This window comes from Pelophylax lessonae (assembly GCF_965119305.1).
Source record: "Pelophylax lessonae genome assembly, chromosome: 2".
In the NCBI taxonomy this organism is placed as follows: Eukaryota; Metazoa; Chordata; class Amphibia; order Anura; family Ranidae; genus Pelophylax; species Pelophylax lessonae.
In genome coordinates, this window is record NC_138769.1 from 459116717 (window position 1) to 459188805 (window position 72089).

At 42.8% G+C, this 72089-nt stretch overlaps 1 protein-coding gene across 1 annotated transcript; it reads left to right on the forward strand.

Moving 5' to 3' along the window:
- Positions 1–24815: 24815 nt before the first annotated feature.
- On the forward strand, positions 24816–25262 carry LOC309548145 (uncharacterized protein; the record flags this gene model as incomplete). Its single annotated transcript, XM_082248109.1, has 2 exons — positions 24816–24881; positions 25122–25262. 2 exons carry the CDS (start codon positions 24816–24818, stop codon positions 25260–25262), a joined length of 207 nt encoding a protein of 68 aa, XP_082104235.1.
- Between the last annotated feature and the right edge of the window lie 46827 nt (positions 25263–72089).

Consider the following 72089-nt stretch of genomic DNA (forward strand, 5'->3'; position numbering starts at 1 on the left):
CTTGTAAACACAGAAGTCTGGCTTCTATGCTCGCTTCCCCAGGCAGCACCCTCAGAACCTCCCCACACAGCGTGAAGGCCGGACAAGGAGGGACAGTTGGCGATGCATGGATGTGTTTATGGGCTTCAGAGACAGCATCCCATGTTGAATTAGGCATGCATGGCTGCACCCTTCCTCCTCTGGGTGCATGGCAAGGCACGGCCCTTAAGGCCCTTCAAAATCCTCAGCACCAAGCCCATGATGCTGTTAATCCGGCCCTGGTCCTCCTCCACCGCCGCTTCCACCTACACCGCCCATAGGTGTGCGCAGCCTATTGCATTAAGGTGTGCACCCCAAAGTTGAAATACACATGCATGTGTTTGCCAGCAGGGAGAGTAATGTATCGGGGCCATGTACCTGTAGGCAAGGAGAAATAGAGCAGAGCAGGTCCCAGGGAGATCTTTCCCATCTCCTCACTGGCAATGCTATGTGCCCTAGGTGATTAGGGTGTGCCCAGGCACACCCAGCACACCCTGTGCGCACGCCTATGTCACCGCCACATCCACCACCACCTCAACCTCCCTCCTACTCCATATGGGCCTCGTCCTTCAGAGATGAAGAAGAACATTGTTTTATTTTTCTGTTTTTTTTTTGTTGTTTTAAGTTATTTCCCTATCCACATTTGTTTGCAGAGCACTTGCCATGCTCTTAATTACGTTTTGCTGCCATTTGCAGCACTCTAGCCCTTTCCTTTGGTGTTTTAGAGCCATTTTAGTGCCTTAAAGTTCGGGTCCCCATTGACTTCAATGGGGTTCGGTGTCCGGGAAAAGTTCGGTAAAAGTCCGGGACACGGACCCGGACTTTTTTTTAAAGTTCGGCCGAACCCGTCGAACACGGACATCTAGGTGTCCGCTCAACCCTACATATAACCTCATTCGCATTCGTAAGGGTGATGAATGGAAGACTGCTTTCAGAACCAGATATGGACATTTAGAGTCTTTGGTCATGCCTTTCGGTCTTTGCAATGCTCAAGCAACTTTTCAGCACTTTATTAATGATGTGCTGCGAGATCTATTGGATCAATTTGTGATTGCTTATCTAGATGATATTCTTATCTTTTCATATTCTCTACAGGAACATTGCAAACACGTATCCATTATTTTCGAGCGCCTGAGTAAGAATCGACTGTATATCAAATTGGAGAAATGCAAATTTGAAAAGACCAAGATTCAGTTCCTGGGGTACATAATCTCCCCTGAAGGTTTGAGCATGTACCCTGATAAGATTAAAGCAGTGGTGGAGTGGCCTGCTCCTAGGAATGTTAAAGAGATTCAACGATTTCTTGGATTTGCCAACTTCTACAGAAAGTTTATAAGGGACTTTTCCAAGGTGGTTGCACCAATTACCGAGTTAACCAAGAAGGGATGGCCCTTCACAGGGGCCCAGATTCAAACCCAGGTCCATGGTTGCTTCTGGCAGCGCTTCTTCTTGCTGAGCTATCCAGCAGCTGATATCTATGTATTCTAAATCTATGTGGTAACCTAGACCTTGTCCAGTTTCCTGCCTAGTTCCTTGCCCAGCCTCCTGTGAACTCTGAACCTTTGGCCACTCCTTTGAACTTCCTATTAAAGCCTGATCTGGGAACTTCTTGATGCCAGATTATTGTGCTTTTGCCAAGATCTAGCTTTGTGTGCTTCATCCTCCCGAATCTTCTACTTGTGTACCGACCTCCAGCTACGTTCCAGCACTACGCCTCTGCCTGCTGCCATTTTGCTCTTCACTGCTTGTGTACCAATCTTCGGCTAAGACTACGACTACTCTTCTGCTTGCTCCCTCACTCCTGCTGATCTCTTGTGTACCAGACCCTGCTTGTTGACCACGGTTGTGCTGCTGCTTCCTGCGACTGAAATCTGAGCCTGACCCAGTAATCGTGATACAGGGTAATTTAAAAAATGACAGGCAGAGGAAGAGGCAGGCCCTTACGCAGGGGTGGTAGGGGTAGGGCAGGAGCAGTAGGCTGGAGCCAAAGTGTGAAGTTTCAGAAGGTGAGTTTGATTACGTCAAAGGATGCACCAGACTTGGTTGAGTGGCTCACTCAGCCTTCCTCTTCTGCACCCTCCTCATTCTCTCTATCTGCACCCTCTTCACTCTCTGCTGTGTGCACCCCCAAAGACACCACCACCAACACCACCACCATATACCCTCTGCTTGAGTCAATGAAATTATTTTCCGATCCATCACAAGACATTTGTTGGCATTGGATCAGGAAGAGGAGGTAGCATCAGCCGCCACTCAGCAGTCTGACGACAGTACCCAGATCAGCCCAAGAAGGTTAGTCCCCGCTGTTGCTGCCTACTCCAAGATCTTGAATGTTAGTGGTGGGGAAGGTGACGTGGATGATGACGTGTCTATGGACATCACATGGGTGGCCACAAGAGAGGAAGAGGAGGTGAGTTCAGAGGAAGAGACGGACCAGCAGATAGGAAGGAGAAGCAGGCGGAACTTGCATTGCACAGGAGGGACAAAGCAGACTGCCAATGTATCAGGAACGAGCTATCAACCATGTACAGTCACATCTGGCGCTCCCAGGACGCCGGCACATGGCTCCGCAGTATGGGCTTTTTTTTAATGTGTCCACTGCTGACAACAGTGTTGCCATCTGCAGCCTTTGCAGTCAACGCATAAGTCGCGGTAAGCCCAACACTCACCTAGGGACGGCCGCCTGACACCTGAACTCCCATCACTGAACCCAGTGGGATCAACGCCGTCAGAACCCACAAAGCCACACTCCAGGCTCTTCTCCTCACAAAATCACAATGTTTCAGATCTATTAAGATCCTTCATCAGGTATAGCGAGCATGAAAATCAGGTTCTGATCACATTAATTATATATCAACTCCTCTCATCAACTGGAAAGTAGCATCACCTGGATAATCTTCACTCAAAGCAAAATAGAGACTAATATTACAGCTAATATTCAGGAGATACACAATTTGACAGTGTTTCTGGTTATCCATATAGACATCTGAAAAAAAGGGGAAAAAAAGAACCAAAATATTTAACAATTTAAACAAATATTTATAAAAACAGATGTAAATCATAATCTTTATTCTAACCTCTAGGATAAATAGTATCAAGTCGTGAAATCCAATTTACTTCCCTATGTTGTAACTTTAACTCCCTATTTCCCCCTCTCTTCAGTCGTGATATGTGGTCAATTACCATAAATCTTAACTGGGCTACCGTGTGACCACAAATTATGGGATAGATTTTTGGACTTTTTAAATTTTTTTATTGTTTTTATTAGTAATGGCGGTGATCAGCGATTTTTAGCGGGACGGTGATATTGCGGACAAATCAGACACTAAGTGATACTTTTTATGGACCAGTGACACCAATATAGTGATCAGTGCTTAAAATATGCACTGTTACTGTATAAATGGCACTGGCAGAGAAGGGGTTAACATCAGGGGCAATCAAGGAGTTAGGTGTGCTCCTAGGGAGTGCTTTCTAACTGTATGGGGAATGGACTGACTGCAGGAAGAGAGAGATCTGTGTTCCTTTGGTAAAAGGAAGACAACTCTCTCTCTCTTCCTGTCTGAGAGAACAACGTTCTGCCTTGTTTACATAGGCAGACCGCCATTCTGTCACTGTCCTGAACGACCGCTGATTGGCTCCTGCTGTGTCCAATCACACGTGTGCCCCCTAGAGCCCTTTTACAAAATCACTTACAGGTATGTGATTTTGCACTTAAGGGCTGCCCTGCTGCAGTAAATGTATGTGGATGGTCCTTAAGTGGTTAAACCAGGTATTGGTACTTTTGGCAGTGTAAAGTGCTTTAGAATTTCCTGGTAGAGGGCTGCGCTGACTTTGGAATTGATAAAACACATATATAATTATTTATTTATTTTTAATTCTCATAAGATAAACAAAAAATAATGGGCTTGATGTTTAGCATTTTAGGCTTTATTTTTGAGGGAGGTATGTTTTAATATACTTAAATATATTTATATATTAAGTATTTAAATATTAATATATTATATTTAAAGTTTTTTATTTCAGCAGTGTCAACTTGCTCTTAACACATGCTAAGTTGCCATCTGTTTGCAGCACATCCCTGCATGCTTGTGAGATACATTTTAGTGCCCAAATCACCACATTATTAGGCGCACCAAGCTCTACATCCTCAATCCCTCTATTGCCATAGCTGCTAATAATGTTAAGAAATCCCCAGTATTCATACTATTGGGCTTAAAAAGAAGAGGTGCATGTGCAGCTATTAGAGAGACACCAGGTTTTGCATATGCAAATGTGCCACTTAGATGAGGTTCTGGCGAAGAAGGGTAACTCCACTTTTGTGGGGAAAAAAAATAGAAAAAAAAAAAAACGTAATATAGCATATAGAATTGTGAGTCAAATCATATTTTAATTGAATGGTATTAAAAATGGCCTTTCCTTTTCAATTTGCAGCTCTGTAGTTTCCTGGAAAATGCAATATGGCTACCTGGAGGTATTCTGTACACAGAATGTGTACTGACCACACCCCAGAAACATAATTTCCTGCTTGTGTGTTTGGTTCACTGATTTTCCCAGAAATCTGCACTAAGATTCAAATCAGATATCAGGAATCCCTGATTGTTAGGCGCACCAAAGCTCAACATCCTCAATCCCCCTATTGCCAAAGCTGCTAATAATGTTAAGCCATACCCAGTATTTCTACTATTGGGCTAGCCTAAAAAGAAGATGTGCATGTGCAGCTATTAGAGAGACAACAGGTTCTGCATATGCAAATGTGCCACTTAGATGAGGGGCTGGGGAAGAAGGGTAACTCCACTTTCATGGGGAAAAAAAAGAAAATAAAAAAAAAAATGTAATATAGCATATACAATTGCGAGTCAAGTCATGTTGTAATTGAATGGTTTTAAAAAATTACCTTTCCTTTTCAATCTGCAGCTCTGTAATTTTCTGTAAAATGCAGTGCAATATGGCTGGTGTACAGAATGTGTACAGAATGCCACCCAGAAACATAATTTCCTGCTTGTGTGTGGCTCTCTGATTTTCCCAGAAGTCTACACTAAGCTACAAATCAGATATCAGGCATCCCCTGCACCAAAAATGTCATTTTTGGTCAGATACTCCCAATCAGAAATCACGTCTGAAGGGATGCAGGTGTGCAATTTTTCTCATTAGTGCCGTGCAGGTGAACCGGCTGGTTTATAATTAGGAAACCACTCCCATTAGATTACCTTACCACATGGACACAGCCAGATAAAACACACAGGGATTTCTTCAGAATAACAAAAGGTAGGGATCTGCAACAAAGTTTTGTTAAAATCCCTACAATGTAGGGTGGGTTCCAAATTATCTGATTACAGTGACAGTCAATCACAGTTATCATTCTACAAACTTTTGAAGGGCCAGCTCCCACTAGCTGGAAGGGGTTTAATTGCAACCTACTAAACCTGCTTACATACTGTGCATTGAGTCTGTACACTATTTCATGCTGTTGTCTCAAAATTGACAATTTTTATTTCACGTTAAAACCTGCCTGGTCTCTCCCTGACTACTAAAGCTGCTTACAATGTGTGCATTGATTGTACAATTTTCTGACTTTTTCCCAAGAAATAATACATTTTTATTTTGCTTTCTTAATTGCCTCTGATATTGTGACCTAGTAAAACTGAATGAAATCTGTACAATGTTCTGGTTGTTGGCTCTGTGAAATAATATAATCTATTTATTTTTTCTTTCTCACAATAAAGCCTGCTTGATCTCTTCCTCTATAACTGTGGATTACTAAAGCTGCTTACATTGTGTGTGGCAATTCTGTAACATATTTCTGGATTTTTTTTCTGCGAACTAGTACTAATTTGAATTTCTTGATTAAAACCCGCCTGCACGTTTCCTTGTAAACTGTGGCTTACTAAAGCTGGTTAACATAGGGGAGGATTTACTAAAACTAGTGCACCCAGAATCTGGAGCAGCTGTGCATAGTAGCCAATCAGCTTTTAACTTCAGCTTGTTCAATTAAGCTTTGGCAATAAAACCTGGATGCTGATTGGTTTCTATGCAGAGCTGCACCATATTTTGCACTTTGCAGTTTTAGTAAATAACCTCCTATTATAGTGTTCTAAGACTTTTTGCCTCTTTCCTTTTCCTTTACTTTTCTTTTACTATATTTTCATGCAAGAGATAAACATAACATGGAAAAATGGCACATACACAGCACAGTTACAACAAGTAAAAATCTCCAGAGACTCAGTGCTCAAGTAGAATACATTCTGAAAGAAAAAAGATATGTAGTAAAAACAGAACCCTAATGACAGATGGCAGGGGTTTAGTCTGTAATGGAATTCTGTTCCTGTAGTTGTTGCTTCTTTCCTTCTGAATTCCACACCCTCTCCAATTTGATTTATTGTATTTTTTTTCTGCAATAATCTGGTTTTCTGTTATTGTTAATCTGTTATTCTTTATTCATGTGACTTTTCCACGTTGCTTCTTTGTAGCAGTTTCACCTCAGTTGACCTTTCAGTCCCTTAATTGTCTTTTTGACTGGCTGCCATTACGTTATCTTCATTTAGATTTTTATTGATCTACTGTACCTGTTTTCATTTCTTTCTGGATACATCCAATTTATTTGATCGTTTCGAAAAAAAAATGTATAACTTCATTGATCTGTTTTACAAATATGTTATATGTGTCAGTTTTTATTTGAAATGTCAGTGGCCACATTTCTATTATGCTATAAATATCTGCCCTCTACATTGTGAAAAAAGCCCAGGGTGCTCTTTCACATTAGAGAACTATGGACAGATAATGCCAGGTGAACTCCTTGCTGCCACCACCACTTCAGTGATGTGAGTGTCTGAACAGAGGACTTATCTTGCAGGAAACTATATATATATATATATATATATATATATATATATATATATATATATATATATATATATATATATATATTTTTTTTTTTTTTTGCATAAGGAGCTGCTGTTTAGGACTAGGAATTGCTTTTCTTTTTTTAAGATAGTACCCGGTTGCATTGCCATCCCTGCCTATGTTCGTTTCAACAGGGCAATGAGAACTTTCAATAAAAATTAAAAAAATGCATTAAATAAATGACATCTCTAACTTAAAAAAAAACATAAAAAAACCTACTACCTCAGCATACAGACCCTCAGACTCTCAAGTTAGGCCTGGCATGTAATAGCAGCTATGGCAAACCAGGTGGGGTGGTGCTGCACACAAAGGGAAGTTTTCCTATGTCAGCATCAGCAACATGTGACTTTACTGGAGTGTGTCCAGCCTCTACCTTACAGTTTTCCCCCTGCATCCATGTCTCCAGTGCAGTAGATACAGACACCAGATTTGCTAAATGTAATGGCAACTATGGCATATGAGGGGAAAAGTAGGTGTTTGGTGTACTGCACAAGAATGCACTGACATGCTGAACACAAAGGGCAAGTATGCATGTGCCAGCAAAAAGTTTCACATCATAGCCCCCACACGACAAGCCGACCAGTCTTTTGCCATATTTTTTTCCCCTGCAGCTATGCGAACAGTACATTGGATCCACCCACCATGAGGAAATGCCACAACGTGCTTCTTTTCCATGCATCCTCAGAGTGGGGCACTTTGTGCTCCCACTTGAATTGTGGAAGTAGATCACCATACATTTTCCCTTTACACTGGGGAGAGAGATGAAATGTCCTCATTGAAGCCTCCCCTGAAAATGTCCTCCTCCTCACAGCAACCACCCTAATACTTTACCTCATATTCTTCCCTTTACTCCTTCTGCATCATGGCATACCACATGCAGGTGAAGGACAGGGATGACTCCCTGTGCAAAAGAATGGTGTTGGCGCTGAACCTGATCTTGTCACTGTGGTATAGAACAGGACACAAGTAAAGGGCACATTAGCAGGGCAATAAACATGGTTTCTCTGGATCCTAGAGAATGAGGAGGAATTTAGACATTAAGAGACCATATAAATGGCTAATATGGTGCCCAAAGGGGAGAGGGGCACATTGGCAGTACTCACAGGAAAATAGGTGGTATGTGCCTGGGAGGATTAATAAGATGGTCATTTTTCCAGATACTTAATATCCTCCTGTTCTGTTCACCACTGGTGGGTTAAAAAATATTTCAGCTCCCAAGAGTCTTGCCACACTGCCTCTTTGATATGTTCAATCAAAAAAGGAAGTTTTGAAGGAGGGAGGGTAACCAATGGTTTATAAGTCAATGCTTAGGGTAGTTCTTTGCTGATGACTGTGCGTTTCCCTGGACAAAGAATACCCCCCTTCCCCGTGTTGCTGCCTTCCCATTCATCCTGGAAAGGGGGGGGGGGGGGTACAACCTTCAATACAACGCATATTTGTGCATAAGGACAAAGTGGTATAAAGGCTTAGGACTTTTTTGTTGTTTGGGGGTAGCCAGGTTTCATTGCTTCCCTTCCCATGTGTACATGTCCTGTTAATGTAAAAACTACAAAAAAAAATGACTACTACCTCTGTGAGTAGAATATACCAATGTTTCTGACTTTAGGCTTGCCTGTCCGATTCTTAACTACATTTAATAGAAGTTTTGGAAATGGGGGGAATAAATATGCAGTACTTTGGTGCACCCAACTTTACTGCTGTACAAGTAAGTCTCGATGAGCTAGAAAGGACAGTTTGGCAGTTTCACCTCTGTCATCATCAAATGTTCTTAGTCAAAATACAAAAAAAAAAAAAAAAAAATATATATATATATATATATATATATATATATATATATATATATATATATATATATATAGTATATAAACACACACACTGCATACATATCTTCACAAAATAGAAACCCTTGATTTGGGGAAGAGCAAGCAGCCTTTGGACATACAGTAGTAAGAAATCAATTACACGTGTAAACTATGTGATGCCAGGATAAGCTGTCACTGTCCTTGAGAATATTACATTTTTTTAACTTCAAATACAGCTTGAAGACAACCCTAAGCATGTAATTTAATGATTTCATGTGTTTTCTCATGCCATCTTTAAAGTCACTTAAAAAGGATCCTCTTTCTCATTGTACAATATTTTAAACATTTTTTTAGCATTGGTACATGTCCCCCATGATAGCTCCCAGCTTCCTGTATCCTTTTCTCACAATTATTTGTGAATTAGCCTTGAAAATGGCCAGAATTTATTTTATTTTATAGATTTCATAGATTTATAATCTTGTTCGTCCCTGTTCAGAAGCCTTGCAAAGATAATATTAGGATAATCCTAAAGCTAAGCATGAAATGCTGCAGAGATTTAATTAGAAAGAGTTTTAGGACAGGTTTGCAAATAACAACACCAATAATCTAAGATCATCGGCACTATACTGTATGTTCATGCATAATTAACTGATGTCCTTTGTAAATTACTATTCCACCTTTAAATATAAGATAGTCTTTAAATAGTTATGCATTTAAATGGAAGTTATAATTGACTTATTTTTTTATTAACTCTACATTAATTGCATAACATTTCTCAAGAAATAATTAACAAGATTTAAACATTTTACTTGCTTCTTGTTATGTTTTTTTTTATACATAATTCTGTAGCCACTAATTTTCATACATTTATGGAAAATCAGCATGAATAACCACTGGGAGAAAATCAATTATAGAGCAAGCTATCTAAAGAGTGTATTGCGACCCAGGGTATGGGCTCAAGAATACAAAAGTGGACTTTTGTTTCAGGGGGTATTATTTTTGGATTTTCATTTAATTTGAAAGTATCTGGTATTTATATGTTGATAGGGCTTTTATTTTCATATTGTTGGCAGCATGTCGCTGCATCATTTGAATGAAAGAAAAGGCAAATGAATAATTAAGAAATAACTAGATTCCACAGTATTATCAAAAATACACCTTTTATTAAATATAAAATGCATTTCAAATCAAACCCCTCTACAAACAAAGAAATATGGAAAAAAATTAACCCTATATAAACCATCACTGTTGAAATAAAAAATTCTGGGTAACATTGCCCTCTACAACTACACATACAAGGCACACACATGCTGTATACTGGGTTTCCAACTTCTAAGTAGTGTTAAGGCCCGTACACACGTACCGATCGTCGGCATACAAACGTCGGCGGACGAAAGATCTGCCGATTGTACGCGTGTTAGTATGGTGCCTCCGACAGATGTCTGCGCACAATCCGCGGACAAAAGTCTTTCGTGCAAACATGAAAATTTTTGTCTGCGGACACCAGAACGGACGATTGTTCGCCTGTCAGTACAGAATTCGGCCGACAGACCGCAGATTTGCAAGACTGGGCATGCTCAGAAAATTAAAAACACAGGGAAAGTTAACCATTACATGACATCACTTCTGCAGTCAGCTGAAGTCTGCAGACAAAATTCTTGTGCTGTCCTTGTGCTGTCTTTGCACTTTTCAACAGACACCGACATCCCGGGGAGAAAAGACGAACATTTGTATGCCGACGATCGGTACGTGTGTACGGGGCTTTAGGGGAACAGTTCGGACACTGGGGAAAGGGATTTGTAGTTTGCAAAACAAATTGCAGAGCCTGTAATACATCAAGGGAGAATTTATCAAATCGTAAATCGTTTGTATCTGGCGTCACAGGCCAAGATTATGAGATCCCAGAATTCATACCATGTGATACTACACACGTTGTGTATGCTCTCCAATGTCCATGTGGGTTGATCTATGTGGGACAGACTTAACAACCCTTGAAAGTAAAAATAGGGGAGCACATAACAAACATAACAAAGGGATTTAAGACTCATAGTGTTTCTAAACATTTTTCAAGACTTCCTGCCAGGGGTCTATCAAAGATGTGGTTTTGGGGTATTGATCGTGTGTATCCTTCATGGAGTGAGTCGGACCAAGTTAGGGACATCTCTAGGAGAGAGACTAAATAGATATACATTTTAGGTACTTTAAAATCAGCTGGGATTACAATGAATTGGACATGACCAGTTTTATATGTTACTACTGAGGAATTCATTTTTAGTATAATCATGTGTGCCAATAGTATTCTTAACAATTAGATTTGAGGTGCGTCAGTAAAGAAAATTTTAATGTAGTTTAAAAATATGGATTTTTTTGTGTTGTATGTCTTTATGTCACTTTATGTAATTTTTGTCATTTTGAGAATGATGCTCATTCTATATGTCAAATATGTATAATGAGAAATATCCTCCATCTAATTATAAGGCATGGGGTGGCAGATGTGGTTTTCATATAAGAAATACATTGCATAGTGAGTTTATGATGTGTTCACACAATATTATATTGAATTTGACATCCCAAGGGTTAACGGGATAGATGGATAAGGAGCTGCATTGAAAGCACTTAAATACTAATATGAGAACTCTGCATGAGCCGAGCCCATGAAAGGCAACCACAGTGTTAACTTGCAGTAGGGTGAAGATATTTAAGTTTAGTCGCCGCACTGTGCAGCCACCCTCTGTGAGGAAGTCGGAAGTGATATAAACACAATGGAGCGTGGCTACACAGTAACCATAGGAGACATCAGGATTCAGGATGGAGACAATGAGTATCCGGAGGTGGTGAGACTAATTAACCTTGCACCGATACGGTACCTGATGCTATATTTGCAACTAAAGCGCATTCATTTTTTAAATATATGCGAGTGGCTCAACTTTGAAAAAAATATTGTGGCATGATTATTGTACCATTCCAAGTTTTTCTTTTCTCCTATAAGATATCTGGTCATGCGTGAACCATACGGAAACACTTTCATAACATCAATATGAGACAAGATCTGGTGTATTGAATAATAAAGCTGTCTTGCCATCCATGAGAATGGGAAGAATGTGAATTTGCTGAGTTATTTTCTGATGGGGAGAGGGATCACCTGTGGTGGTGAGGAGGTGTCTTTGATTTGAGGATATCCAAATCAGGGAAGATTGCATCAATGTGATTTAAAAAGTTGAAGCACTTTGGTGAATTTTACTAGCACCAACATTGGGTGAATTTTATTCATGGACGTTTTGTTTGAACTTTTTATTGATTATGTTTAAATGTAATTTTTATGAAGAATACATATATATGTATATATCACAGTGCTGCTTTTTGAAGTGAATCACCTACACTTGAAAATCTTTTGTGCATGTTCGTACTACATGGTGGCAGCAGTGAAAGTAATATTCATTTTATTTACATTTTGGAACACATGCATAAGATTGGGATATAGTTTAGTAGATTGGAATAGTTGCTTTATAGCACAGAGTTTTATTTTACTAAATTTTAGGGCATACATTTCCTTTATCTATAACTCTTCTTAAAAGGGTTTTTTTTTTTAATTTTTACATATATTCCAAAAAATTCAACACAAATTGGAACAGCAAAAATAATACAGTTGGAATCACAATAAATTGGGGGAAATAAAAATGTAAATATACAATCCCTTACAAAAGAGGACCATGTGTCTCATCATACAGAAGAACGTGAAGTGAGAAACTGTGTCTAGCTAGAAGAATAGCAATATAGGTCACCAGCTACCATAGAAGGCAGAGCAGGTGACCCCCCTCAGCCACTTATACATCATTGACTTGTTCACTTCGCCAGTTAAATGCTCCAAGTCAAAAAGCTACACCAATGTCTTTGTGCAAAGTGAATTTCCAAAGTGTTTGTATCTTTATAAAAAACGTTCAAAAAAAAAATTGCACCTAAAACATCTTAATTGATATCACTCAAGTTCACTTCACCCCACTATTGTCATAAGTTCAGTTTGTTACCTGTGATTAAAACTGATCTGTTGCAAGCCATTTTTGCACTACTGTATTCTCTGCTAAATCTTAACTAGTTTAGCAAAATCCCTGGGTGTGCTGTTTGTCACTAGTGAATTTGGGTCTAGTCTTGCTCATTAAAATTGTACAAATAATAAAATAAATGCAATGCTGTATTTTCTGTGGTCTCTTAAATCTTCTACTAAAGCACTTGCCAGTTCTCTGTGTATCTACCACATCAATCTCCCTCCAAATCTCCCTAAACTAAATATGGCCTGCTGCATCTGCAAGAATGTGGACAACCTCAGGGAACTACCGGTCAATTTCTTCTTACCTGAAGAAGACTGTACCTTGAAGGATTTGTGTATTTTCAACATCGCCGTTGAAGCCACATAAAAAGATGTTCGGTCACCAAGTGAGAGCACAACAGAAGCTTTTGCCTTTTTTGGAAAACTGATATGGCAATATGTGAAAAGAACAAAACTGACAGGGAGGGAGAGGGAGGTGCTTGCACAACTGCTCTAAATCTTTCAGTTGTGTTCTTGGAGTTGGAGCCATTGATACAGTATATGCAAACATTTTTGTTGAACTTTTATCTGCCTGCAAATAATTAGTGACAGCCCCACCTATACTGGATACAGTATACTGCTTCTTTAGTCTATGGCAGTGGTCTCCAAACTTTGGCCCGGGAGCCAGATGTGGCCCTTTGCTTGCTTTTATCTGGCCCTTGGGGCATTATTCCATCCACTGACACAAACAATTGGGCATGTATCCTCCTATTGACATCAACAATCGGGGATAGATCCTTCCAATGACACCAATGAAGGGGCACAGTTCCTCCCAATGACTCAAACAAAGAGACACAATTCTTTCCACTAACACCAACGATGGAGCACTATTCCTTCCACTGACACAAACAGTTGGACACATGTCCTCCCACTGACACCAGTGAAGGGGCACAATTCCTCCCAATGACACCAACAATGGGGCATTATTCCTACCACTGACACCAACGATGAGGAATTGTTTACTCCCACTGGCCTCAGTTCACCCCCCACAGAGTCTGAAGGATGATATACTGGCCCTTTATTTTTCCAAAGTTTCGAGACCCCTGGTCTAGGGTGTGTGTTGCTTACCTTTTTTTTCCCCCCCCAGGGTTCCTCCCTGAGTGTCATCTTGTCCCCTATAGCCACATTTTTTTACCATCATTTGGCTACCCCTCACAAATGTTATTACGTTTATATAGGACCAGTTGCCAGCACTGATCCTGCAATGTAAGCAGTGGCGGCTTGGTGCTCCATGGGTCGGGGGGGGGGTGGCAGACCAACTCCACCATACCCCCCCTGGACCACACCAGGCCGCACACCACCCCCCCCCACACCACAGGGAGACAGGAGAGGAGAGGACAGACAGGACCCCCCCCCCCCCTGCTTACTCACCCTGCCTGGATGCAGCAGCAGGCAGCAGCGGCAGCTTCAGCTACTTCTCCGTCTTCTGTATCTTCTTCCTCCTCCTCCATGCCCAATGGCATGGCTTCTCCTTTCAGCCAATTGGGAAACGGGTCTCAAAACCTTCTTCCTGATTGGCCAGGAGGAAAATCCGTGTGACAATAGCCACTTTTCATTCGCTATTTTCACACAACTGTGTGGGCTCGGGGGGCACTGCTCTGCGCCCCGAGCCCACCTTTTTTTTAGCATGCGAGAGCCTCTGGCTCTAATCACATGGCAAAAAAAAGCCCCATTGAACTCCATGCCTTCTGGGGGCCTTCATGTAGATTAGGGGGCCGAAAGCATGGATGGAGGGGCGGCGCCCCTGCGCCCCGTATGACCGGCCGCCAATGAATGTAAGTGATAAGGTTAAGGGACCACCTGTATTCCTCGGCAGGTGAGAAGACCAGAGGGGTGGCCACATAAGAGGTCTGCTGAAGCTTCATCTGTTGGCAGAGCTCTGCATGAAAGTGAAGGTCACAGTCACAGGTATCAAGGTTAGGAGAAGAGGTAACTACTTTCTTCTTTCACAAGATTCTTTTAATTTTTTTTTTTTTTTTTTCATTTTTGGCAAACAGTCATTTTTTTAAGACTGCTTAAACATGTTAAAAAAAATACAATCTTCACAGGACATTCCTATCAATCAAGAGTGCAGGGCCACACATATATATAAACACTTTGGTATATTACAGATAAGCAGTATAGCAAATGTAAAAAACAATAAACATATTAAGAATTATTAATGTGTAGTTACTCTTTCCTTTTATGTTCTGGATGTAGCGACTAGATGTCTCCTCACTAGGGTTGAGCGAACCCGGACTGTATTGTTCGGGTTCGTACCGGACTTTTGGGTATTCGGTACCCGGACCCGAACCAGAACATTTCACTGTATGCTCGGGTACTGTCCGTTGTTCGTTAACGTAATTTGATGTTTTGGCGAGGTTTTAATGGCGCGGTTTCAACAGGTGCAAGGCAACCAATCAGCAAGTGTTTAACTAGTGTGCCCTAGAAGCCATCACAGCCATGCCTACTAATGGCATGGCTGTGATTGGCCAGTGCAGCATGTGACCCAGAGTCTATATAAGCTGGAGTCACATAGCGCCGCGCGTCACTCTGCTCAAACTATACTAGGGAGAGGTTCCTGATACTTTTGCTGAGGGAGAGATAGGAGATTACTGTAGGGTCAGGCTGGAGATTGCTTTGAGGGAAAGCATAGGAACAATGTTCTTTAATCAGACAGCGATCTACATTGATTTGATTGTGTGGGGGTGAAGTGCACAATCTTTTTGCCCGGAGGGAGAGATAGGAGATTACTGTAGGGTCAGGCTGGAGATTGCTTTGAGGGAAAGCATAGATAGGAACAATCTTCTTTAATCATACAGTGATCTACATTGATTTGATTGTGTGGGGGTGCAGTGCACGATCTTTATGCCTGGAGGGAGAGATAGGAGATTACTGTAGGGTCAGGCTGGAGATTGCTTGAAGGGAAAGCATAGATAGGAACAATCTTCTTTAATCATACAGTGATCTACAATGATTTGATTATGTGGGGGTGCAGTGCACGATCTTTATGCCCTGACCTGAGCCCAGTGAGGAGGAGAAAGGAGAAAAAAAAACTTTTATCAGTCTGTCAGGTGGGCGGCTTGTGGTGCTGCACACAGGACCGGTGCTTCCATTAGGCAAACTAGGCAGTCGCCTAGGGCGCATTGCCACCTAGGGGCGCAGTCATGTCTCCGCACTCTCTCTCCATCATGAATGATCCTTGTGAGCTGAGGGGAGGGGCGGCCGTGGGGGAGGAAGAAGGGGCAGTGGAAGATGCCAGGTGTCTTGGGCAGTGCGGAACTACTAGGCCCTGGCTTTCCACCACTGTTAGGGGGCCCAAAGAGGCAGGAAGTGAGTCCACCAGCGTGCTGCCTGAATGATAATCCTCTTCGGCTGGAGCTAAGTGGCCTTAACCCCGGGCAGGAAGTGACTCTCTGCACTGAGCTGATGGGCAGCCGTTTATTTCCCTGGGTCGGTATTAAGCAGGGAGCTGAGGAGAGCTGAACCTGAGCCAGAGCTCAGCACTGGAGGGCGGAACCATTACTGGAGCAGAAGCGACGAGGCACCGGAAGGGTCTGAGTAGATTGGCGATGAAATAAGTGTGGAGCTCTCTGACTGCTGCTTTTCCCTCCACCAGGAGCCAGTTGGAGCTGTGGTGAGCACTGTGGTCCAGGAGAGGAGTGTCCTGGGAGAAGGAATCAGCAGGATCACAGTGAAGGAGGGCAGAGTGCGGGCCACTCTCTTCATACCGCCCATTGAGTGTGTTCAGAACAAGGGATCAGGGTCCCTGGGTGTTACATGGAGCATCCCTGGTATGAAAGGGAATTGGGGTCATCAGGTGTGCCATGGGGAATCGGAGTCACCAGGTGTGACATGGGGGATAGGGGTCACTGGGTGTAACAGGGATTCGGAGTCACCAGGTGAGCCATGAGGAATTGGGGTCCCTGGGTGTGCCACAGGGGAATTGGGTCCCCAGCTGTGACACAGAGAAATATTAGGGTCCCCAGGTGTGACATTGATGAACATCAGGGTCCCCAGGTGTGACATGGATGAACATCAGGGTCCCCAGGTGTGACATGGAGGAACATCAGGGTCTGACATAGAGGAACATTGGGGTCACTGGGTATGACAGCATGACATGGAGGAACACGGGGTCCCTGGGTGTGACATGGAGGAACATTGGGGTCAGTGGGTATCACAGCATGACATGGAGGAATATTGGGGTACCAGGGTGTGACATGGGAAAACATCAGGGTCCCTGGGTGTGACATGGAGGGACATCAGGATCCCCGGGTGTGACATGGAGGAATATGGGGGTCACTAGGTATGAGAGCATAACATATAGGAAGCATCAGATCAGGGTCACTGGGTATAACATAGAGGAGTTTTTAACCATTTCCCTTTTTTTTTTTGGGGGGGCGCAAGTAGCTGGTCTTGCCTAGGGCGTAAAATAGTCTAACACCAGCTCTGGCTGCACATTTAATGCAAGCTCAGTGCATATGTGTCTGCTTAATCTGCATTTAAAGTTAAAAAAAATGTTTTCCTTCATATTTAACTTTGACATACAGGCTTTAGACAGATACTGCTTTTCTAACCTGCTCTTCAAAAAGCACCAATGTAAGGGGAAAATAATTATTTTTCAGTATTTAGGGAAAAAAAAATATTTTTCAGTTTTTCATTCAAATGTTTTTTTTTTTTTTATTCAATAACAACAACAGTATCCAACCTGCTAGGCGTGCGGCGTGTAGAGGCCATTTACTGCAAGCTGAGTGTCTGCTTAATCTGCATTTAAAAAAGGAAAAAACTTTTTTCCTTCATATTTTACTGTGACTTACAGCGTTCAGACAGACACTGCATTTCAAATCTGCTATTCAACAAGCACCAATTAAGGGGACAATTATTTATCAGATTTTCATTCATACGTTACAGTGAGATACACCCATTGCATACTGCTGTATTGCGCTTTGCAATAAAAAATCCCATTTAGGGGCAAAAAAAGTTAATTGCGGCCCTGTCTGCATATGTTACAGTGACATACACCCATTGCATACTGTTGTATTGCGCTTTGCAATAAAAAAAAAAAAAACATTTAGGGGCAAAAAAGTTAATTGCGGCCCTGTCTTCATATGTTACAGTGACATACACCCATTGCATACTGTTGTGTTGTGCATTGCAATAAAAACCCATTTAGGGGGAAAAAAAGTTAATTGCGGCCTAGGCTGCATATGTTACAGTGAGATACACCCATTGCATACTGTTGTATTCCGCTTTGCAATAAAAACCAATTTAGGTGAGAAAAAGTAAATCGCGGCCCTGTCTGCATATGGTACAGTGAGATACACCCATTGCATAAAAAGCCCATTTAGGGGGAAAAAAATAAATTGCGGGCTAGTCTGCATATTTTACTGTGAGATGCACCCTTTCTATACTGTTGTTCTATTCCGCTATTCAATAAACACCCATTTCGGGGAAAAAAAATAAATTTCGGCCTAGTCTGCATCTGTACGTGTGAGATACACCCTTTTTCGATACTGTTGTTCTATTCTGCTATTCAATAAACACCCATGTAGGGGACAGAAATATATTAAATTGTGGCTTAGTCTGTATCTGTACATGTGAGATACACCCTTTGGATACTGTTGTTGTATTCTGCTATTCAATAAACACCCATTTAGGGGACAGAAAGATATTAAATTGCAGCTTACTCTGTATCTGTGTGAGATGCACCCTTTTAGATACTGTTGTTCTATTCTGCTATTCAATAAACCCCCATGTAGGGGACAGAAAAATATTAAATTGCGGCTTAGTCTGTATCTGTACGTGTGAGATACACCCTTTGGATACTGTTGTTGTATTCTGCTATTCAAAAAAACACCCATTTAGGGGACAGAAAGAAATTAAATTGCGGCTTAGTCTGTATCTGTACGTGTGAGATACACCCTTTGGATAATGTTGTGGTATTCTGCTATTCAATAAACACCCATGTAGGGGACAGAAAGATATTAAATTGCAGCTTAGTCTGTATCTCTACGTGCGAGATACACCCTTTGGATACTGCTGTTGTATTCTGCTATTCAATAAACACCCATGTAGGGGACAGAAAGATATTAAATTGCGCCTTAGTCTGTATCTGTATGTGTGAGATGCACCCTTTTAGATACTGTTGTTCTATTCTGCTATTCAATAAACCCCCATGTAGGGGACAGAAAGATATTAAATTGCGGCTTAGTCTGTATCTGTACGTGTGAGATACACCCTTTGGATACTGTTGTTCTATTCTGCTATTCAATAAACACCCATTTAGGGGAACATTAATAATTTTGCAGCGTTTGCTGATTATGTTACTGTGAGATACACCCTTTAAATTTGTTTGGCGCATCTCCTTCCACCACCGAGGATTGCAGGGCACTTCAGTTTGCCTCCTGTTGCTAACTCCTCCTACTCCGCTTCCTCATCCTCATCCTCTACCACCTCCGCATCCAGAGCAGTGATCATTTCCAAGGCTTTCAGGGCAGTCATTCACAAGTGGCTCTGAGGGTGGGTTCCTGCACCCACAAATGCCAGGTACACAATTGTCCAGAAAGGGCACAGTTCTGGAGGTTGACGAGGTGGAGGATGAGGAGGAGATGGAGGAGGAGGAACCATGTTCATAGCAGGGTGGCACCCAGATAACTGATAACTACAGATACTACACTTGATCTCCGAGGGTGGGTTCCTGCACCCACAAACGCCAGATACACAATTGTCCAGCAAGGGCACAGTTCTGGAGGATGACGAGGTGGAGGATGAGGAGGAGATGGAGGAGGAGGAACCATGTTCATAGCAGGGTGGCACCCAGATAACTGATAACTACAGATACTACACTTGATCTCCGAGGGTGGGTTCCTGTACCCACAAACGCCAGGTACACAATTGTCAAGCAAGGGCACAGTTCTGGAGGATGACGAGGTGGAGGAAGAGGAGGAGATGGAGGAGGAGGAACCATTTTCACAGCAGGGTGGCACCCAGATAACTGATAACAACAGATACTACACTTGATCTTAGGCAAAAGGTCGTGAAGCAATGCTGGTGGAATTCCCAGCGGGGGCACAGTGGAAGCACAAGGCGAAGGCAGAGGAGGAGGAGGTCGCCAGGGCACCGCCAGCACCTCATAAGGTAGGGTTAGCATGTATGAAATGTGGAAAAGCTTTGTCGGCACGCCACAACAACCAGGACTACCAGCTGTTTTTTTAAGCCCCTGGTGTGTGAACACACTCAGACTATCACCCGGTGGGTGCATAAAAAAAGTGCACACCAAAAAAGTGAAACACAAAAAGTGCACAGGGTGTACACATGGTCCTTGACTCTGATCCCCCGGGGCGCAAGGCTCCTGACAGGGACTGGGGTACTTACACTGCCTAACCTGGCTGAAGCCAGGCAGCCCCTTTCTTTAGGAGGTCCGCTGAAACAGACCACCCCAAGTACTAGGTGGGGCTCTCCCGAAGAGAGACCCCATTAGAGAGGGCGAACCAAGCCAGAAGGCCATATCCATTCCCAAGATTTTCGGGGACAGGCCCAAGGACCTACACCCTACTAATCACGCTGTACAAAATAAAGTGTACCGCCACAATAAAAAACACAAAACATGAGACACACAACACATAAAAGTGGGGAGAGGGAGAGTCGAGAAATGCAAAGTTAGTGCCACGTTGCAATACTATGGCAGGCCCTTCGGCCAGGAATAAAAAATTACTCTGGTCCTGACTCCTGGCCAAGAGGCCCGGCCCTAGTGGCAGGTGTGAAAAATGTGTGTAGGAAGTGCAGTGTCCTTGGTGCAATACTCATAGTGTTGCCATCCACCGTGAATTATAGCACCCCTGGACTGCCACTCCAGGGGCAGTCCAGGGCCATACACCACAGGCTTTTCAGAATCCCGGTCCCTGGCAAGACCAGTGCAGCCCCATCCCTACCAGAAGGCCTCAGAACTTAGACCGCTTTGGGAGAGCCCAGCCCACAACCAGGGACACATACCTTTTCCAAGGCCAGACTCAACCCAGAAGGGGGAAAAAAGCCCCCCGCCTCCATCACCGTTCCTTACCATATACCATGTACAGTTCCTTACCATTCCCTACGTACTATACACGTACTGAATGATGGGTCTGCCCCCTTCAACTTCTGGGTCTCCAAATTGGGCACATGGCCTGAGCTTGCCCTTTACGCCTTGGAGGTGCTGGCCTGCCCTACAGCCAGTGTATTACCTGAAAGTGTATTTAGCACGGCTGGGGGCGTTATCACAGACAAGCGCAGCCCCTGTCCAGAGCCAATGTGGACAAGCTCACGTTCATTAAAATGAACCAGGCAAAGATCCTACAGGACATGTCCGTACCTTGTGCAGAATAGACATGTATACCGGCCTTACCCAGCCATTGTTGTATTTTTGATCTTTCTCACTCTTTTTGGGGTGTACCCTAATTTTAAAAAGAAATAAAATTAAAAACAGAAACCAGTGTTGGCTACCTCGTCCTCCTCCACCGCCGCTTCCACCTACACTGCCACATCCACCGCCACCTCAACCTCCTACTCCATATGGGCCTCGTCCTCCTCCTCCTACATCATTCAAGATGATTATTTTATATTTTTCATTTTTTTATGTTATTTTAAAGTTATTTCCCTATCCACATTAGTTTGCAGAGCACTTGCCATGCTCTTAAGATGATTTTGCTGCCATTTGCAGCCCTCTAGCCCTTTCCATGTTTGTTTTAGAGGCATTTTAGTGCTCAAAAGTTCGGGTCACCATTGACTTCAATGGGGCTCGGGATCGAGGCAAAGTTCGGGTTAAGTCCGGTTCAGGAACCCAGACTTTTTTTTCAAGTTCGGTCAAACCCGCCGTACCCAGACATCCAGGTGTTCCCTCAACTTTACTCCTCACTCTTAAACAAAAAAGCTTAAAAAACAGCAACTTGTTGATGAGAAGATGAGAATTCGGAATTAATGAGAAAGTTTAATGTCTGCTACAAATTAATCTGATAATAAAAGTTCAATTTTACAATTTAGTATATATATGCCTTTTAACAAGAATTCAACAAGCGTGACTTTTCTAATATGGCAAAGTGCAATAGAATAACCTCACAAATTATTCAGAACTTCTCCAAATGTTTTGATTTTAGTCATCAAAAATGTGGTTGGTTTGCACATCAGCCATTGCTCTCTGTATTGCTTTATTAAGTAAGCCTGATTTATTATTGCCACTGGACAGTTACTTTTCTCCCGGACATAATTTTAATGAAGCATGGTTATATCTTTTTCATCTATAATGGAAAATCGCAAATGGACTGATAAGTTAGACTGTTCTGTCAGGAAGGCTTTTGAATCTTGCTTTAAGTGTTATCAGATATGAATGTTAGCATTACAGTATGTTCTGATTTTTTTTTTTTTTATTATTTCATGGCACTGTAAGAATTTTTAAAGTTTGATCAAGACAGAGCTCTGCAGTATAGAGAACCTGTTGACATTTTTATTTGGTACAATGTTATGAATATGAATGAGACAGACTCCACATCAGATATAAAGATCCTCGCCTACAAACCTTATGTATTTCTATTACTAATTATGTGCTTAAGAGCCAAAGGAGCAGATGTAATTCATACCAAGTATTATGAGTATGAGACAGGAAGACATCGCCTAAACGAATGGATTGGCAAATGCAAGGTATAAAAATGTGAAGCGTTAAACCCCATGCTTTAGAAGATTCTGTTAATCAATCCGTTTCACATAGCTATGTAAACTACTGCATGTAATATATACGTTTATTGAGCTTGTGATTGTGAACACAGTGATATTATAGCTAAGAATAGATTTTTTTTTCTTTTAGATGACCATTATGACCTTCATAAACACATATTTTGACCTGGGCCCACTTCATGTCCTAAACTGACAACATTCACTCACAGTACAGTCTATATAAGGAAGCAAAATTGTTACCTTGGTACAGGACTTCAGTAAATATCCCCTCTGCTATTCTCCATAACAAAACAGAGAGGTTTTCTGAAGTCCTAAGAGATAACTGGGAACAATGTAACTAAAAAGACAACAGCACAGCCACAGGAACTAATTCGCTGACAAGATTTATAGCAGAATAGACAGGTATTTTTTTTTACTTTTATCAAACAAATATGACAATCTGCTTTTAATGGTATAGTTAACAGATAAGTCGACCAAATAAGAGAAGTTTATTGCTATGGTTTAAATACCTTTTTACGCAATAAAGCCATGTCACATTTCTATCCGCAACCTGAGATTGGACAGTAAAGAGACAGCTTATTACTCTGTCCGCTCTGCCATCTCCTCCTGTCAGCAAGTGTTCTTTTTGCATACTTGTATGCAGCACAACTTTTAAACTCATGCACCTGCTCTTCATTCTCTCAGGATCCTTTTAGAAAGTCAAATTAAGGTAATTTCACTAGTCAAAATCAAAGGGTAACTCCTCTTTTGTAGGAAAAATATTAGCAAAAAAATAATAATTTAGTATATACAATTGCTACACAAGTCATATTGTAATTGAATGGTATTAAAAATGTAAAATGCAATGCAATATAACTACCTGAAGGTATTCTTTACACAGAGGGTGTACAGAACGTCCCCCCCCCCCCCAGAAATGTCATTTTCTGCTTGTGTGATTGGCTTACTGATTTTTCCATAACTCTTCATTATGATACAAATCTAATTTTCAGCTTCACCAGCAACATAAATTTCATTTTTGGTGAGATATTCTCAAAGTGAAATCACGCCTAAAGGGATACAGACCCAGCAATTTCCCTCATTAGGGCTCTGCAGGTGCAGCGGCTGATTGAACATGATAAAACCACTCCCTTACAGGTTCACTTTGCACATGGCCACAGACTAAACAGCTACCTCTTCAGAATGAAAAAAGGTAAGAATCTGCTAAAAAGTTTGTTAAATTCCTTGCAATAAACATAGTTCACTAAGAAGGTAATATGTTTTTACTCATCAAAAGTAGAGTTGCTCTTTAAATATACACATACATTTTTAATAAATACATAACAACAATAATTGGTGTTTTTTTCATATATATATATATACAGTGGGTACGGAAAGTATTCAGACCCCCCTTAAATTTTTCACTCTTTGTTATATTGCAGCCATTTGCTAAAATCATTTAAGTTCATTCTTCTTCCTCATGAATGTACACATAGCACCCCATACTGACAGAAAAACACAGAATTGTTGACATTGTTGCAGATTTATTTAAAAAGAAAAACTGAAATATCACATGGTCCTAAGTATTCAGACCCTTTGCTGTGACACTCATATATTTAACTCAGGTGCTTTCCATTTCTTCTGATCATCCTTGAGATGGTTCTACGCCTTCATTTGAGTCCAGCTGTGTTTGATTATACTGATTGGACTTGATTAGGAAAGCCACACACCTGTCTATATAAGACCTTCCAGATCACAATGCATGTCAGAGCAAATGAGAATCAGGAGGTCAAAGGAACTGCCTGAAGAGCTCAGAGACAGAATTGTGGCAAGGCACAGATCTGGCGAAGGTTACAAAAAGATTTCTGCTGCACTTAAGGTTCCTAAGAGCACAGTGGCCTCCATAATCCTCAAATGGAAGACGTTTGGGACGACCAGAACCCTTCCTAGAGCTGGCCGTCCGGCCAAACTGAGCTATCGGGGGAGAAGAGCCTTGGTGAGAAAGGTAAAGAAGAACCCAAAGATCACTGTGGCTGAGCTCCAGAGATGCAGTCAGGAGATGGGAGAAAGTTGTAGAAAGTCAACCATCACTGCAGCCCTCCACCAGTCGGGGCTTTATGGCAGAGTGGCCCGACGGAAGCCTCTCCTCAGTGTAAGACACATGAAAGCCCGCATGGAGTTTGCTAAAAAACCACCTGAAGGACTCCAAGATGGTGAGAAATAAGATTCTCTGGTCTGAGACCAAAATAGAACTTTTTGGCCTTAATTCTAAGCGGTATGTGTGGAGAAAACCAGGCACTGCTCATCACCTGTCCAATACAGTCCCAACAGTGAAGCATGGTGGTGGCAGCATCATGCTGTGGGGGTGTTTTTCAGCTGCAGGGACAGGACGACTGGTTGCAATCAAGGGAAAGATGAATGCGGCCAAGTACAGGGATATCCTGGACAAAAACCTTCTCCAGAGTGCTCTGGACCTCAGACTGGGCCGAAGGTTTACCTTCCAACAAGACAATGACCCTAAGCACACAGCTAAAATAACGAAGGAGTGGCTTCACAACAACTCCGTGACTGTTCTTGAATGGCCCAGCCAGAGCCCTGACTTAAACCCAATTGAGCATCTCTGGAAAGACCTAAAAATGGCTGTCCACCAACGTTTACCATCCAACCTGACAGAACTGGAGAGGATCTGCAAGGAGGAATGGCAGAGGATCCCCAAATCCAGGTGTGAAAGACTTGTTGCATCTTTCCCAAAAAGACTCCTGGCTGTATTAGATCAAAAGGGGGCTTCTACTAAATACTGAGCAAAGGGTCCGAATACTTAGGACCATGTGATATTTCAGTTTTTCTTTTGTAATAAATCTGCAACAATTTCAACAATTCTGTGTTTTTCTGTCAGTATGGGGTGCTATGTGTACATTCATGAGGAGGACGAATGAACTTAAAGGATTTTAGCAAATGGCTGCAATATAACAAAGAGTGAAAAATTTAAGGGGGTCTGAATACTTTCCGTACCCACTGTGTATATATATATATATATCAGCCTGGAGTAAACAAACACTGTTACATGCATTTAATTGTATACCTCAGGTATACTGACTTATATATGGGTTAAATTCTGAAACAGAAACTACAAGTAGGGTCATATCAGAGCATTTTTTTTTTCTGTCCTTACATCCTATCAAATGGGTCAATCATTTGTCATGACAAGATCAAGAAGCTCATGATTACAATACAATAAAAGGAAAGGTTTAATTGTTGGACATATACTGAAAATGCCAGTCTTATATCATTCACAATCTTATTACCACCCTTGAAAAACTTCTTAGGTTTTGGGGACACCCTAAAATATTTTCAGATCTACAGATCACTTTATTTTAGGGCAATCAGTTGTAGCTATAACAATGAATAGAATAAAAATAAAAAATCATAAAATTCACATTAGCAGGGGTATTTAGTGACTAAAAATACCTTTAGTCACTTTGTACTGCAGCACAAATTAAGTAAACACTTAAAAAAAATGCTGGTTCTTAGTGTCCAGTAGACCCTCGAACAACCTTTTTTATAGTCATTTTGGTCATCTGGCTGCCCTATTAGACCCAGTATTGGGATGGACAGATAGGGGCATACACAAAACACATGAAGCTCTCCCTCTCATCATAATACTCACAAAGCCCCATTATTCTCCCCATCATCCACAGGAGCCCTGACCTGCACCGGCTGTTCTCTTTCAGTACAAGCATTCTAGTGATGTCCCAGCATGTATTAAAGGCAGTCCTTCCAGGTTGTATCTTCCATTCTGGTTTCTCCACTTCTTAGCTGTTATTTTTTGATGCATCCACCATCAGGAGGAGTTACTGCCCCCTCTGTGTCAAAGAAGCCCCTTACACATTCATCCGTTCTTTCTGCTGCCTATGCCCAGAACCCAGAATCCAGAATTCTGTAAAACACTGGTTGAGAAATCCTGGTTAAACACTATACATTAGAAAAATATGGCCAGAAATATATTTCATAACCAATAAAATGATAAAACAAAATCAGTGAAAATAAATCACACAAAGATAGGAATAATATTGGGCACAGCTATAGTAGAATCTGATGATATCAAACTTATTTGCAGTAAACCACAACCTGGATCCCCACTTTAAAAAAAAAAAAAAGAACATACTTTTAAACGAATATTATGTTTCTACAGATATTACTTTTTTTTATTCCAATTTGTTTACTAATGATTGTTGTGTTGCTCATGAAAAATAGTGTTTCCCAAAACATATAAACCTGTTAATGTTCTTTATTTAATTAAATCATGAGAGGTTAGGGTCATGTTTCTCTGTGTCAATGAGATTAACACTGTCATACAGAACACACTGTATGCTAAATAAAATAATTGATGTTATTGCTATATTTTGTTCTTTTGTTTTCATCAATATAAAGTAGATGGAATTAACAAAAGAAGGTAAAAAATACCTAGAATTCACTAAAACTCAATCTCATGGTAACTGGCTGTCAGACCTACCCAAATTTAAGGGTATGTATCCATGTGGACACTGCCACATATGCAAATATGTGGAAAAAAGCTCAGTCTTCTTTGACTCAACTGGCAAGAAAGAATTCAGGATAACCTCCTTCATTAATTGCAGTACATCCAAACTCCTATACCAGATTACATGCCCATGTGGCAAACACTACATAGGCAAAACAAAAAGGACTCTGAGAATCAGGATAGGGGAACATTTAAAAAGCATAAGGCTGAAGGAGGACACCCCACTTGCAGAGCATTTCAATGAATATCACGGAGGTAACCCCAGGGGCCTGAGAGTCAAGGGGTTCTGGGCCCTCAACATTGTCCCCCCCCCCTCCCCTGCACTGGATTTTTATTACCCTTCACCGCCAGGTCTTTTATATGGTCAAATTTGACCGACATCGGGAACAAATACCAGATTGTACCGTTGTGGTAATGTGGTGGAAGTACCACATTTATACCACCAGATGGCCTCAGTCTAAACATTCCCGGGAACATCTAATTGCTGATTGCTGTCACCATGGTTACAGCCTATATAAACGAACCCCGGAGAACGTGATGACGTCCCGAGGAAGCGTGCGTAAGCACGCGAAACGCGTCGACATCACACGTTGACGCCCCGCCCACCCTTCGTCCCCGTAGGAGATCGCACTTGACTGGCTGAACACATCCACCACGACCCGGAAGCAGCACCGGGATTGCACCCGGACACGGAACTGAGTCTGCCCCTGCAGCTTCCTTGACGGTGAAGGCTACAACGCCACTGGTAGTTACAAATCCATCGGACAGCCGAATAATCCTTCATCTGCTTTTGCCACCCCTGACTGTGACCTAAGCGCGGAGCACGCTACCTCCATCCTTGTAATCTCGGATGAGAACGGGTGATATCTGGTAAGACCAACACTTCTTATTATACACATCCAACCCTGGATCACCAGTTAAGTATGGTCGCTACACCTCATCCCCGATACCCTTAGCAGCTCCAGCCAATGGTCTGACCGGGACTTCTCTCATGCAGACTTAATACTTATGAGCCGTCCCAGTACTGCCACGTTTTGGATCAGCCAGCCAGCAAGCAAGCATCTCTGGCGATCAGCCACCATTTGGGACTAATTCATAGTCCTTCTTCTACATACACGGGAGATCTCTTTCAGGAGACAAACATTCACCCATACTGCTGTTTAAGCAAATTGGCTGGTTAAAGCCCGGATCCCTCCAACACATCCTACCTTATTGTTATTTGCTGATTAAGCAAAACGGCTGGTTAAGCCACGATCCCTCCAAGCACTACTATACCGTGCACTGCCCCATGGGGCAAGGTTCCCTTGGAGGCTCAGAGCCAGGAAATGAGACTTACATCATAGGGAGTTGGCCCGTGTTGTTTGTTACTACATGAGACAATGATGCTTTATTTTGTCCTATTTTTGTGATGCACTGATGACATTTCATGACACAACGTCATATATATTTAGCAATTTTTTCAGTTGCCACTCTACACTTTATGGGCATTCCTATGTGCTTTTTCTCCTAGGGCTTACTACAGTCCCCTTACTGGCCATAGCACTGTTGCTCGGGCTTTCAGAGTGATTTCTAGGTCGTGGATCCTCGACTAATCACACCAAGCCCGTCAACAACAGTGCCTTACTGGGACTGGGTGGGTGGGGACCTCAATGTGTTTTATTGCTGTCTGTACCATCCTGACCCCCTAGGGGTCCACGGAGTCAATCAGTTCACCTGATGAGCTTCCACACCTCTTTTACTGAATAGAATTACGTGTATATATTTTTCATGTGTGTACATCTTCACCAATAAAGCTTTTTTGTCTGCACCTATATCCCTGTGAGCCCCTCATTGCAACCATTCACGGAGGGAAATCCTTGTCCCTCCACCTCCCAACCTTTTTTGTCCCCATATCTCAGGTTGCGCTGGGTTGCCGGTCCCAATTGACCGTGTGGTACGTGCCCTACTGGATTCTCGCCGACCCACCTAGTCTGGCTTGAGAATACCACCCTAGCTACTCAGTTTTTTATAATTATTTTTTCCGAAAAAATAAAATAAAATATGCTAACACTAAGGTATTTACTTTTAATAAAATATTAGAATATTTATATACCAAGCAAATTAGTAAGGGATAGTCTCTGCTTATAATCATTGAGGGAAGGTGGGGAATTTTAGCATATACAAACATGCACAGCAGCATTTACTTGGAAGTCTTTCAAATCTCACTGGGCTTGGGCAAAGACTATGCTTCTGTCTTGTGCAGTCTCAAAACACAAAGAATTCTTGCAGTGACTGAACAAAAGAGAATCACATCTCTTTCTTTAAAAGGTAAGTGAGTCAATTTTCTGCACCAAGCTAAGTACAAACAATTCTACACAAAGTAATATGTACAGTGTGTTTATTTTGCAATCAGTTTTTATTTTAATTTAGACATTTACTTTTTCAGTTTTATTTATCGCAATCATTCTACTGATGTTTTAACCACTAGCAATTGCCAGCTAGCTTCACAGCTCTACAGAAGGATCCTGAGCCTGGTGTATGCTCTATTAAAATGACAGCTAGTCAACATTGTTAACAATGACCAAATGTTTTAATAGTACTTTGGGCAGAATGGCCAATTGCACACTGGTAAGAAAACATGAGTATCATTTCTATGCTATGTCATATTGTGCCAAACGTTTCCTTCAGCACCAGGCTCTTGTAAAGTGTGGTACAAACTAGTAGAAAATCTGCTGAAAATTCCCGTCCGGAGTAAAATCATACGATTTTCAGCTAGTGTGTACACAACTTTCACAACTTTCAGTGTGTACACAACTTTCAGCAGCAGCAAAAAACAGAGGGACAAACACCAAAATTGTTATCGTCCAGTCCCCAGATGATCAATTTTTGTTTAATGCGTATGCAGTATGTCCGTGAAAAATCGGATACGAAAGACCGCGCATGATCTGAAGTTGCTGACAACCCGGAAGTCTAGGAACAAATGTCCCCCCAAAAAAAAAAAAGTTGGACGAGAAATTTCGTGAACATTTATGCACTGTCAACTAAAAACGGTTATGAACGCTGAGCAAGAGAGAGAAAAATCAGAGGATATTTCGTCCGATTTCCATCAAGTGTGTACGGGCCTTAAAGCGGAGTTCCGGGCACAGATGTCATTTTTTAATAAACATACCCCCGGGACAGTCAGGGCTAGTACATTCCACAATGGCTAGCCTCTGATCTGTCCCGGTTCGCACTTACATTTTAGAAGAAATACTTACTTATAAAATTTCTTCCACAGCGTTTCCATCTCTCTTGTGGGCAGCTGAAGCCGGCGCGGTCCTCTTCTGTGTCTTCTTCCGCGTATTCTTGTCCCAGAATGCACCTGCAGCGGCCCCTCTCGTCACTTCCGGTGCGGCGCCGCATTCCTCCACAGCTTCTGGGAATGCCCAGAAGCTGTTTAGCAGGGGAATGCGGCGTCGCCCGGAAGTGACGAGCGGGGCCGGTGCCGTCGCAATGATTCCTGGGAGCGATGACGTTCAGCTCCCAGGAATCATCGCGAGACAGGAAGTGACGGGGTGAGCCGCGGCTCTGAGGGAGGAAGTACTCTGAGGTGAGTATTTACGATCTTCAATTACAAGGTAAGTAAACAAAAAAAAAAATAACTATCCAATTCCTTTTCAGGTAATGTCTAACTAGCGGAGGGGCACAAAAAAAAATATTGTTTTTGTGCCCGGAACTCCGCTTTAAGTCTCTAAATCCACGGATTGTTTTTACTCTTCAGAATACTCCTCTCTATGAGAAGGGTGCAGCACAAAAGTGTAGTAAAAAATTTGTTCTGGGAGGTTATAACAATTGTTACCTTTTGAAGTATTTGCATAACATTTTAGCACCTTCCACTATAACAATGTAATATAGATAGCCTACAATGACAGTCAATTAATGATGACTTTCCTCTCAGTCCAGTTTGAAAATGTAAAACATTACATTGCACTGACAGCTTACCCTGGAGCAATGAAAATCACCCACAACTTTGAACAGTAAAATACATTTTCACTAATGAAGAAAACTTAGAGCCTTTAAAAAGCCGTAAAAAGTGCCATATGTACACCAAGATGGAGACAAGGAAAGTTGTCAGACATTATTTGAAGCATTGTATTGGGCATGATTAATTTTAACACTTGACATTTCTACCACATTTTCTTTGTGAATGAATTATGCTCACATACCGTAAGGCAATGAACATCAAAATATACATACAACTATGATGGATCTTACACATTTAAAACATAAACATCATATTGCTTTTATTTGTATACACCAGTTATCTTTATATTTGGTCATCTTTTTTATATTCCTGACTGATTAGTTTAGAAGTTAGGATTTATTGTTATTTGTTACTTTTCCATATTTTAAAGTGCAAATTTGTATTATTTGTATAAACTTTAGCATATACCGTCATATTCTGCATTTTGCCTGCTATTTATTCATTCTTTAGTTAAATAAAAGTTCAATCGTGTTTGACATGTTTATTTGTGAGATAAACGTTTTTATATATTTTGTAAGTTGTTACAGAAAGACACCTATTTTCCATTGATCTAGATAGTACAACTATTTAAGAAGAATGTACTTTTTGGTTTTATGTGAGTTTAGTATCAAACCATAACGTTTTATCAATATCATAAACCAATGAGGGCGTGGCTGCCGTTGCGGAAGATGGCCGCTTAGTGTGCTAGCTCCGCAAGCCACCCGAAACACACGCCGCAACAAGGGCTTTTTGAGCTCCCACGAGCACTCCCAAGAAACGGTGAACCTCCGCTGAAGCTGCCGGGATGACCCGCCGCAAGAAAGATGCGGCGCAAACCTCCAATTTAGCCGGCTATTTCATCTCACAGGCGCCCGGTCTTCGACAAAATGGCGCCGGAAGCGCGGGACGCACACAGAGCGCCAAGCAAGGAGAAGGTCTGCTTCCCAAACTGCCCCCGATCCGGCCGCCTCTCCCGCAGCGACAGAAGGTCGGGAACCCTGACAGCGGGCAGTCGTCGGGTTCTCCATCGCCGCCGTCACCATCCTCACGGAGCCCAGCCAAAACTAGGCAAAGAATGAACTCCCCGCCGCCTGACTTCCACGGAGCTTCAGGTATGGAACTCTCCCAGCACTCCCCCACACCATCTGCACACCAGCCCTCCATGAGAGATCCCCTAGCTGGTCACTCCTCTGGGGGTAATCCCATATCCGAAGTCACAATGAGGGACATGCTGTACTCCCTGAGGGCATCGATGCAGGCAGACATGCAGCTGCAGACTAAACAAATTACTGCTGAAATCACAGCTCTGGGGTCTCATATTGACCATGTTAAACACTCTGTCCAGAACCATGCTGAAACCATCAATTCAGTTATTGATAAGCTAAACTCACATACTGAGGAAATAGCACGTCTGCAAAATAAGGTGGCGGATCTGGAGGACCGCTCCAGACGAAACAATATAAAACTGCGGGGAATCTCTGAGGCGGTCGCTCCCGATCACCTGCTACTGCATGCCACATCACTTTTCAAGCTGCTGGTTCCCTCACTGTCGGATGCGGATCTGCTTATTGATAGAATCCATAGGCTACCTAAGCCTGCTTTTCTGGACTCAAATGTGCCAAGGGACGTCTTACTTAGGGTCCACTTTTATACGGCGAAAGACAAAATTATGTTAGCGTCCAGGCAGCGGGGTACGCTTCCAGATCCCTACCATGATGTACAACTGTTACCTGACCTTTCCAGACACACGCTACAGGCAAGACGCAACCTGTCCACCATAACAAAGGCGTTGCGCAATCATCAGATTCAGCACAAATGGAGATATCCGGCGACACTTTTAGTGACCCATGGAGGCTCCACCAACACGATCAGGTCCCTGGATGAAGGCCTGACGATCCCCCGGAGATGGAACATTCTCCCTCCAGATCCTGTAATTGTGCCAGATCATGCACCTCTAAGACCGTTGGAAGCTGAATGGAATGTAGCCTCTCGCAAGAGGTCCTCCAGACCCTCATCAACCCATCCCAGCCCTAGCCGCTCATGATTCTACGACTAGTGTCTCAGGCCTTGGAAGATGAATCTCTCTATGCCCCTTCTCTGTTCCAGTTGCATGTTTTTTCGCTCTCGGGCTGCTGAGACGGCTCTTTTTTTAGGCTTTGTCCTTCTTTTATCTGTTTTTGGTCCGTTTATTTTTCTTTTTGTTCATTTCTCAACGCACCAAACCATGCACAAATGCCAACTATGGGTGATGCCCTCTCTATCATAGCCCTATCACCAGTGCAATGACCATCAAGCTAGTGACAATTAATGCCAATGGTCTGAACCACCCTGCCAAGAGAGGCTCACTGTGGAAGGAAGCCACCTCTCGCCAGGCTGATGTGCTGGCGGTGCAGGAGACTCATTTTGACATTAACGCCACACCTTACTGTGGTCATAAAGCATACCCGCAAGTTATCTTGGCGTCCAGCACGGAAAAAAAAAGGGGTGTCATGTTCGCCTTCAAGGACTCCTTGGCGCTGCGGATACACAAGACAGTTTTGGACCCCAATGGCAGGTACATCATAGTGACCTGTGATCTCAACGAACTGCCGGTGACCCTAGTAACAGTGTATGCGCCAAATACCCACCAGATCCGATTTCTTCGCAGGGTCTTCAAGCAAGTATCTGAAATGTTGTATGGTCATTTACTTATGTGTGGGGATTTCAACGCTGTTGTCGACCCCAGGCTGGACTCTTCGGCGTTCCCCTGGAGCCGACAGCAGTCCCTGGGAAATGTTCTACACGAGGAAAAAATGTATGATGTGTGGAGGTTCCAACACTTTATGGAGAGGGATTATTCTTTCTTTTCTACTAGACATAATTCTTATTCTCGCTTGGACATGTTTTTTGTAGACTTGTTCTAGCTAGATAAGGCTTCCTCCTCTGTGGTCAGTGACATACTATGGTCGGACCACGCCGCGGTGGAATTGACCATAGAGGAGGCAGCGAAATGTACCAACTCCTATATTTGGAGATGTGACCTACGCATGCTACAAGACGAGAAATGTAAAGCCCATATTATTAAGCAATTGCAGGAATTCCGTAGCATTAACGACTCCTCTGTTTCCGACCGGTGGGTGCTGTGGGGTGCACAAAAAGCCTACCTGAGGGTGGTGTGCATCCAGCAGCAGGCGCGGCTTCGGAGACGGAGGAAGGATAAAATATCTAAACTGACGCATCAGATCCATACCCTGGACAGTGCCAACAAATTAGACCACAATCCATCCAGATCCCAATCTATAGCACAATTGCGGCAAGAACTACGTCTCTTGCTCTTAGAAATCTCCAACAGACACCTCCAATACCTAAAACAAAAACATTACTGCCAAGCTACTAAAGCTGGTAAATTGCTAGCCTCCCAGGTCAAACGTAAACAAGCCAAAGCCAGAATCCCCTACCTAGTTCACACCAGATCTGCCTCTAAAATAACTCACCCACAAGCCATAGCTGACAAATTCGCTGATTTTTACAGCTCCCTTTATAACCTGAAAGACAATCCCTCGGAAATGCAACCGACGGCAGAAAACATTAACCGTTTTCTTCATAATGTATCCCTTCCTTCATTGTCCCCCTCTCAGCTACAGACTCTTAATTCTCCAATTACAGCCTCTGAAGTCCTGTCCAGCATAACATCCTTGCCGAAGGGCAAATCACCTGGCCCAGATGGCTTCTCAAATGAGTTTTACCAACTGTTTGCCCCTCATTTAAGCTCCACTATGACAGCGGTATATAACAAAGCCATGGAAGTAGCCTCTTTGCCTCCAGACATTCTCTGTGCACACATTGTCACACTACCCAAACCCGGTAAAGACCCCAACACACCGGCCAACTTCCGCCCCATCTCCCTTCTCAATTCGGATGCAAAGATTTATGCACGTATTCTGTCCAAGCGTATCCAAACAGTACTCCCTGAACTCATACACAGGGACCAAATGGGGTTCACTCCGGGCAGACAGACGTCTGACGCCACCAGGCGACTGTTAGGAATAATGCACCAAGCGCAATCTTCCAAAACCCCATCTGTATTGCTTACTCTAGACGCTGAGAAAGCGTTTGACAGGGTCCATTAGGGCTATATGGAAGCTACCTTGCAAAAGTTTGGGTTCTCAGGTCTCATTCTGTCCGCCATTATGGCTCTTTATTCGTATCCCACGGCACAAGTCTATACATCCGGCATATTATCCAAACCGTTCAAAATCACAAATGGTACACGTCAGGGTTGCCCTCTATCCCCAACGATATTTAATTTGGTTATTGAACCGCTAGCGGAAACAATTAGATCTCATTCTCTCATCACGGGGTTCAAGTTGCCATCTTACCACCACAAAATTAATTTATTTGCTGACGATGTAATTATGATTCTCACACACCCAGAACAATCACTCCCGGCAGCATATGCCACGTTACAAGACTACAGTAGGGCATCTTTTTACAAACTCAACACGTCCAAATCTACAGTCCTCAACATGGGGGTCCCTCTCCGAACCCAGACCAAATTCCAAAAATTGATCCCGATACCCTGGTCCTCTGAGTCCATTCACTACCTGGGCATAGACCTGCCGGCCGATCCCCTCAAATTACTCTCCATCAACATTAGCAGACTAATGGCCAAAATCACTGCAACAATGCGCAATCCCTATTTTTCCTGGAGCGGTAGGGTTGCGGCCTATAAGATGTTACTACCCCAGTTTTTATATCTTTTTAGGGCACTCCCCATCCCTTTCCCGGTGACCCACATCAACAAATTCTCCAAACAAATGTCCTTATACATATGGGCTGGGAAAAGACCGCGTTGCGCCTTTTCGATTTTGACCAAGAAAAAGCAATTTGGGGGTGCGGCGGTCCCTGACCTACTATAAAGCCTCCACTTTCGCTCAACTGAGACAATGGCTCCAAACCAAAGAAGAACCTATGTGGGTGGTCCTGGAAAGGGATGTGGCTCCGATAAGAGACTTGAGCACTCTGCTTTGGAGCCACAAATGGATGGAATGGAACCTTGCGGATCTTTCTCCCACTATGCAAGCGACAATGAGAGTGTGGCACACAGCCCCACACTTCTCATATGTAAGAGACGTCACTAGCACCTACCCGCTACCCTTATCCGTGCTCCGGCCCTATCTGCCAGATTTACCTGTTCGCCTACTAGCTGAGTGGCAGGTAACGCACATAAATTCCTTTTATGACACCAATACTCCCATGTCTATAGCTAACATGATCGCCAAGCACAATATCCCATATCATTTACATTTGCACGTCATGCGCATATCTCACTTCCTAAGGTCCCATCCTCTGCGGCCTGTTTTGGTAGATAGCAGATTATGGGACTTTCTCACGGCTGAAACCTCAAGCCCACCTAAACTTTCCCATTACTATGATATACTACTGGACAACACCAACTTCTACAAATCCGCTCACATGTTTAAGTGGGAAAGGGACCTGGGAACTACGTTCTCTATTCTACAATGGCGTGTAGCTTTGGCCGCAGTTTATAAATATTCACACTGTGCAAATCATTGGGAGCTGACGCTGAAGCTCACAAATAGGTGGTATTATACCCCATATCGTCTGGCTGGTTTCTCACAATCTTGTTATTCCCAATTATGCTGGCGGGACTGCTCACAGGCAGGAACCCTGCTGCATATTCTCTGGTCCTGTCCATCCCTCAAAAGCTACTGGACCCGAGTCTTTCAGTTTATATCTACTCACACAGGGTGCTTAGTTAAACCTTCCCCAGAGTTAGCTGTGCTTCATCTGGGAATAGACAAACTGCCAACACTGTACAGACCCTGGGTAACCCATGTCCTTCTGGCAGCCCGCACGGTAATCCTACGAAAATGGAAGTCAGCAGAGGCTCTAAATCTATCAGATGTGGTCCATCTGCTTAAATTAAACTACCAGTTTGAGAAAGCCCTAGCAGTCAATAGGATGAAATTACAATCCTTTAATTCTCACTGGGACTTTTGGGCCGCCACGCTGTAATGCAATGATGTTACTGAATGTTACTGAACTTTACTGAATGTCACTAAATACTGTTGTTGATTGACGTTACTGTTTGATGATGTTTTACTGGAATCACCATTCCTTACTTACACTGTTGAGACATGTATACATGTACACCTGTACATATGTTTGTACTACTATTACTTACATCGCCTTTTCTTTTATCTGTTATGTTCAAAATCTGATTAAAAATTATTTACAAAAAAAAAATACCATAAACCAATGATAATAAAAACTTTGTATTCTCCCTCATTTTATTTCTTATCAGTTAGCATTATTCCCAGTTCTTTCTGTAGGTTACAGAACACCCCCCCCCCCCCCAAATCCCCCATGTTAGGGCTTTTGGACTATGGCAAAAGGGCGCATGACCACTAAGAGCAAACCTTTGCCACCCTCTATAGATACAATATGGTGTGTGAATTTTGCCTGTCCAGGATAGGAAGTGTGTAACCATGAGGTGAAAATAAAGGTAAAAACCCTATATGTATGGGCTTGTGATATTAACATGGATATGGATTTATAAGACTATCTATTATACCCTTGTAGCTGGGACCATGTTGCCCCTTATATGGCCATTCTAGCGCCACTCTGGGACCCGGCAACAAATATGCTATTGGGAATAACACTGATTAGGACCAAATTTATTCGGTAGATATGGATATGGGTAAGCATGAATTGGTGACAGGCCCTTGTGTATGAAACAAAAAAATGTAATCAATGTAAACATGTTTTTTTTTACATGCATATGTTGTTTATGTACAGCTTAAAAACTTCTGGTAACACTCCTCCTGAAGAAGCCATTGTCTGTATAACATGTAGAGGAAAGAACAGTGCAGCCTTTATGGAAAGAAACAAATAACTGTATTTTCTACTGTATATAGACAATTAAGTTGTGTATTGTTTTTAACATGATTTTAATATATATGGAAAAAAAAGATACTTTTTTAAGGATTGTTTTGTTGTTGTAGCACCAGAAAAATGCTATGTATGTTATTGTTGGAGTATAAAGAGAAAAAAGCCTGAACAAAATAAAAACTAATGGTTGTAAAGGTTGTTAATCTGCAATATTTTACATGTTTTAATGTTCTTATTTTTATATACACCTTAACCTCATAACTTAATAATACAAATACTATGGTTTCTTTTCAGTTGCACACTTAGATGCCTATTTTTTTTTTATTTTGTATTGCAAACTTTTGATTTCAGAGAGAATTTTGATTTTCTCACTGTAAAATATTATTTTCTGTTTTTATAAAGATTTGAAGGGTAACTTTGACAGTTTGTAATTGAAATATTTCAACAAAAAAAATGCTATGGCTCTGTAATGGCATAAATTGCTGTCAAAACTTAGAAAACTTTTAGAACATTATTTTTGAACTGTATTGTATGTCATAGATTGTATATCCCAGGATACCTTTCAACAATCAGCAGTTACCTAAATAGTTCAACTTTCATTTGTTTTCTTGGTAACTATAAAATAAAATAGCTAGCATAGAGAGCAACTCTCATGCTGCTTGAAGCTGTAGCTTTGCACAGCAGGGTGGCATTCTCTTGCTGGTGCTATTGAAGGGAAATATCAAGTTCAGTTAAATCCTTTTCAATAGTCCCCACAAAGCATACCTACCTTTTAGATAAGCTGTCCAATGGTGAGTTTATGTGGCATTATCAGAGGTTGTTTTTGAAGGTGTAGAGAACCGTCTAGGCTATGCAAATGACATGTAGTTATTTGTTTTGTGGGCCAGTGACTGTGCACTTTGTTTGGCATTTGCAGTAAACGTTAATAGATTGTGGCACACTCTTAACCATTTCTATTCAAACATACCACAAAGGTACGGGGTAAAAGGGACTCCCCTGAATTGGGAGGAGGTAAATTGCCTATTGGCCATGCAGTGCACTTATTGTACAGAATGGAGCAAGTGTTTTGCAAAAGTAAATCTTTACTCCCACTGAAAAATAGGTGATGCATGATTCCAACCTGTGCATCATCATGCCATAGCACCTTTAGTTTTTTTTTTCTTTAGTTCTTTACTTGGATTTGTGTTCGTATGCATTCTGTAACAATAATGTATAACAAAAATATATTTATTAGAATGTGGCAGACCTGGATCAATGAAGATCAATGATCACTATTTTGATATTTTTCTGTGAGTAGTTGTTATGCTGTATTTCATCTAATTGTGATTTTTAATATGTTTACAAATCCAAAACTTTTTTAATTGCTATCCTGTTGCAGAGATTCACCCTCTCTATTAGTCATGGTGACCATTTTTACCAGGACTGAGAGTGGGAAGAAATCTAAAAATTTGACTTGTCACCAGAAAAGAAATAGTGGACAAACCTTCTAATGGGGGCATCTGTTTCTGTGACAGCTGTCTAAGAAGAATTTCCTTTCAGTTTCTGTTTTGTCTACAGGACAGGACGTGAGGGAAAATACCTTGAATGGGAGATGCAGATGGCAAAAAATTACTTGACGGGGTATTATTCATTCCATGTGCTATCCAAAATAAATTCTAAAAAGTGTTGGCTTGATACAATAAAGAATAGCCCCAACGAAAGAGAGAATATCTTGCAGTTTGCCAGCCTTTAGATGGGGCAATTGCTGGTTACAGATTTAGCCTAAAGTGGTTGCAACTCTAAAAAAAAGAAAAAAAAAACATGCTCTTGTCCCTTTAAGGCACGAGATATAGCACAGTGCTTTTGCCATGTCAATTGTACATTTCTATGTTATAAAATACCTGGCTGATCCTGCCTGTTCCTGTGTTCCCCTGTTTAAACTGACTACATTTATCATGGCTACTGATCCGTGATAGCATGGTCAGGTGTATCCGTCATTCCGCTCTCTCCTGAGCATCTCTGCATCTCCCTCTCTTCCCCTCCCTCTCTCCCTGCATTTCTGTAGTCTGTGTGTGAAACCGATCTCCTCCCCGCCCCTGTCCTCTCCTCCTGCCTTCATTCAGTAATACTATTCCCTGGCAGCTGCTCCTCCCCCTCCTCTATGATGCCAATGAGAAGAAACTGAAACCAGTTTTCACCAGAACAGAGTGAGAGAGGAAACACAGCCCCTCTCACTGGATACCCTCTGTATGGGAAAGAGAGCAGACTGAACCATGTGACTGCATAGAAGAGCTACTATCTAAAGATATTTTTAGAAGATTTGTCAAAAAAAAAAAAACACTCCCAATACTAATGAAAATAGATAAACAAGTGGCCACTAGGCGGTAGCATGGACACTCGTCAATCCTAGTAAAATATCCAAGCCACATCTCACAACTTCCAGATGCATGAAACAAACACATTGACCTGTAGTTCATGGACTTTATAGGCACAACCTATGCATTTATTGAGGATGCCTTGTTTTTACTTTTCTATTTTATACATGGTTGTTCGTGCTCATAACTGTTAGCTGGCTTCATTTGATGTATACAATGTTTAAGGAAAGTTTTGATGAGGAATGCCATCTGTACCTACGTCTAGATTGACAAATATCTAGCTTACTCTCTTTTGTTTAGACCTGGGACTTGTGTCCATGCCCATTCTTTGTGTGGTATCCATACCACAGGGCTTGACAAATTTGCTTAGATGGCTAAAACAGTTTGGAGCCGGATTTTTTTACCTAAAAAATCTTACGAGTGGAACATGTAACATGTTCCCAAAGATAAACTTTTTGCTGCCAGAGCCGCATTTGTTTTTTTTTTTTTTTAACATGTTAAAAAAATTATTTTAGGCCTGAAGATTACATAAAACCCTCAAACATTATATATTTTCTGAAAGCAGACCATAGAAAATAAAAAAGCGGTGTTTCCAATTTTTTCAAAGAAATTCCAAGCTCAACTTACAGACCAGCCTGCTAACCAACTGAATTGTCCTGTCTAACAGTTTGGGTTAAAAACAGGGGTTTAGTTTAAATGCATTTGCAAATACATGTAAAATATATGCAAATACATGCAAGTACATGTGTAAACCTCAGAGCCCTATCAAGGCACTCCAGTATTTTCTGCAGTCCTAACTCTAAATATAAGAGCCTCCACACTGCAAGCACATGCATTATAATGGATAGGCAGAGGGCAGGTGAGCCCGGAGGGAGCTCACCCTTCCTTAAAGGCACAGGGGAGCACTGGACAGCCACCATATAGCACAATGGTAGCAAAGGTGTCCAGTACTACCCCTCCCCAATATTTGAACAGTACAAACAGTACTTCCATTGTCTCCTTTCTGCAAAGGCCAGTTATAGGTGAGGGCATTGGCCATTTGTAAAGTTTAAATATTGGTGAAGGGACATACTGTGAACCTGTATCATCTGTGAGTATGTCTTTTAATGATTTGTAAAAAAGTTTCCATGGGATAATACACTAGGGTGCTGCCCCCCCCCCCCACACACACTTTTGTTTGTGTTTAGTTGCTTCTTGGACTACCCCAGTCATTAGAGGGCAGCAAGGTAATATATCCCTGGGCGATGCCTCAAAGAGGCACACATGAGGATTTTCCACTAGTCCGACACACTCATGCACAGGACAGATTGGAGTAAGGAGTTGCAGAGGATGGGAGAAGCGCTAAAAAAGTCCTGGAGATGGTTGGTTATATGGATGAGTCTGACAGCAGTATTCCTGGTGGACTGAAGGGGGACAGCCTGTTTAAAGAAAGACCAAGGAGGAAGAAGTAGCTGCAATAATCGAGGTGAGAGATAACCAAGAAGTGAATTAATACATTTGTGGTGTCATTAGTCAAGAAGGAGCATATTTCGGAAATGTTGCAGAGATTAAAGCAACAGTGATTGGATGTGGAGCAAAAAAAGAGGGGACAGAGGTCAGAGTTCAGAGAGATTTGGGTTGCATCAGCATAGGAATGGTACTGGAAGACATACAAGGCTAGCAACTAACCTAGGGGGGAGGTGTGATAGAGAATAGAAGAGGCCCAAGGACAGAACACGGTATCTATGGAAAGAGAATAAGTTTTGACACTAAAGGTGCAATGAGATGGGTAAGATGAGAACCAGCAAACAGCAGAGTCATGGAGGCCAAGAGAACAGAGCTTTTTTGAGGGGGAGTGGATGGTCACCTGTATCAAAGGCAGCAGATACTAACTCTAACTGTAGAGTATAAAGTATTGACTATACCTTTTTAGAAGTTAGTAAGTTGTTAGTAAGTTATAGGGGAGCAGTTTCAGTGAAGCTTAGGTGGTCGTAGACTAGGCATTCTAGAAATTTGGTAAACAGGAGTGTCACACGTGGAATTGTTTAATGAAGTCCCTGTCAGATGGACAGCAGAGGACAAAACAAAAGTCCCATATAAAGTTTCTCATGCAGGGGGCCTTCTCCAGCAAAATGTACACAATGAATAATCCCACCTGGCTCTTAAGGATCACTAAGCCTCAGTCACAGTACCATGCTGCACAGGCCCGCTCCTGGCCTCTAGTAAGGGGTTCTCCTGACACCCCAGGCTTTCTCACTCCTACCAGACTCAGTTTCCTCTGGTCCCCAAGACTCTATCTGCAGTTTTCTCAGCTATATTCTCCCAGACTCTCTCAGCTGGCGCAACTCTCAGTCCACTGACCTGGAACCTCTTTCCATGGAGTGCGAGCTCAAGGATTTTGCCTTGGTCCCTAAGCAGGAGCAACCTCCCTCCTGGCTGCAACAACTGCTCCAACATCAACTCCTATTCTACCTCCACCTGCAACTCTCACCAGACCATTATTATAAAGGCTGTGTGCACCTGGGCACAGACCCTGTTGGTCGTTCACAAAACTCAGGTGCTGGGTTGGAATTTTCATCCCTTCAAAGTCACTTTGAAATCTACAAAATACGGAGCCCTATCTGGAAATACCAGAGGCTTTCACTGTCACAGGGAGATAAAGGAGATGGGTTTTAGACTGTTAAAGTTGGTGTGGTCTAGTGTGGGCTTTTTAGGTATAGGGGTGATCAATGCATGTTTTATAGAGTTGAGAAAGATGCAAGTTGAGAGACACCGTTTGTACATGTGAGTTGAAGAGTGTAGGATACAACAAGATATAGTAGGGAACAGGAACAGGGTCCAGGAGGCAGATGGTTAGGTGGGATTTACAAAAAAAGTTTAGCAACATCCTCTATGGTAACAGGGTTAAAACAGAGGGGAGCATTCAAAGTGCAGGTGGGCATGGCATATTAGATGAGTGCGTGCAAAAATTAGTTTTTTTTATTATCCTTGCGCATAATTGGTGTTCTTTGCATATTAAACTTCACTAAGCTCTGGAGCAAATTTCCTTGCAAAGCATACTGCCTATTTGCCTTACTATATTAATCACATAAAGTAGCACACTATGTACAGTTAGCCTTTTAAAAAGGCTGATTTTTCATCAAGAGAGACCAGACAGGTGTTTACCCGAGATAAAAATTAGAGTATATGGTTAAAAGCCAGAAATACTTTACAAATTTAATGCACACTGCATAAAATAGCTTTTGAAGACCACAATACAACTGGGAAAGAACAGAGAGGTTCTACAATATCATTTGAAGTGTTCTGGCCTGAGCCAGAAATGCTGTACATACCTGGTGTACATACTTGCATACTATGTAAGCAAGTTTAGTAGGCTGCAATATAGGATGGAGGGATGAACTAAAATGTCTAAAAACACAAATGGTAGACTGTAACATACCACATTAAGAGTATACAGACCCTATGCATAATATTTAATCCTCTTTGTTTTGCTGCAACTTCAAATGTAAAAAGCAGGCAGTTTTTAGCCTGGATTTCTTTTGTAATTTTATTTACATATTTGATGCATAGTTGCATAGTTTTTAGAGGGATAATGGAAGCAGATTTTAATTGAAAAATTAGCTGAATCTTTTCAGAGACAAAAGCCGGAAAAAAGTGTGCAGATTTTATGCACAGTATATTATCCTTTTTAAAAGCATGCAATTTCCATGGAAGATAGTTGACAGATATCAACTACATAAAACAATTTAAAGTAAATTTTACAGAAACAGAAGCCTGCAAAACAGATTTGTTGCACAATATGTTATCATTTTTGCTAGGCTACAATTCCAGAGGAGAAACCAGGCATATTTCAACTGCAAATAAAAATGTATAAAGTTTATAACCCAAAAATATAGTGTTAAAATCCTTTGATATTTCAAAATATTCCAAATAATTTGTAGCAAGCACCCATTGTACAAAGACCACAGCTGGACAAGCTAGTAATTCAACATCCACTCGCCAAGATAATAGCCTGCAGACTGGAAGACATCCTCCTGCAATTCATCCACCCAGATCAGGTGAGTTTTGTCAAGAACAGGCAACCTTAGACAGCACTAGAAGCACTCTTAATCTTCTTCAGTGGGCAGAGTAGACTCAGATGCCTTCTCTGCCTCTGTCTCTAGATGTTAAGAACGTGTTTGACCGTGTGAACTGGCATGATCTCCAGGTGGTGTTAAATGCCTTTGGATTAATGGGGTACATAAACAGCATCATTAAAGCACTTTACTCCAATCCCTCAGCTAGGGTCCTCACCTCTGGCGTTCTTTCTAACTCCTTTTCCATAACCAAGAGCACAAGGCAGGGGTGCCCTCTCTCCCCTATGATATTTACCTTAGTAATTGAATCTCTTGTTCAGGCTATTCATATGCACCTTCACGTACCATGATTTAAAATAAGAGAAGGGGAATACAAACTATATTATATGCAGGAGACGTTCTCTCCATTACCGATCCATTGACCTCACTACATTATCTCAACAAGGTGTTACAAAAATTAAGCCAGATCTCCCTATATAAAATAAATACCTCTAAGTCCCACATGTTGCCAATTGCAATCTCCAACTGTCTTAAAAAATCTATTTCGATATCCTCTGGCTTCTCCTGGGCTCCGCATTCAACTATTAAGTATTTAGGTATCAAACTATCATCACCAATCTCTTCCATATACCATATGAACTATGAGGCTTTACTTCCTTCCTTGAATCAGCAAATGGCCCCCCTCCATACAGCTCACTTATCATAGGCAGGTAGAGCTGCCATTGTTAAAAATGAACATTCTTTCCACCATTATTTACCTATTTAAATGCTCCTGATTCTCCTACCAAAGCTCCAATCCACCCTACATCATTTTATCTGGGACAGCAGGAAACCAAGATTTAAATCCTAGATTCTCTTCAGGCCTAAATTCGCTGCAGGAATGGGAATCCCAAATCTTAGAAAATATCATGAAGCAACTATCTTGGACCAACTGAAAGCTTGGTGGTCTCTGGCCCCCCGGACAAGGTATGGACTATCATCAAATGCTTCCTTTTGGGGGTGCCTCTCAAAAGGATCCTGGGTGCCATCCTTCTGGGCCTCAGACACCCTGTGTCCCCTTACGTAACAGTTAGGGCAGCCTTGTCCACCTGGCTGAATATCCAGCACATTTCCCTGAAATAATATACAGTTGACATCTTGAATCTCCCATTATCATCCTTAGAGCTGATAATACCCGACCTGTCTTTCTCTAACTGTGTCACTGCGGTATTTCCACAATTGGTCTTCTAAGGCTCCATGTACACGGGACGCTGGAAATGGTCGTTTAGGAGCAGTTGGGCGTTTTTTTCAGAAGCCCCTGAACCCATCTACATTTTATCTTATCTGTCCATGTACACCAGGTCGTTTACAGTCATTTGCAGGCAGTTGCGTTCAGGGACTCTTTTTAGAACGCAATTATTTGCGTTTGAACGTGTGTTTCCCGGCGTTTCAAACGCACAAACGCGTCCGACCTCTAGGAACGCTTCTAAACGCAAACGCCCCCAAACGCCGCTAAACGCCCGCTAAACGCGGGTACAAACGCGACCGAACGGACGTTTCAAACGTCCTAAAAATTCCAGCATTCAAAGGGACTTTTAACAACGTCCCGTGTACATGGAGCCTAGTGAACTCTACTACAATGCACACATTTGTGGATTTACAAAGCAACTACAACCTTTGTAAAAGGGAGTTTTACAAGTACCTCAGACTCCGGTCCATACTTGCGAACCTCAGCAAATCAAAAAATTAGACATATAGTGCAATTTAACACTGCTGATCAGAAGAGCAAAAGGATTCCAATCTTCTATCATCTTCTAAACTGTAATCTTTTTACCAGCAAAAAACAATCTATTGAATTCTATAGTTCTCTATGTCTCAGTGGCATGTTGCTTCCAATATGCTTCTGACGTCCTCTAATTGCATAACCCAATGGGAATCCTCTCTAAAACTCCTACATAGATGATACTATAACCCAGCTAGACTTTCTAAAATGTCCATCTCATTTTCCTCTGACTGCTGGAGAGAATGCGGCAATACAGGCTCATTCCTATACATCTGCTGGCCCTTCCCTAGAGTACTGCTGTTCTGGAAGCGCATTTTCTCCTTCCTGTCTAGTATCTCCCAAGCTACCATAACCTGTAACCCAGCCTCAGCATTACTTCCCCTACATCACAAAGTTTGGAAATCCACACATTCCTCCTTAATCGAGCATGAGATAGCCAGGAGAGAAATAGCTGCTGCTTGGAAACAATCCAACCCCCAGAATAGTCACTCTTTATTCAACATCTCAACACAAACAAAATTTGAACTGATGTTTGCAATCAAAAACAGTAAAAGGGCAACATTCTGGAAGCAATGGCAGCCCTGGCTATCTCACCCAGAATGTACAGCAAGCATTTAATCTCAGTTTCTCATCCCAGTACTATTAGTTAACGGACTTCTTAGGTATCCCGAAGAGGTTTACAGACTATCTTCATGTCTCTCTTTGAACCTGAAATAGCTAGCAGACTTGGCACTTTTATACCCACGGGCACATACTGTACAAGTGCTGTGCTCTTCTTTTTCACTTTTTATATATCTCTTGTTTTTGTTCCCTTTTTTGCCTCTTGCTCTTCCTAGGACATGCGTATACATCCATGTATAGATCTAAGATGATGTAATAGATTTTTTATGACTTTTTGTACCTTTGGGCTATTTCCAAAACAGTTGTGCACATGTTTGTACCACTTATGTACAGTACTTTCTCAATAAAATAAAATATTAGTGAGAAAAAAAATAAAAAAATTCAACACCCACAAATCAAAATGCCGGCACCCAGATGCACAATGCACCGAAAAACATATTTTATCCAAACCCATAGGAATGAAAAAAACAATACACAAACTAATGCTGATTTGTTTCCACCTATGTGAGCCTTAGTTGAAATAAACATGTATAGAAAAGCAGCACAATAAATAGTCTCCCTCCTGGTCTACAACAAGGAGGGTTGGGATAAAAATGAACCCTTACGTTAATAATGACATCCAACAATAGGGAACCAGGAGAGAGGAAGAAACAAATCATAAAAAGACAAATTTTAGAAAATAAGCAAACAAAAATGTGTCAAACTATAATATCATTAACAAATAAATATATAAATAAAATTCCAAATGCACAAATTAAAGAGCAGGTACTAGATCACCAGAAGAAAAGAATACAGTACAAAAAAAAATTTAACAAGTATACCGCCAGAAAGGGAAAACTATAGAAATGCAGATCTATGTCCCACCTGAGTTTTAACCCCTGTGGTTTTCTAGTCTGCAGAGTAAATATCCATTTTTGCCTCCCTCTCTAGCAGTTTATGATAAGGATCTCCCCCTGAAGGCTGGCGCTACTCATTCAATTCCATAGCATCTAAAAGTGGAACTCTATGACTTTTCCTCAAGTGTCTGGATGCGTTGGAAATAGATTTAGTATTCGGGTTACTCTAATCACAAACATGTTCCTCTATTCTGGCCCATAATGATAGTGTTGTACATTCCCTTATGTTGTAATCGACATGACAAGCAAGTATTTAGATACACAACAAAATTTGTACAACAATTGATGTAATGTTTGATTTTTAATTGCTCTCCAGTGATTAAAGAAAAAAAAGGCCCATGCTGATTCAGGTGACAGTCCCTGCATGTGTTTTTGCCTCATGGAATCAAGCTGGGGTAAGACAGCCAAGTAAGTTGGGCTCCCTCTGAAGTGGTGAAAAGACTAGGAGAAAAAAGCATAGAGTAGAAGCCCTGGAACTAGAAAATTTACATCCGTTGCATAATATTCCCTAGAGTAGGGGGCTACAAAAGTAACCTCTTATGTACCCACTGTTGCTTTAACTGTTTACCTCTGCTTTCATTATTTTACAATAGCACTTATCTATTTTTCTCACCAGCTTTTCTCCTATCTCTCTTAATGCTCCAATCAGGAAAGCCCCTCTCTAACAAATGGGTTCTGATGGCATTACATTCCTTACAAAACTTACTCATCACTGATCCAGTACTAGTTTGTTTTTATAAAATTGAACTGCATCTAGGGACAGTCAAACACTTTGGTCTGTCACAAATTGCTCCACTGAACCAAATGCATGTTCCAAAATCACACTGGGTGCAGGACAGCCCACTAGCTCTAATGCATGCTAAGTAAGCTCCAGACAGTAGTCCATTCTTGCTATCTAATAGTCAAAGGAGTTGTCCATTCTAAGGGCATCAACATCAGCCCTCAGATTCAATATCATATGGTTCAGTACTGCCTATAATTGCGGCCAACAGACAGTCTTGAGTGATGTATACTAAGAAAGGACTGAAAGCCTCACTTAGGCAGCCACTGCTACTGCTGCTTCCATTTTTTACTGACAGGACAATTCAAGCAACATTTTCCAGTTTCTGGAAAGACCAATAAGAGGTTCCTCCATACCATGTCCACTAGGTGTTTAGTGGTGAACAGTCATGTGTCTCCTACAATGACTAATACATTTACCATACTTGATACACTACAGGCAGAAACTGCAAATCACTATAGTGCTGTCTGAAGATCAAGAGTTGGATAACAGTGGCCTGCAACTGTGGAGCAATGTCATCTGAATACAGCAGTTTCTCCCTCCTCTCCTCTGGATGCCATCCTACTTCACTGACATTGTACCTTTTCCTCCTCTACATTCTTGGGCACTTTGATACAATCTGAGTTTTATAATTATCCCCACCCTCCTCATCACTGCAGCCATCTTGGCAATCGGCGGCAACTGCAGGAATTGCACTGGCAATTGGTTCTTCCTGCCAGTTGTCCCCTCTGTTGCTGCTACTGGTTCTCGCCTTTTTATTCCAAAATGAAAATAATTGCTGCACATCCACCTGCAGCAGATGACTAAAGCTGTGCTGAAATAATTCAGCCTACTTATCTGCGCTAGTTTATGGGGAAATTGCAGGAGTAACTGTGGAGGAGAAAGGAGAGGGTACATTTGCAGTTGCTGAGGAGGTTTCACTATTCTGCACATGGAAGTAGAAGGAGCAGGATGATAAAAGTTTGGCTATCTACTTTATCATCTCCTCTGGGTGTTATGGCTGTTTAGCAAGCCCCCTGCCAGGAACTGAAGGCAGACCTGCCCTGCCTTTCAAAGGTGTAGACAGACCACTAGTTTGGCCTGTGGATACACAACCTGCACCTCTCCAAATAGCTGCATGTGAACGCCCTCTGCCTCTCCCTTTGGGCCTAACAGACATAATAGAACCAGGGAATTGCCGAATCTGATTATCAGCTATGCCAGTAGGTGGATGGGGATGAAGTGCTTTGATAAACTATAAATGTGCTTTGATAAACTATACAATGTAGTGCTTTTTTAGTAAACTTGACCACAATGCTATATGGTGCTGTGGTGCTGTGCCGCTAAGAAAGGGATGCCTTGCTTGAGTCACTGACAAGTCCAGGCTGCTGCTGACTCCAAAGCAAAAAAAAAAAAATGCACTGGCAAACTTAAGTAGAAATAAAACAAACCTAACAAAACAAATGTAAACCCCTAACACTGATCCTAAAAGTCTAAAACTTAAATCTATATATATCTATAGATATATATATAGATATATCTATCTATCAATTATATATATATATATATATATAGCTATATATATATATATATATATATATATTCTTTTTTTTTTTTTTTTTTTTTTTACTTTTTTTAGAAAATGCAAAATATAAAAAAAAAAAAAAAGTGGGAACAGCAGCTACACAGCAACAGGATTGTTGGGCCTATTTTCTTTGAAAACAATGGCTGGTACACAGTCACAATGCAATTCACAGTAATGAAGCACTGATGCCACTGAACAATACAGTGAATATAGGGTGTGTACACTCCACTCTGTAGCCCACCATACTGAATTACACTGTAATATAGGTGTGGGTGTAGGTGACTATATAGCACTGTATATCTCTGTGTTATCACGCAAGCCCTATACAGTGCAGCAGAACTAACTGTCTCTCTTTCCAGCCACTGTCAGCTGTCCCTTATCAACTAAAACACACATTGACAAAAGGCTAATGGCAGAGCAGAATCTGTTTAGTGGGGGTGATGACACATTGTTAGAACCACATTATTGGCCAGACTATTCCACCTGACCACAATTCACGGTGTATTTCAAAGCATTATGGGGAAATTATTTTGGTTCTGCTATGAACAGATAGAAAAGTTCAGCATTCAGGTGAACACTGAACAGGCACATTTTGGGTCGAACTCTACATTGGTACAAACCCGAACCCTACCCTTACTAAGGACTGGTAGGCTGCAATTTTTCTTCTTGGGTTTAGTTATTCTCTAAGCAGTTTACGAACTCCTCTGTGGAGTAGTTTAATTTGATGATTTATTTTTAAAGGCTACATATTTGCCACAAAACACTTAAGTTTGTTGCAAACAGAAACGTCACAAATTATTTCATGAAATTGTGCTTATTGAGAAATGAAATCATTCTAATCATAAACTTCAATATTAAATTCCCCTGGTATTTCTTTTTAATTGAACTCATTATGCTAATATTTAACTATGTTTATAATTGTACATATTTTTGTTTTGTCAATAAAAGTATTCCATATCAGTGTCACTGTAAAATAAGATAAGGTTTATTATAATTAATTGCAAGGGATGAATGATCAAATTATTATGTCATTACCTTTTTAATGTTTCCTCATTTTCTCAAATTTTACTAACGCGTTCAATGTTAATTGCCAGAAAAAAAACATAACAGCTGCTCATGGTCCTTATGTTATTAACACCTTCAAAACTCCTGCTGGGAATTTATCACATTGCACTTGACACTCAGTAACTTACAGCTTCTCTATCCTCCAATAAATAAGTTTAGGTTATTATTTCAATGAAGGCAACAGCAGGCACAACAGAAGTTTTATGACTTTCAGATTTTTTTTGACTCTTCTTCCAACAAACAGTGCATATGTTGGCAGCTGAGGGAGAAACACCAACATCAGGAGTGCAATGAATTTTCTAGACATACAGAATACACACCCACCAGCTGTTTGTTGTCACCTTGTATTCAGTAGTGCTTGCTGCATCTTGTTTTTGTGGTCAGAAGCTAAAGACATAAGGCAATAATAAGCTTTCATACAGGTATGTACCTTTTTCATCAGCTTCCAATCTATTTCGGCATATGTTGAAGTTGCCTTACAGTATATACAGTGTGTTTTGGGCCAGTCTGCCCTGCGCTGCCCTTATTCTACAAAGGTTCTCTGAATCTTTACAAAATCCAGCAAACATCTAACGTCTATGAGGGTAGATTTTGTTGATTACTTTTAGGATTTAAGTGCTTATAGGCAAATGACTGTTAAAGATAGGCATGAGAAGCTGGATACTTCAATGGGTGACATGTATCATGGGGATGGTATTGACACAGCTCCAAATGATCCACAATGGCTTAAAAGTGATATGGCCCAGAAATATTTAGACAGATTAAAGGTGGATAAAGCACCAGGACCAGACGGCATCCACCCATGGATCCTAAAAGAATTAAGCTCTGTCATTTAAAAACCATTGTTTCTAATTTTTTGGGACTCGCTAGGGACTGGAAAAGTAGCACTTGATTGGCATAGGGCCAATGTGGTGCCTATTTTTAAAAAGGGATAAAAGTCTTCCCCAAGTAACTAAAAACCTGTTGCTTTAACTTCCATACAGTAGCCAGGAAGAAACTGGAGAGTTTGATAAAAGACCACATACTGTAGATGAGTTCTTGTTGAAAAAAAAATATTTTAAGCAACAGACAGCATGAATTCATGAAAGACAGAAGTCGTCAAACAAACCTGATTTCTTTTTATGAGGAGGTAAGTAAAACCTTGGACAGAGGGGTGGCTGTGGATGAGGTATACTTGGATTTTGCAAAAGCATTTTACACAGTTCCCCACACACGGCTAATGTGTAAGGTAAAGTCTACAGGCTTGGAAAGATCAGTTTGTAAATGGATAGAAAACTGGCTAAAGCATAGACTTCAGAGAGTAGTGGTTAATGATTCTTACTCTGAATAGTCTAAGGTTATCAGTGGTGTACCCCAAGGTTCAGTGTTGGGACCCTTACTTTTTAATTTATTTATAAATGATATAGGGTCTGGGATTAAAAGTATAATTTCAGTCTTTGCAGATGACACCAAACTATGCAGTGGAATGACTTCCTTATAGGATGTCTCCAACTTACAAGCCAACCTCAATGCACTGTTTCATTTGGGCAACAATGTGGCAAGTGGGGGTTAAATGTTGATAAATGTAAAGTTATGCACTTAGGGGCTAAGAATATGCATGCATCATAGCTACTAGGGGGAGTACAACTGGGGGAATCCATAGTGGAAAAGTATCTGGGTGTTCTGGTAGATCCTAAGCTTAATGATAGCATGCAATGTCAAGCTGCGGTTTCCACAGCAAGCTAAGTCCCTTCTTGTATTAAGAGAGGTATGGAGAGAGTGATATCATTTTTGCCCATGTACAAATCATTAGTAAGACCTCATCTGGAATATGCAGTTCAGTTTTGGACACCAGTTTTCAAAAAGGATATCAGGAAACTGAGGAAAGTGCAGAGAAGGGCAACTATGGGGAAAGATTAGAGGAACTGAATTTATTTTCTCTTGAGAAAAGGAGATTAAGGGGGGGTGTGATCAACATGTATAAATACATTAGGGTCCATATAGTGAACTTAATGTTGAATTATTCACTTTAAGGTCATCCCAGAGGACAAGAGGGCACTCTTTACAGCTAGAGGAAAAGAGATCCCGTCTCCAAACACAGAAATGTTTCTTCACAGTAAGAGCTGTGAAAATGTGGAATAGACTCCTTCCAGAGGTGGTTCTGGCCAGCTCACTAAATTGCTTTAAAAAAGTTAGTTAGTTTAAAAAAGTACTAACATTTATAGGTAATGTTGATCCAGGGACTATCTGATTGCCTCTTGGGGAATAAGGAAGGAATTTCTTTTCCCCTGCTCGAGCAAGATGGATCATGCTTCGTCTGGGTTTTTCACCTTCCTCTGGATCAACTGTGTGGGGTTTTATTGTTGTGTATTCTTTTATTTTCTTTCTTTTTTTTTTTTTTTATTGGCTGAGCTAGAGTGGGCTTGTGTCTTTTTTCAAACTGACTAACTATGTAACCAATGTAAAAATTGAAACAGGTGGCACCAGAAATCTCAAAAAACAAAGCCGAAGTCAAGACTTCAACCAATATACTGTAAATATGCCCTCAGAAAATGCAATTCTTGCCTCCACACTGTAAAACAGACCTATTTTTATCACTCTCACGCAGTCCCTGTCAACTCTTTTCTACCTTTACCTCCCTACTTCATCCTTCACTACCCCCCCCCCCCCTTCTCACACACTCACTCAGTCACTCACTGCCTGGAAGATCACAAATCACTTCAAAATCAAGATTGATTCAATTAATGAAGAACTATCCACTGTACAGATATATCTCCTGCCTAACCACCTGCACCCACATACTCAATACTTCCCTTATTTACCCCTGCTACTATAGAGGAAGTCTCTAAACTTTTTTTCTAATGCCCACCTAACAACCTGCACCCTGGCCTCCCTTGCCTGGTAAATACTACGGTCGCCCTCTTGCCCACTCCTACATTCTTTAATTCACATCTTCCATCGCTCCATCTCTACCGGTGTCTTCCCAACCCTCTAAAACATGTAATAATCACCCCCCCTTAAAAAGCCGCCACCAATCTTAACAACCAAAGACCAATCTCCTTGCTCCCTTTTACCTCCAAACTCCTTGAAAGCCAATCTAAACCACCACCTCGACTTCTTGATTATTTCAGTTTAGATTTTGCCCTTAACACTCCACAGACTCTGCTCTTCTAAAAATCATAAAATGACTTATTAACAATTAAAACTAATGGTCACTATTCTGTACTCTCTTCCAGATGCTTCTCAAAGATAGATTTCCTTTCCAATGGGTCCAATGCTCAATCAAAAATCTAGGGGTATGGATCCCAACACAACTTAGCAAATTATACAATTTAAACTACCTACTCATCTTAATGGCTACCCAATACAGACTCTGGAGTTGGTCGATCCTCAAATACTCCTGACTAGGAGGAATGTCCCTCTTTAAAATGGACATCCTCCCAAGGTTTCTTTCCATTTTTCAAACACTACCGATCCTGGTCCATCTTTTTTCTGCTCTGTACACTCTCTATTACTCAAATGCCTTTAATGCCTGCTCGTCTGTGATAGAACATCTTAGTTAAATGTAAAGCTGTTGGGAAAGGAGGCTTATCTCATCTCAAACTATACTATACAGCAGCAGTTCTAAAGTCCTAGATTGCTTCCACCATGTCCAAATCCAAGCTTTGGGCTAGTTTAGAACAAGAGATAACACTGTTACTACTATTCTCACTTTCACTAATTCACCGCCATCAGCACTATCTCTGTTGATAACCTCGCTCTTTTGGGACTCAGCACTTAGAAAATACAACACCTCATACCGCCCCATCAGATTATGGAAATCCAGAGTTCCCACCTGGGATACAGTGCAAAAGTTTTTTTTTTTCAATAGCAAAGTTTGTGACCATCTCCCATCTAGCATGCCATTAGTCCTAACAAGAGTCAAAGCCCTCCCATCTTCCTTGCTTCCCATCTTCATCTTCCTGTCCTCATGGACAGTTGCTTCATTATTTTTAACTTCAACAATTCTATGAAAAATGCACAGAGATGGTGATAAAGCAGCATAATTTGAAGGAGGAGAAATGCTCAGCAAGATCACTGCTGTTTCTTAAAAAAGATTCGCCAATTTACAGTAGGTTACTTAATGTAGTTGACAGACCATTAGGTCTTTTCATTTCTATTATGGATCCAGATTTTGAGATGTTGAGCATCTTTGTACTGATACAAAAACTTTAAAGAAACAATCTAAATCACCTCAGCTACTCAGTGGTTTGTTGTTAACCACTTTCCAAATGCTAACAGTAATACTACTGAGGCAGGTCGGCTCCTCTGGGTCCAGTGACGTAGACCTACGTCGCTGGACTCCTAGTGATCTCCGGGGCACGTGCGCGCTGCCGGAGGCTCGCTTCCGCTGTGTTTAGACACAACAGGAGTCGGGCCGGAGGAGAAGAGGTGGTGATTGCCATCTCTCTTCCCCGATCGTCAGGGAAAGTGTGAGAAAATCCACCTGCTTGTGTAAACAAAGTTGCCGGATCTTATCTGTGACAGACAGGGAGCAATCACAGGATTCAGCATAGCTGAACCTGTGATCTTTGTCTGTGTCACAGAACCCCCTCCCTCCACACACGTCAGTAAGCATGAGGCATACATTTAACCCCTTGGTCACCAACAGTGTTAATCCCTTCCCTGCCAGTGTCATTATTACAGTAACAGGGCATATTTTTAGCACTGATTACTGTAGTAATGTCACTGGTACCCCCAAAAGTGTCAAAAATGTCAGTTAGGGGTCCGATCTGTCCGCCGCAATGTCGCAGTCCCACAAAAAATCGCAGATCACCACCATTACTAGTAAAAAAAAAAAACAATAAAAATTACATAAATCTTTTCCGAAGTTAGTAAACGTGATAACTTTTGCGCAAACCAATCAAAATATGCTTATTGTGATTTTATTTTTACCAAAAACATGTAGCAGAAAACAAATTGGCCTAAAATGTTAAAAAATTTTGATTTTTAAATTTTTTTTTTTTTGGGAATGTTATTTTTTTTTTCAAAATTGACGCTCTTTTTTTGTTTATAGCGCAAAAATTAAAAATCGCACAGGTGATAAAAAAATAACCAAAAAGAAAGCTCTATTTGTGGGAAATAAAGGATGTAAATTTAGTTTGGGTACAGCGTCGCCCGACTGCGCAAATTGTCTGTTAAAATAACGCAGTGCCTAATCGCGAAATATGGCCTGGTCAGGAAGGGAGTAAAATCTTCCGGTCTTAAAGTGGATAAAAAAATACGCTCATTGAGAATTTTTTTGTCAAAGACATGTAGCTAAATACATTTTGGCCTAAATATATATCAAAAATTGAATATATTGGATATTGTTTAACAGTCAAAGTAGAAAATGTCAATTTTTCGCAAAATTTTTGCTCTTTTTTTTTTTATTAATATCGCAAAAAATAAAAAGCGCAGAGGTGATCAAATACCACCAAAAGAAAGCTCTGTTTGTGGGGAAAAAAGGACATAAATTTTGTTTGGGTACAGAATTGCATGACCGCTCAATTGTCAGTTAAAGTAACGCAGTGCCAAGTTGAAAAAAATGGACTGGTCATTGAGCAGCAATATCTTCCGAGGCTAAAGTGATTAAAAACAGAGGTTTGTCTGATTGCGTAAATTTCCAAATACATGTTAAACCCACACTGCTGAACCATGGCACACCTTTAACGTGTAGCCCCTAACCCAATACTATATAAATTCCCAACTATGGCAACATACATCAAATTGGCAACCATCATCACACTCCTTCCCTACCTCTAGGCTCCAAAATTGTGGATTTCACCAAAACTGACATGATCTCCCATTTATTTTTTCTGTTTACCCAGCCATTTCTGATTTTTCAGGACAGAGTCCTGTCTCTCTCTCTCCACTGTTCCTGCTATATGTTTCAGTGCTCAAATTAAGTCCCTTAAAATGGCTCTCCGTTGTCTGCTGTCACAAATGCTCCATCTACATCTTCTACACTGCTTTGATGCTGACCCACTACTGCCACCTCTTCCTCACCTCTGCCATGCTCACCTATTATAAATTGCTTCTCAGCTGCTCACTTAACTCAGCGTCGTTATGCTTCAACTGCTTACTTACACCTATTGCTCAGAGCACATTCCATTAGGTAACATGGAAGTTAAATTCACCAAATGTCAGGAAAAAGTTGGAAGTTGTATCCACAGCAGCTCAGCTCACAGTGGGCAGTGTGTAAAAACAAATTACTACTTTTGCTACTGGGTAAGGGAAGGGATACAGTGTGGGAAAAAGGTTTTTAATCCCCTGCTGATTTTTGACGTTTGCCCACTGGCAAAAACATGATCAGTCTATAATTTTAAAGGTAGGTTTGTATTAACAGTGAGAGACAGAATAAAAACAAAAAAAATCCAGAAAACTTATTTAACCACTTAAGCCCCGGAGGATTTTCCTGCTAAAAGACCAGGGGGTATTTTGCAATTCGGCACTGCGTGACTTTAACGGACAATTGCGCGGTCGTGCGACACTGTACCTTAACGAATTTGACGTCCTTTTTTTCCCACAAACAGAGCTTTCTTTTGGTGGTATTAGATCACCTGTGCGATTTTTTGATCACGCGCTATAAACAAAAAAAGAGCGTCAATTTTGCAAAAATAGCAATATTTTTCACATTTTTATATGAAATTCCCCCCAAAAAAAATGTAAAAATCAAAATTTTTTAACATTTTCGGTCAATTTGTTTTATGCTACCTATGTTTGGTAAAAAAAAAATCGCAAAAAGCGTATTTTGATTGGTTTGCGCAAAAGTTATTGCGTTTACTAACAAAGGGAAAGATTTTTGTCATTTTTGTTGTTTTTTTTTTAACGCGTAATGGCGGCGATCTGTGATTTTTTTGCGGTACTGCGACATTGGGGCGGACAGATCGGACCCTTGACTGACATTTTTGACACTTTTGGGGTTACCAGTGACATTTCTACAGTAATCAGTGCTATACATATGCACTGCTACTGTAAAAATACACTGGTAGTGAAGGGGTTAACTTTATTTGGGAGGGAGGGGCTGTGTGTGTCCCTAGGGGCGTGCTTTCTACTGTGATTGGCTGTGGCTTGAGCTGTAAGGACACTGATCAACGGATCTACATAGTAGATCCGTGTGATCAGTGTCTTTACACCGAGGAGAATGACAGGCAACTTGTTTACACAAGCTGCCTGACTTTCTCCCTCTCCCTCGCCGATCGCAGAGTGGCCGGCGGACATCGGGTCCGCCGGTCACACGCGCGGGGGGGTCCGTGACCGCGCGGGAGCGCGCCTCCGCGGGCGCGCGCTCGCTCCCCAGACCCTCCCAGGCTAGTGACGTTAATTAACGTCACTCTGCTTGGCAGGGGCTGACCGCCGCAGTAAATTTACTTGCGGCGGTCGGCAAGCGGTTAAAAAAGTTATACATTGATTTGCATTTTAATGAGTGAAATAAGTATTTGACCCCTTTGCAAAACATGACTTAGTACTTGGTGGCAAAACTCTTGTTGGCAAAAACAGAGTTTAGACATTTCTTGTAGTTGGCCACCAGGTTTGCACACATCTCGGAAAGGATTTTGTCCCACTCCTCTTTGCAGATTCTCTCCAAGTCATTAAGGTTTCAAGGCTGATGTTTGGTAACTCAAACTTTCCGCTCCCTCCACATATTTTCTATTGGATTAGGGTCTAGAGACTGGCTAGGCCACTTCAGGACCTTAATGTGCTTCTTCTTGAGTCACTCTTTTTTTGCCTTGGTCCTGTGTTTTGGGTCATCCTCATGCTGCAATACCCATCTGAAACCCATTTTCAATGCCTTGGCTCTCACCCAAAATTTGTCAGTACATGGCCCATCCATCGTCCCTTTGATGTGATGAAGTTGACCTGTCCTCTTAGCAGAAAAACACCCTCGAAGCATAATGTTTCCACCTCCATGTTTGTAGGCAAGGATGGTGTTCTTGGGGTCATAGGCAGCATTCCCCCTGCTCCAAATACAACGAGTTGAGTTGATACCAAAGAGCTAAATTTTGGTCTCATCTGACCACTACACTTTCACCCAGTTCTCCTCTGAATCATTCAGATGTTCATTAGCAAACTTCAGACAGGCCTGTACATGTGCTTTCTAGAGCAGTGGGACCTTGGGGGCACTGCAGGATTTAGGTCCTTCACGGCGTAGTGTGTTACCAATTGTTTTCTTGGTGACTATGATTCTCCAATGTAGTTCTGGACTGATTTCTCACCATTTTCATTATCGTTGAAACTTTGCAAGGTGAGTCTTGCATGGAGGCCCAGACCGAGGGAGATTGACAATTATTTTATGTTTCTTCCATTTGCGAATAATCGCACAAACTGTTGTCACCCTCTCACCAAGCTGCTTGGTGATGGTCTTGTAGCCCATTCCAGCCTTGTGTAGATCTACAATCTTGTCCCTGACATCCTTGAACAGCTCTTTGGTCTTGGTGGGGAGATTGGAATCTGATTGATTGCTTCTGTGGACAGGTGTCTTTTATACAGGTAACAAGCTGGGGTTAGGAGCACTCCCTTTAGTGCTCCTAATCTCAGTTAATTACATAAATAGAAGACCTGGGAGCCAAAAATCTTTTTGATTGATAGGGGAGCAAATACTTATTTCACTCAAGAAAATGCAAATCTATTTATAACTGTTTTTAAATGCATTTTTTCGGATATGTCTGTTGTTATTCTGTCTCTCACTGTTAAAATAAACCTACCATTAAATTATGGACTAATCATTTGTTTGCAAACGTACAAAATCAGCAGGGGATCAAATACTTTTTGTTCCCTCACTGTAGGGTATATAGGGCCTTCCTGGAGTTGCCAGCTCCTTTTCCCTATACATGTTCATTTTTTTTTAACCTCACAAGAGTACTGGGTTGTTGGTGGTGCTAATATATCAAGCTAGTATGGTTTACACTCAAGTTTGCTTTTACAGTAATGCTCACTTGAATCTTACTTATTGCCTTTAAAGAGAATATATTAAATCAAGAATATAAATTAAGTTGTTGCCCATGGTTAGCCCTCAGGTTTTAGATTTTTCTGACACAATAAAACTGATCACTTTTTTTTCTTAACCTCTTCCGGTCCAAGCTATAGCCGAAAGATGGCTACAGCGCGGACCTTAATTGCCTGAGGGCATCTGTCACGTACCTTGTAGCAGAGCCTGACGTGCAGAGGGAGACCTCTCGTACAGCCCTGGCTCAAGCACTGCTGGAGTTGCAACAGTGGATGCAAGAGCGCAGTGAGGTAAGAGTAGCTGATAAGTCACTGAACACGGCTGGATTGCTGAGCAGCAGGAAGAAGCAGGTAAAGAGGTGCGGATGCACAGCGGATGCACAGCGGATGCAGGACAGTGTCTCCAGGCACTGGAAGGAGCTGGATGGGCAAAGACTGGAGCAGGGTCAGACAAGCCGGTTTCAGACACAGGTAATCAGATACAGTTCAAGCAGCAGGCAGAGAGTAGTCGGTGTACAGGCAGGGGTTGGCAGCAGGATATCAGGCAGGAAGCAGGTATAGCAGAGTCAAAGCAAGCCGGGGTCAGGACTGGAGATAGCAACGAAGTCAGACAAGCCAGGTCAATACAGGAATCAATACAAGCACAGGGACAGACTCAAAGTAAAGCTGCAGATCAGACAGCAATGACACAGTGCTTCTGAGGTGTTTAAATAGGGCAGCCTGTTGCCAATCATTGCAATTAGTCTGCACTAAGTTAACCCTTAAGAGGCAGACCCATGACATTGCCCCCTCCCGACGGGCAGCCTCCGGATGCCTAGCTGGTTTTCTTATTCTGGATGGGCCCAGAAAAAGGCACGAACTAGCTCTCTGGCATGGACATTACATTCTGGTTCCCAAGAGTTCTCCTCAGGACCATAATCTCTCCATTTAATTAGATACTGCAATTGGTTCCTCCTCCTTCTGCAGTCTAACACTGCTTCCACCTCATATTCCTCTTCTCCATCAACCAACACTGGTTCAGGTGGGCCCGCCCCCCTATTAGGAAAAGGATCTGGTGTTGCAGGTTTCAGAAGTGACACATGAAATACAGGATGAATTTTAAACGAGTCAGGTAAGGATAGTTCATACGATACCTTGTTCAATTTCCTCTTCACCGGGAACGGACCTATAAACTTGGGTGCAAGTTTCTTCCAAGGACACGCCAATCTGAGGTTTGCTGTAGATAGCCATGCTTGATCGCCCAATTGAAGACTTAGTTCCCCTCTTCTTTTCTTGTCAAATGCTCTCTTGTTGTCTGCCTGTGCTTTTCTTACTGCTTCTTGTAGTACTTCGTTATTGCGTTTGAGGAAGTCCACTGTGCTCTGGACAGCTGGAACTATAGATTCTGGAATAAAATCGGGCAAAAAAGACAAGTGAAAACCATAATTGGCATAGAATGGTGATTGTCCTGTAGCTGAGTGACTGGCATTATTATAAGCAAATTCTGCTAATGGTAATAAAGACACCCAGTCGTCTTGAACGAAGGAAGTGAAACATCGAATGTACTGTTCGAGTGTCTGGTTAGTCTTTTCTGTTTGCCCATTAGTTTGAAGGTGATAAGCTGAGGAAAGGGATAATTCAATCTTCAGGACCCCACATAAGGCCCTCCAGAAACGTGATGTGAACTGCACACCTCGATCAGACATGATGTTTGCAGGAATTCCGTGCAGCCTAACAATCTCTTTAATAAATACTTGGGCTGTTTCCAAGGCAGATGGTGTATTTTTTAAGGGAAGAAAATGGGCCATCTTAGATAACCGATCGACCACTACAAAGATTGCTGTGCAACCTTCAGAAGGTGGAAGTTCTACTACAAAATCCATAGAGATCATTTTCCAAGGCCTGTCAGGGACAGGCAAAGGTTTGAGTAAACCCCAAGCCCTGCTTCTTGCAGTCTTGCTTCGGATACAGACAGCACATGAGCTCACGTATCTCTTGCAGAACCCTTCCAGATCTGGCCACCAGAAGGTACGTCGTACCAAATCGAGAGTCTTATGGATGCCGAAATGGCCTGCCAATGGATGATCGTGAAGTAGCTTTAAAACATTCACCCGTAAATTTTCTGGCACAAAAATCCGGTCTTCCTGCCACAACAACCCTTCCTTAGACGACAAAGTGATTCCGGCAGGGCCAGAGATGCCCACGGAGGCTAGTTTTATCTGTGAGAGTAGGTCAGACTGTATCATCAGGAAGTTACCTTCGGGTAAGATGGTATCTGGTGTTACTGATTCCTTGGGGTCATCATACATGCGGGATAAAGCATCTGGCTTAATATTTTTTGATCCTGGTCGGTAGGTTATATGGAAAGAAAACCTAGAAAAGAACAATGCCCATCGAGCTTGACGAGGCTTTAGACGCTTGGCAGACCTCAAGTACTCCAAATTTTTGTGATCCGTGTATATTAATATGGGATGTGCTGCGCCTTCCAACAGGTACTGTTATGAGGCAGGTGGAAGCCTGTCGTGCAGAGAAGGCTTACCGTTGCCGGTGGGCGGAGCTTGGTTGGAAACCCGAGGTGAGTAGCACAGGCTAACCTGAGGTGCGGGGTCTAAGCATCCACCGGTCTTCACCAGGGCCTCTGAAGGTGAGGATGGATTTGGCTGCAGGTGGATACCAGGTCGTGGTCCCCAGGGTCGCCCCACCAGGGGGTAACTGGTCAAGGTCCGAAGGTAGATGAGCCGACAAGGAGAATCCAGAAGAGTAGTCAAAACGAGCCGGGATCAGGACAGTCAGCAAACAAGCGAAGTCAGGGACGAGCCAAAGGTCAACAGGTATCAGACAGGAAATCAACAGGAAGCAGGTTCCGAACACAGGAAGCTGAAGACAACACAGCAATTTGCAGTGCTGTTGAGCTGTTTAAATAAGGCAGCCTGTTTGCCAATTATTGCAATTAGTCTGCTCTGGATTAACCCTTTAGGTTGCAGACAGCACATCATGACACACATCAGTGTGCTCAGGAAGCGTTCCTAACATTGCCCCCCCCCCTTAAGGGCAACCTCCGGGTGCCCAACAAACTGCTTTTCTGAGGATGGGCAAGAAAAAACACCTGGATTAAATCTGCAGCATGGATGTTCCGCTCCGGTTCCCAGGAATTTTCTTCCGGCCCATAGCCTTTCCACTTGATCAGGTACTGGAGCTGGTTACCTCTCTTCCGACAGTCAAGTATGGCCTCCACTTCATACTCCACGTCTCCATCAATAATCACAGGTTCGGGAGGTCCAGAATTTCTGCCAGGGAAGGCATCAGGAACCACGGGATTTAAGAGGGTGACATGGAATACAGGATGGATCCGCAGGGTATCAGGTAAGGATAGTTCGTAAGCAACGGCATTGAGTCTCCTTTTAACTGAAAATGGACCGATAAATTTGGGAGCCAACTTCTTGGACGGGCAGGCCAAGCGGAGGTTAGCTGTGGACAGCAAAACCCGATCACCGGGCTGGAGGATTAACTCTCCCCTCTTTTTCTCGTCAAAGGTTTTCTTGGACGCTGCCTGAGCCTTGGTCAACGTTTCCCGCAGAAGTTTGTTATTGCTGGTGACAAAGTTGAAAATGTCCTGGACTGCGGGAACTCCAGATTCAGAGGAGATGTCAGGCAGGAAGGAGAGATGGAACCCATAATTGGCGAAGAAGGGGGATTGCCCAGTGACGGAATGTTTGGAATTATTATATGCAAATTCCGCAAATGGCAATAAGGTTACCCAGTCATCCTGGACAAAGGTAGTGAAGCAATGGAGGTATTGCTCCAGGGTCTGGTTTGTCCTCTCGGTTTGACCGTTGGTTTGTGGATGGTAGGATGAGGACATAGCCAGGTCGATCTTCAGGAGCCCACATAATGCCTTCCAGAAACGGGACGTGAATTGCACCCCTCTGTCAGAGATGATACTGGTAGGTACACCATGTAGTCTTACTACCTCCCTGAGAAAGATGTCTGAGGTCTCTTTCGCGGTGGGAGTACCCTTGAGGGGTAAAAAGTGGGCCATCTTGGAAAGCCGGTCTACGACCACAAAGATGGCAGAGCACCCTGCTGAAAGAGGCAGTTCCACGATGAAGTCCATGGCGATTGTCTGCCAGGGCCGGTCAGGACCTGGGAGTGGTCTGAGAAGCCCCCAAGCCTTGCTTCTTGCGGTCTTACTCCGGGAGCAAGTGGTGCAGGAAAGGACATAGTGTCTGCAGTTCTTTTCCATCTCGGGCCACCAAAAGGTGCGCTGCAGAAGGTCAAGAGTTCTTTGGATGCCAAAATGACCGGCTAGAAGATGATCATGACAGGCACCCAGAACTGCCACTCGGACGTCCTCTGGAACAAAAATCTTGTCCCCGGCCCATAACAAGCCATCCCTGCGTGACAGGAGAGTTCCTGGTGGGTCAGAAATTTTAGCCGAGGCTTGTTTGAGACGGGACCTCAGACCTGTGAGAAGAAGCAGAAAGTTCTTTTCAGACAGAATGGTCTTGGTATTGGGACCTCTTTAGGGTTGTCAAACATCCGAGACAGGGCGTCTGGTTTGACATTTTTGGATCCAGGTTGGTAGGTGATGTGGAACGAAAACCTAGAGAAGAACAGTGCCCATCGTGCCTGACGGGGTCGCAGACGTTTGGCAGATCTCAGGTACTCAAGGTTTTTATGGTCCGTGAAAATGAGAATAGGGTGTGCCGCACCCTCAAGCAGATATCGCCATTCTTCCAGGGCGGCTTTAATAGCCAAAAGTTCCCGGTCTCCCACATCATAATTCCTCTCCGCCGTGGAGAGTTTTCGGGAAAAGAAAGCTATTGGGTGCATCAGGTCCTTGACCCCCTGTCTTTGGGAGATGACTGCCCCAATAGCGACTTCTGAGGCATCTACCTCAAGGAGGTAGGGTAAGGTGGGATCTGGATGGCTCAGGATAGGAGCAGATGTAAAGAGCTTCTTTAAAATCATGAAAGCGGACTGGGCCTCAGGAGTCCAAGAATAACGGACATCTTTCTTGGTGAGCTGGGTGATAGGGGAGATGTTGGAGAATCCCCTTATGAACCTCCTATAAAAATTGGCAAAGCCGACAAAGCTCTGCACTCCTTTCTTATCAGATGGCGGAGGCTAATCCAGAATAGCAGAAACTTTCTGGGGGTCCATCTTTATTCCTTCCGTGGAAATTATTAGCCCCAAAAATGAAATGCTGCTTTGCTCGAAGTCGCATTTTTCAGCCTTGGCATATAGACCATGCTGGCGGAGGCGGCTGAGAACATTTCGGACATGCTCGCGGTGTTGTTCCAGGGATGCAGAAAAGATCAAAATGTCATCCAGGTATACAATGACAAAGATGTCCAACCAATCCCTGAAGATGTCGTTCACGAAATGTTGGAACGTAGCCGGAGCATTACAGAGGCCGAACGGCATCACTAGATACTCAAAATGTCCGAACCGGGTGCGGAAAGCCGTCTTCCACTCGTCCCCCTCTCGGATGCGGACTAGGTTATAGGCCCCACGAAGGTCCAATTTTGTGAACAGGGCAGCGGACCGGAGTCTCTGAAAAAGCTCGGGAACCAGAGGAAGGGGGTAGCGGTTCTTAATAGTGATCTTGTTTAGATCCCTGTAGTCAATACAAGGTCGGAGAGAGTGATCTTTTTTTTCCACGAGGAAAATACCTGCTCCCGCCGGAGAAGTGGATGGGCGGATGAACCCTTTCTTTAGGTTTTCGTCCACATAATCCTTCAGCACGTCCAGTTCCCGTTCAGATAAGGGATAGATCCGGCCGAACGGAATCGCAGCCCCAGGCAGTAATTCGATGGGACAGTCATACGGATGATGCGGGGGCAAGGTCTCGGCGCCCCGTTTACTGAATACGTCCAGAAAGTCGTGGTAGGCCTGGGGCACGACGGAGCGTAGTTCAGGCTCAGACTCGAGACAGAGTAGGGCTTTGGAAGCTTGGAGCGGCATGGGTATGCAGGAGTTTCTGCAATATGATGACGGGAATTGGATGACTCCTGTGGTCCAATCGATCTGCGGGTTGTGGGCCTGCAACCACAGCAACCCCAGGATAACGGGAAATAAGGGAGATGCAATAATGTCCAGACTTATCATCTCCTTGTGGCCAGACGAGGAGACCATGGGAAGAGGAGGGGTTTCCTGGGTCACAGGTCCGGATTTAATGTGGGATCCGTCAGCCAGAAAGATGGTGAGGCCTTGGGTCTTCGGCTGGAGAGGTATGCCGTGTTGAGCAGCGAAGGTGCGATCAATAAAGCAGCTGCAGGCTCCTGAATCAATGATCGCTGTAACCGGGACGGGACCTTCCGAGAGCTGCAATGACACAGGGAAAGCTAGGTGAGAGGTATTGGTAACAGATGCCACACAACTGGGTGGAGGAACAGAACGAAACTTGTAGAGTTTTGCAGGGCAGGAATGCACATAATGGCCCGCTTCTCCACAATAGAGACAGAGGTTACCCATTTGCCGACGACACCTCTCTTCTGGAGACAGGGCTGGTCGCATGACTCCGAGTTGCATGGGTTCAGGCATATCTGGAGTGGCACCAGTAGGAGCAGGACAGACAGGGACTGGTCCAGTCGGGGAAAAACGTGCGGGAGTAGTCACCCGTGGCAGCATCCAGGTTGGCCGAAACTGTTGTGGAAGCCGCTCTGCCCGGCGCTCCCGTAGCCGGAGGTCGATCCGAATGACCTGGGAAATCAGATCTTCCAGGGTGTCAGGTATACCCACTCGGGCTAGTTCATCCTTCAGTCCTTCAGATAAGCCCAGGCGGAACTGGTAGCGCAGTGCCGCCTCGTTCCAGGAGGTATCGGAACTCAGGCGGCGGAAGTCGGTGACGTAGTCCTCGACGGGCCTGCGACCCTGCTGGAGAACGTGAAGTGCAGCTTCTGCAGTGGAGGACCGCTGCGGATCATCATAAAGTTGAGCCATGGCCGTAAAAAATGATGATAATGAGTTCAGATGGGGACTGCTCTCCTCTAGAAGCCGATGGGCCCAGGATTGAGGCTCGCCTAGGAGCAAAGAAACAACAAGCCCCACCTTGGTGACCTCCAGGGAAAAGGTCCGGGGCTGCAAGGAGAAGTACAATTGGCAGGCATTACGGAAGGCTCGGAATTTACCCCGGTCTCCGAAGAATTTTTCGGGGTTCGGAACACGGGGTTCCGGTGGCAACATCACTACCATGGGACTAGGAGCAGATCCTGTGGACGCTGCAGAGGTGGACGGAGCTGATAACACTGGAGGGTTCCCCGGGAGAGTGGCGGATTGTAATCGTCCCTCTAGCTGTGTGTAACCATCCTGGAGGGTCTTCACGGCTTGTGACAGGGCTGCGAGGTGCTGGCAAATTTCCTCCAACGGTGAGGCCTCTCTTGCAGGCTCCGACATGGCTGTGTTGTACTGTTATGAGGCAGGTGGAAGCCTGTCGTGCAGAGAAGGCTTACCGTTGCCGGTGGGCGGAGCTTGGTTGGAAACCCGAGGTGAGTAGCACAGGCTAACCTGAGGTGCAGGGTCTAAGCATCCACCGGTCTTCACCAGGGCCTCTGAAGGTGAGGATGGATTTGGCTGCAGGTGGATACCAGGTCGTGGTCCCCAGGGTCGCCCCACCAGGGGGTAACCGGTCAAGGTCCGAAGGTAGATGAGCCGACAAGGAGAATCCAGAAGAGTAGTCAAAACGAGCCGGGATCAGGACAGGCAGCAAACAAGCGAAGTCAGGGACGAGCCAAAGGTCAACAGGTATCAGACAGGAAGTCAACAGGAAGCAGGTTCAGAACACAGGAAGCTGAAGACAACACAGCAATGTGCAGTGCTGTTGAGCTGTTTAAATAAGGCAGCCTGTTTGCAAATTATTGCAATTAGTCTGCTCTGGATTAACCCTTTAGGTTGCAGACAGCACATCATGACACACATCAGTGTGCTCAGGAAGCGTTCCTAACAGGTACCTCCATTCCTCCAAAGCTGTTTTGATGGCTAGTAGTTCTCGATCCCCTACATCATAGTTCTTTTCTGCTGGGGAGAGTTTGCGTGAAAAGAAGGCTACAGGATGCATTAAATCTTTAAGACCCTGACGTTGTGAAACAACTGCCCCTACTGCTGTTTCAGAGGCATCCACTTCAAGTATGTAGGGAAGCAATGGATCAGGGTGGCTGAGAATAGGGGCTGAAGTGAATAATTTCTTTAAAGTTTCAAAGGCATCTTGAGCCTCTGGGCTCCAGCAGAACCGCAGGTTCTGTTTGGTCAGTTGCGTGATTGGGGTAATGATAGCAGAGAAGCCTTTAATGAATCTCCGGTAAAAGTTTGCAAACCCCACAAAACGTTGTATCCCCTTCTTATCTGTAGGTGCAGGCCAGTCTAATATAGCAGAAACCTTTTGGGGGTTCATCTTAATTCCTGCTGCGGAAATCACCAACCCCAAGAACTGGATGCTCTGCTGCTCAAATTCACATTTCTCGGGTTTAGCATACAGTCCATGTTGGCGGAGCCGGCCCAAAACGTGGTTGACATGTCTTCGGTGCAGGTCAAGGGACGTAGAAAAAATCAAGATGTCATCTAAGTACACGACTACAAAGATATCCAGAAAGTCTCTGAACACATCATTTATAAGATGCTGGAAGGTGGCAGGGGCATTGCACAAGCCGAAGGGCATGACCAGATATTCAAAGTGGCCGAATCTGGTACGAAAGGCTGTCTTCCACTCATCTCCTTCGCGGATACGGACCAAGTTATAGGCCCCTCGCAAGTCCAACTTGGTAAAAATGGTCGCGGACCTTAATCTCTGGAATAATTCAGGCATGAGGGGAAGGGGATAGCGGTTTTTAACCGTGATTTTATTTAATTCCCGGTAATCCACACATGGTCGCAGAGACTGATCTTTCTTAGTAACAAAGAAAATTCCCGCCCCTGCAGGAGAAGTAGATGGGCGGATGAATCCCTTCTTTAGATTTTCATCAACATATTCCTTTAAGGCCTCTTGCTCACGTTCAGAAAGTGGAAATATTCGCCCAAAGGGAATCTCGGCCCCGGGAAATAGTTAAATCGGGCAGTCATATGGTCGATGTGGAGGGAGAGTGTCAGCCCCCTTTTTGCTGAAAACATCAACAAACCCATGATAGGCCTCAGGCACCAACTGGTGTATTTCGGAATCAGGGTCCGTGCATAACAGAGTCAATGAGGCGTCAGAGAATTCAGAAAAGCAGTGTTTTTGACAGTAGCGTGATTGGAAACTGACCTCTCCGGAACTCCAATCAATCTGAGGGTTATGGGCTTGAAGCCAAGGTAGGCCCAAGATGATGGGAAATAATGGAGAAGAGATGGCATCCAGGCTCAATAACTCCTTATGTTTAGTAGGAGTAATCACGGGTAATGGAGGTGTTTCCTGAGTAACTTGTCCTGATCTAATACATGAGCCATCTGCCAGGTAGACAGAAAGTCCTTGAGTCTTGGGTCGCAGAGGAATTTGCTGCTGAGTGGCAAAACTTAAGTCAATGAAACAACTGCATGCTCCAGAGACAATAATGGCATTAACTGAGATAGTTCCTTTTGGAAGCTGGAACGAGAGTGGGAGAGCTAGGTGAGTTGCATTAGCAGATAAAGTTGACAGGTTAGCAGGGAAGACAGATGGACACTTACGCATCTTAATAAGACAGGTCCGCACATAGTGGCCGGCTTCTCCGCAGTAAAGACATAGGTTGCCTAGTCGGCGGCGTTGTCGCTCTTCAGGAGACAATGCAGGACGCATTAACCCGAGTTGCATGGCTTCAGGGACATCTGATGCAGGGTTAATAGAACTTGAACTGACTGGAGCTGAAGTTGTAAACATAGGATGAGCAGGAACTGGAGCTCTAGGCATCATCCATGTAGGATGAAACTGCGGGGAAGATCTTTCTGACCGACGCTCACGGAGCCGACGGTCAATCTGGATAGCCAGGGTGATAAGGCCCTCCAAGGTATTAGGTACTCCAACCCGGGCTAACTCGTCTTTAAGACCTTCCGACAATCCAAGGCGGAACTGGTGTCGCAGAGCTGCGTCATTCCATTGTGTATCCGCGCTCCAGCGTCTGAAGTCCGTGACATAGTCCTCAGCCGCTCTGCGGCCTTGCTGGAGTGCATGGAGAGCAGCCTCCACCGTGACAGTTCGTTGGGGGTCATCGTACAGCTGGGCCATTGCGTCAAAGAAAGAGGACATAGCATGAATCTGAGCACTATTTTCCTCGAGCAGACGGTGGGCCCAGGTTTGGGGTTCCCCTTGAAGTAAGGAGATAATGAATCCTACTTTAGTAGATTCCAGAGAGAAAGTCCGGGGTTGCAGGGCAAAGTATAACTGGCATGCATTGCGAAATGCCCTGAATTTGCTTCGATCCCCCGAGAACCTTTCAGGTGTAGGAACCCTGGGTTCAGGTGGTAGCATCATCATGGTGGGTGCTGTAGTAGTCAGCGTTGGTGCAGCAGCAGGAGAGGGAGCTGTGATAGGTCCTGCAGAGGTGGCTAAAGACTGCACACGTTCATCCAGCTGGACGTAGCCTTCCTGCAGGGACTTGATGGCTTGGTTGAGGGCTGTGAGATGTTGACAGATCTCATCCATTGCAGAGGTCCCTCTTGCAGGCTCAGACATGGCTGTCTGATACTGTCACGTACCTTGTAGCAGAGCCTGACGTGCAGAGGGAGACCTCTCGTACAGCCCTGGCTCAAGCACCACTGGAGTTGCAACAGTGGATGCAGGAGCGGTAAGGTAAGAGTAGCTGATAAGTCACTGAACACGGCTGGATTGCTGAGCAGCAGGAAGAAGCAGGTAAAGAAGTGCGGATGCACAGCGGATGCACAGCGGATGCACAGCGGATGCAGGACAGCGTCTCCAGGCACTGGAAGGAGCTGGATGGGCAAAGACTGGAGCAGGGTCAGACAAGCCGGTTTCAGACACAGGTAATCAGATACAGTTCAAGCAGCAGGCAGAGAGTAGTCGGTGTACAGGCAGGGGTTGGCAGCAGGATATCAGGCAGGAAGCAGGTATAGCAGAGTCAAAGCAAGCCGGGGTCAGGACTGGAGATAGCAACGAAGTCAGACAAGCCAGGTCAATACAGGAATCAATACAAGCACAGGAACAGACTCAAAGTAAAGCTGCAGATCAGACAGGAGAAAAGGGTCGATCCCTGATACCTAGATAAGTAGGTGTAGCCTCCGTCCCAGAAAAACGTTTTGGAGCAAGTTTGATGCCTCAGGTCAAGAGATTGGGACTTTGCGGGCTTAGTAAAATGCTATATTTATTAAAAAATAAAAATAATATGCTGATAGCAAAATAATGATACAAACAATATAAACACAGTAAGTGCCAATGGGTTATAGACCCATGTGAGTAGGTGAAGATAGAACGAAAGGTGACAAAGTGGAAATGGTGACTTTAAAGAACTCTGTCTATTTAAGGCTCATAAATGTGAGCTTGAGAGAGAGTATCTTTGTCAGACTTCCGACGCGTTTCGGCATAGGTATATTGCCTTTGTCAAGGAAGTGGGAAGGGGTCACCATATCTGAAAAATATAGTGAGTACATATTAGAGATTTATTGTAGTATAACACTATTTGTAAAAATAGTGAATAATAGAATATGCACATACATGTGATTCAACGGTCAGGTCCCAGGATTTGGTATTCCCATTGCCCTCCAAGAATGTTCAACAGGATTTCTGGAGGAATGGCTGTCTGTAAAGATATGTGGTAATGGTGAATGTTGCCAACTGAATATAAGTAAAATTGAGTAGAAATGTGTGAAGCAAACTTACATGTTGTAAGAGTTGCTTGATAATGTGAGGAAGGGGGTAATCCTTCTCAATGGCCTGAAGAATATATGACATATATGACACCAATTAGATAAAAATATTTATTGTGATTGTATTTAGAGCACTATCAGAGTTAGTGCTGATCACTTACAATTGGTGTTGAAGGTCTTGGTTATGGTAGTCCAAATGCAGTAGAGGCTGTGTTCTCACTTTGCTTTATTTTTGAGCCTGCATGATAGGGCAGATTGGGTTTGGTGTTGGCCGGATTTCTTTGCTTGATATGCATACATATTAAATTATTAGTGACTTACATTTACAGGGAGTTCCGGATTCTAGACAGCAGGGGGAGCCCTGGTTAAGGATCCTGGTGTTTCCCTGGTAAGAATAATTAGTGCTGATGAGCCTTAAGG